A 72,089-nucleotide genomic window follows, 5' to 3' on the forward strand; every position below is an offset into this window, starting at 1 on the left:
TCTATATTTCTATATGAGAGAATATATACTCATTATAAGGATTTGGATGATACACTTATAAAGGCTGAGAAGTCCCACAAACTGCAGTCAGAAGGCTATAGATCCAGGAGAAATGATGATGTAACTAAACTCAGTTCAAAGCCAAAACGCAAACATCCTGGATCAAAAACTGCTGCACCTACTATATGGACTTCACTTCCTTTTACCATGGCAACTAGAGCATTTGCATTCTTCATCTTGAAAGGATCTAATCTAGCATTCTCCATTTATATAATGGGTTTAACTAATCCCAGCTGACCTGGCCAATAGCCTTCATTTACATAGAGGACCTAAATGAAAACAGCTCCTGTGGTTTTTGCCTTTATAAACTCTGCCTTTCTTTGTTCCCTTATGAACACAATTGAGGTTGTTATTCGAAAATGTGCTTCATAGGTTGCAATCTCTCTTTTGTTCAAATAAATGTTTTTATTCTTTATTACAGCCTAAACATTTTTGAGTTAACACGATCTACTGATTCAAATGTTAATATCATCCAGAAACACCTTCACATGCACACCCAGAGTAATGTTTAACCAAATATCTGCGCATCTCAAGGCTCAGTCAAGATAACACATATTAACCATTCAGGAGTCTAAATTGTTATTGTAGAGACTGGCACTACCAGTTATAAACTAAATTATTGCTATATATCACCTCATTATTTGAAACATTGTTATCGACAACCTTCAATAACTACAGTGATAAGAATAGCTGAAAAGAGGGGTACACATGTGTAATATAACACATCATAACAAAACAGGTGCCATGCTTTAGTTGTCTTTAACCCCAACCCCAAACTAAGGCTCATGGAAGAAGCTAGAAATACCAGTTGGGAACTAAAATTTAAATATTCAGAGTAGAACTCAATCACCAAATCTTTTCCTTACCCTGTCCTTGCCATCAAATCCCTTATTCTCCTCTCACTGCTGACCACTGCTTTCTGTACTACTACATTGTCCTAATAATCTGATAAAAACTCCTGAAATTTGAAAAGAATCTTTTCTTCTATATCCTAGCTTTATTATTAAATGTGTATGTCTTTGAGGTCAGCAGTTTATAGTAATTTAACTTAATATTTTTTCAATATTCAACTTAAATATTATTTTATGATGGAATAAATACTATAGTTGTCTATAAACATTCTTATATAATAAAACATTCAAGGTTATTTGACCAATGGTAATTCATATCACCTTGCTGTGATGTTTCCAGGGCCTGGTTGAAAACTGCAACACATGGAGCATTAAGTAAATAAACCATCTGCTCCTTTCCCCTCACACAGTGGTGACAAGAGGTCCCACTCTGTAGGACAGTTTATCAGAGCTCCCTGAGGTTCTACCCAGTCATTGGGAGCTCTGAGAACTCAGACTGTTTTGTATTCATACATGGAATAGCTTTTGCTGTTCACTACATTTTAAGAAACACTGTAGTTGGCAGTTTTACTAAACAATGGGGAAAACGGCAAGGACTAAAGAATTGTAGAACCTATGTGATTTATAAAGAGATTTACAGAAAACTGTAAGGCGAAATTATAAGAAAAATAAAAGAAGTGTTTTGAAGCAATCTTTTTACTAACAGTTTATGAAATTTTAGTATTGCAGCTGTCCAGGACACCTAATTATTTCCATCTCCGTTGATTTACAAAACCTGCATATAATAGAGACAGAAAGCAAGTGGAAAGACAATAAAAAATAAGCATTATTTTTGTTCCAGATATATAACAGAAACTTGGCCTTCTGAAGAATTACAGAAAACAGAAAACTCTAGTTTTAGTATCACATAAACCATCTTAATAATAAAAGAATGTGTAAAATTAAATAAATACCTTACTACTCATAATAAAGAAAGAAAGATTCAGAATAAAATATGAAAGAGGAATTAAAATGTGTACATCATGAAGATTTATGAATCATCAGCTGCCATAGCTGCATATTAAAAGTTGATGATATGTAATCTATTACAACAGAGGGAATATATAGGGTCATTCTTATCAATTAGTCTAAAATAATTTCTAGAAGCACAATTATAGTGATGTCAAAATATTAGAGAAATATACAATTACATGATGTATATGGCTTTCTTAAGTAGGACATTTTTATATTTTAAACTATTTAAATGTGTTCTTGTCAATGTCTTTATGTTCAGTGATTTCACAATAAAGATTTCTGAAATTATTTAACAGTAGTTTCCAATAAAGTGAAGTAACTACTATTTATATTGAATGTGCTTCTGACATGAATATGACTAAGATTTCTTTATATTATCAGAAAAAAAAAGATTTCCATTGTTTTTTAATCATCTCCTTATAGATCTTCCAGAACCACTTCTATATTATAACATAGCCAAACTTTTTTTAAAAAGTTAATTGCATCAAAAACATCACCACGATGAAGAAGAGATATCAACAGTATGAAAGGAGGAGGTTCCACTTTTGATTAAGATATAGAATGGCATGGAAGATTATTACTCCAGCTGAAGTAAGCCACTAGATAAACCAAAAAAAAAAAAAAAAAAAAATCGTTCTTTGTCATAAAGCCAGTGACAAGATGTAGACTCAAAGAAAACTAAAAGAACTAAACTCTAGAGGTATGAGTCCTTTCTCCAGAGCTAAATCTTGGGGACATTTTCATATTGGGAGTAGTTGCTGAGGTTAGGAGGAGATGTAAACAGAAAAAGCCATGAGAGGACAGTCTCTCAGATGAGGAGAAAAGAGCCAATTGCTTGACACACCTGTAGGCTGGTCTGTCAGGTCTGAAACTGGAAGGACTTAAAAGGCAGAGATGATTGGCTAAAGAAGCTGTGGTACATATATACAGTGGAATATTACTCAGCCACACGAAAAGATGAAATATAACCATTTGCAACAACATGGATGGACCTTGAGATAATCATACTAAGCAAAATAAGTCAGACAGAAAAATTTCAAAATCATATGATATCACTTATATGTGGGATATAAACCTAAAAGCACCAAATGAACAGGACAAACAAACAGAGACTCATGGACATGGACAATGAACTACTGGTTACTGGGTGGGGGGAGGGGGAGATATTTATAAATAAATGATTTTATTTTGAAAATAGCTATTAAACATTAAATTATAAAAAAAAGAGAAGAGAGAGAGAGAAAGAGAGAGAGAGAGAGAGAGAGAGAGAGGGAGGGAGGGAGGGAGGGAGGGAGGAAGGGAGGAAGGAAAGAAGGAAGGAAGGAAGGAAGGAAAAGGCAGAGATGAATTTCTCTGATGAGTAATTATGTTCCATGGGAATTTGACATAGTAAACAGAGGCTGAGGCAAAGCTAAAAAGCAGAGAGGACTCCCAGTTTTGGAGTGTCTGTATATCTGGCAGACAGTATGAGGCTTAGCAGACTTGGTTTCTTGTAGTTTTGGGACACAGACAACCTTGAGGTACTTGGTCTAAGGGTTCATTTGGAAGGACAGAAACTCTAAATTCACCTTCAAAATATATGAAGTCAAAAGTGAACTGAATTATGGAAGCTCTAATCAAATCTCCAGCTAAGTTAACTTCTGATAAGGTCAATAATATCAGCCCTTCGGCTGAGTGGAATTTGGGGATTTGAGCTGAGAAACAGAAATCTTAGAATTTCAGAGTTAAAATGTCAAAGCCCTTCTGGGAGAACAGTTGCCCCTTTGACCGAGTTGTGCAAATTCCTTGAAAAACACAATTTACTAGTCTGGAAAAATAAAAAATAAAAAATAAAAATAGAAAACCTGAGTAGTCCTATATCTGCTTAAAATAATAAATTTGTAGCAATATTAATTTTGTGAAGCTCCCACAAAGAAATTTCCAGGCGCAGATGGATTCACTGATGAATTCTATTAAACTTTTATGTATAAATTACACCAATCTTATGCAAACTCTTTCAGAAAATAGAGGAAACTCATCTCAACTCATTTTATGATATCAAAATTACACAAAGTCATCACAAAAAAAAAGAAATGACATATAATTGATATAAGTGAAATCATATGGTATTTGTCCTTCTCTGTCTGACTTATTTAGCATACATGTTGTTGCAAGTGGCAAGATTTCATTCTTTTGTATGACTGAGTAATGTTCCATTGTGTGTGTGTATATACATCTACATATTCTTTATCCATTCATCTGTTAAAGGACACTTAGGTATCTTCCATATCTTGGCTATTATAAGTAATGCTGCAAAAAACATAGGGGGGCACATCTATCTTTTTGAATTAGTGTTTTTGTTTTCTCCAGTAAGATACAGGGAAGTAGAATTGCTGGACTATATGGTAGTTGTATTTTTAATTTTTTGAGAAACCTCTATACTGTTTTCCATAGTGCCTACACCAATTTGCAATGAATGCCGCCAATAGTGTACTTACATATGGAATCTAAAAGACATAAAACAAAACAGAAATAGACTTAGATATACAAAACAAGCTGATAATTCCAAAAGGGAAGAAAATGTGGAAAAGTACAAAAAAGGTGAAGAGAAAGGAGGTACAAATTTCCAGTTATAAAATAAGTCATAGAAATGTAATGTACAGCATAGGGAATATATTCGATGATATTATTAAAAGCTTGTACAGTGTCAGATGGTTACTAGACATATGGTGATTATCACATATATATAAATGTTAAATAACTGCATTCTATTCCTGAAACAAATGTAAATTTTATATTAATTATATTTTAATAAAACAAGGAAATTATAGAACTTTGTTTAATGCTATTGCTGTCTTGAAATAATTTTTGAACATGGGGCCCATATTATTCCTTTATATTCAGCCTCACTTAATTGTAAAAAACTAAATGCTTTCTTCCTAATATCAGGAATAAGGTCAGAATGCCTACTCTCCTCACATTCATTTTAACATTGTATTGGAGTCTCTAGCTGATGTAATAATTTGAGGAAGCAATGAAAGAAACAAATCTCAGAATGAGAAAAAAATTAAAACTGTCTCTATATGCAGATGGAAAAATCATTTCAATACAAAAACATAAGAAAACTGTTTTTTAAATTAATAGAATTATTAAGTGAATTTATGAATCTGGGAGATGAAAGGTCAACATTTGAAAATAAATTATATTTCTATATGCTAACAATAAACAATATGAAAAGAAAAAATTTTAAATTACCATTCAAATTAGTATTGAACATAAAATACTTAGTAATTAATTTAACAGAAAAATACAAAACATTATGGAAGGAAAATAAAGGAATCCCACATAAATGAAGAAATACATTATGTTTATGAATTATGACAATCTTGTTACAGTAACAGTTATTCTCAAATTTATTTATAGGTTAAGTACAATGTCAATCAAAACCCCCAAAGTCTTTGTGTTTGTTTATTTGGTTGCTTGTTTTAGAAATTAACAGAAATTTTAAAATTAATAGAGAAAAAATCATCTAGAAAGGTCAACAATTTTTAAAACAACAAAACTGAAGCATTTGCACAACTTGATTTCAAGAGTTACTATGAAGCTGTAGACACTGTGGTATTGAGATAAAGAGTAATTAGTATATCAAATGTATAGAATAAAAAAATAACATTTACAATTAATTAATTTTTAACAAAAATTAAAAATTATCCAATAGGGAAAGGATTGTCTTTTCAACAAATAGTGATGTAACAACTTGATATCTGTTTGGGGTTGGAAGGAGTAATCCTTGACCTTACCTCATACCTTATAAAAATATTAATGAAGGATGGATTATAAACATAAGTGCTAAAGCTAAAGATTCCAGGACAAAACATAGGAAAAGAAATCATCTTTGAAACCATGAGGTAGGAAAAGATTTCTTAGGACACAAGACTAAACATCAAAAAAAATAATAAATTAGATTTCATCAAAATTAAAAACTACTATTCAAAAGACAATATTAAATAAATTTGAAAAAAAAAAAAAACAAAACAAGCCGAAGACTAGAGGAAACATGCACAATAAGTATACCTAACAAAAGACTTAATGTTCAGACTATCTACAACCTGATAACAAAAAGAAAAAAATAGTATGTAAGTAGGTAAGATACTTGAACAATTATTTCATGGAAATACCTCAGTTGTCTGGTGGTTTTATAGATGTATATACATTTGCTAAAATTCATTAAACCGTATACTTAAAACCTTTGAATTTTATTGTATTTAATTATACTTCAGTAAAATTAGTTAAAAACAAAAGAAGGAAGAAAATGACCCTACAATTCCACAATCGTTAAAAATTATTTACATTTCTCTGTTTCTTTTATACTTCATCTACATGTCTATAAACTTACTCTGAAACATTGTTATAAATATATTTTTACTTTGTGTTGTTTTCACTTCCATTAGTTGAGAAAAAAATAAAGAATTTTTATAGATTTAGATCTGTTTCATGGTAATATTTTATTAGTATTTTCACTGCTAGTAATCATAACCAACATTTATGGAAAAATCTCCTATTTTCCTGGCAATGCATTTTAATTCAAAAAAATTTTAACCCATGAATGCATTATTTTACTTTAATCAACTCATTTTTTAGGAAAAAATTCCTCCAAACAAGCAATAGGTATATTGATTTTCATTCTTTATCTTTTAAGAATTGAAGTATTTCAAATTATGCATTTGCCTCTCAAGAAGTATGCACACTTTCTAATAAATTAAGATATACTGTATTCTCATTCTTATCTTCTTCATATTCATTGCCATTTTTCCTGTCTTCTTTTATTTCTAGAAACTATAGAAAAAAATTGTCTTTAAGTATATCAAAATTCAAGTGGAGATACGTTGGCTAGAATTATTAGTTGTAAACAACAGAATCTACTTTAGCTAGTTTTTGGAGAAAGAGACATATGAATAAATATTCTCTTAAAGAATTATTGGAAAGGATGAAGAAATAAACTCTAACCTGAACTCCTGAATGAATGATTCTTAGAAGTTTACTATAGAACTGATCTACTGAGAGATTGCTCCCTCTATAATTAGAACAGTGTTGGTTTAGAATACTACTACTGTTGCTTAAGTCTCCAGTGATACTGATTCTGTCCCAAAGCAGAAACTGCCATTGCTGCCACTGATTGCAGAAAATAACCATAAAACTAACAATTTTCTTACTGCTTGATTTTCCTCACATGACTTTTTCTACATCAAAGTAAATGAGTCTCATGTGTATATCTGATTGCATTTTGATGGCAAATGAAACTGGAAATGCAGGAGTTTGTAGTTCATTCATTTGTTCATTCATTTGCTATGCCTCCCACCCAGTTAATTATATTCTCCAGTGAGAATTCATGAAAAAAGTAAAGATAACCCTCATAATGTGGTGAGAAAATTCAAAACTTTTTAGTTAACTATAAATGACAAATTCATAAATTCAGTAGCGTTCAATTTTTTCTATTTTAGCTTTTTTTCTTTTTCTATTTTAATGCATTTTAAAGAGAATCTGTAGTATTCAATTCCTTAATTTCATAATTTGTTGAGGTTTCCTTATGACTTATGCATGAATGGCTTTTTTAATACTTCGTAAGTACTGAGAACATTGCATATGATTTTTGTCAGGTACAAAGTTTGACAGGCATCCTGACACCTTATCAATCTCCTATATCTATCATTATTTTTCATAAAGTCATATTCAAAATTGTACTGATCTCACCTACGCCTTCCAATCACTGATTCTACTATATTTAGCATCGTTCATCAGCTGCCTGAAAATTCACTTCCTTCCTTATTCTATTTAGATTCTGTTGCTCATCTCTATAATTTTATCCTTACATTCTCCCTTACCTCCCTTGCACACATTTCATCCAGAGTATCCACTTAGTGAAATCCAAACCAGGATTACTCATCTCTCTAGTAGTTCTGGAATTGTACACAAACAGCCTAATCTATCTAGAGCAATACTAAAGTCAAGATGATAGCTCTCACTTGAAATTTATGTTTAAGTTCTCAGTACTTCAGCGATTCTATTAGGCATTCCCTGTCAATTGCAATTTCATAACTTTTGGTCCTCAAACCTCTCAGAGGATGATCTCAAATGAGTCTTGACGAAGAAAATGGAAATATTTAGGAGAAAACATACTCATCTTACTGTCACCACATTCAGCCATCTACCAACCCCATGCCCATGTACTCTGTCTTCCTTCCCTCCTATGGCAATTAATGTGTATCCCTGCTCCTCTTAAAAGTCTATTCCCTCACTCTATTTAAAAGTTTGGTACCCGTAACAACTCTTTCCATCACATCATCTACTCCTGTACTGGCACATAAACATGTCATTATATTTCTAATCTTATTTAAAATCAAAAAAAAGCAAAACAACAACAACTATAAAAAACACTCTCTCCTGTGTACCAGTTTAGCAAGCCTCGAATCCATTTCTTTGCTTTCTTTCTAGTAAAGTTCTTCAGAATGTTTGCTGTCTCCTCTTCCTCTATATTCTCTTCTCAACCTAATCAGGCTATCATTCTAATCACATTCTCAAGCATTCTCATGCTGTAAAACTGAGATATTATAAGTATTAAGATCTGTGTTTTCATAGACTCTGTCTAGGCCCTGGGAGGACCTTAGCGATATTTTCACATGGTTTCATTGTCAACATAAGAAACGTCCAAATCTGTAGAGAATTTTTATAGTAATTTATTTAAGCCAAACTGACAACACACACACACACACACACACACACACACACACACACACACACACACCAGGGAGCAAGATCTCAACTGCTGCAGAGAATGACAGTTTCACAGCTTCTTTTTCTGCATTTGAAATTAAAGAAGAAAGGAAGATTACATGGAAGTGAAAAAAAGCAATGTGGGAATTGGATTACAGAATGGTTAATCAGATTATATGCCCCGTTGAAAGTGGTTACAATTTATATCAAAGGTGTATTAACCTAGATGCACAGAAACAATGGGCAGGGTTTACTTAAAGTGAAGATAAACCTTTTGCTAAAAAGTTACATGCCTGGGGCCTGACTACCCACCATGGCCTGCCCAATTAGGAATTTATGATCAGATCACCCTGTAGGTTACTTTCTGAAGAACCTCTTTTTATCTATAATATGTTTTGTCTCATTTAGTTTTGTTTGTAAAAGAAAGATAAGTTAACCACAATTGGTTAGGATAGCTGTCTAATTGTCCTGAATGCATTAGTTCTATCTAGTCTAAACCACTTCTTACCTGGAACATTAGAGTAGCCTCTTAATCCATGTCCCTCTCCCACTCTGAAATCTCCCCCAAGTAACTATCCACAGAGAAAGCAAGATCTTCCTGAAATATAAAGTAAATGGCGTCTCTCCTTTGAAAGATTCTGAAAGTCTAAAGGTTTTTCATAGTATTCCTTACTGGACCTTAGTCCTCAATTATTCCTCTCCATCCTTCTTAATAAACATAAGAACCAACCAAACATAAGTTGTCTAATCAATAGCTATGAAACCAGAACCCTAGTCTTGTTACTCTTGCATCTTGCTCCATGATTAACTTAATGTAAAATTTTCCATGCCTTTTGAGAATTTGAATCATAATAAAAATCTCAAAGAAACTGAACTTGACCTTCTTCAATCTATTTATATCTTTAAGCTCTATACTCACCCAAAACACTCATCTTAGAATTGTTCTCACAGTATAATATATTATAAAAGCTGTGTATATGGTCCTTAGTTGTTTTGTTTTTTTTTTTTCTTTCACAGTCTTATACTTAATGCTCTCTTGTGCCTTCTCATGACACTCAGGAAAAAAAAAAAAAATTATGCCTTACAAAGCTGCTCCTGACCTTCCTTATCATGCATTTCTTGCTCACTGTGTTAAGCTATTCAGGCCTATCTGTTCTTTAGATAAACCAGGATTGTTTTTCATAATGGCCTTTATTCTTGCTGTTTATTATGCCTGGAAAATGCTTGCCTCAGAGCACTCAAATATTTACATGACTTGCTCTCTCACATATTTTTAGAACTTTTATAAAATGTCATCTCAAGGGAGAGACCATATCTTAGAATCTGTTGTTAAAAATCTAAAAGGAACAGTAAATAGCCTTAAAAATGCCCCGAGCAGGCAAAATAAGTTTAGTCATCCAAACAAAACTAAATTTGGCTTATTTTGCAGGACTATCTTGACCTGAGTGATTTCTTGTTCATGCCTCTGAAAATCATAAGCAAATCTTGAACTGTTTCCCAGGGTTAATATCAGGTAACTATTGAAAATTCTATTATTATAATCAGTCACTGTGAAGAAGAAAAAGTCATTGCTTTCTCACTATAGACACTGCTTTACAACATAATCCACAGCCTCATTCCATGGTTTGGTTTGAGTGCTCCCTATTTGCAGTCTTTATAGTGTGTGCACAATATACTTTTACTAATTACTACCTCAATGATTCATTGGTTTAACTTCTGTTATTTCTGAGCCTTTAACACTATGATAGTTCTTCTACCAAACTTGTCTTGCCCTTGCCTGTCACACTTTCCATTACCCTGTGTATTGCTGTCTTATGAAGATGAACTGAATCTTTAAGCAACATAGTCAGCATAATCGGGCAGGAGTATCTAGGGGAAAAGCTAGGGTTTATGGAAGTTCTTGCTTCTCTCAAGAACCTTACAGAAAGAACTCTGTGTTTCTAATAAAGCTCTATAGGTCTAAGTTCCCTTTCCATTTACTTCCTTTTCCCTTATATAAATACCTCTCTATCTTGGCATGCAGGGCAGAGTGTGCACGTGGCTTGCCAGGTCTGCATGCCCTAGATTGTAACCCTTTTCTTTTCCTGAATGAATACTTTTTGGTGACGAAACACCTAGTCAATATTATTTTTCAGTCAATATAGCATAGTACATAATATTATATATCCTTTTTTAAATATTCAAATTATTTATTGTTTTGATTCCATTAACGAATGAGAACCATGAATTAAGAGACATTTTTTGGCTTTTTCATCGATCAATTTTTGTATTTCCATCATCTTCGTTTTATAAATAAATAAACAGTTGTCAATCATTCAACATTAAGAGATTTATGACACTTTTTATGTATTTGAATTAAGTCCTTTACCCAGAGTGGCTACAAACTCCTACGGATAAAATTATAAAGATATAGGAACAGGTGACTTACACGGCCCACATGGAACAAGATATCCAGAACATGTACAGAGAATGAGAGGAACATTCAGATAGCTTCTATCTACACGCTGAAGTATGCTGAAAGATACTTTAACGACCAAAAGATATTATACAGAACTGATTAAATTTAAGGATGTTGAGAAGAGAATATTAACCCAGGTTTTTCCTAGGTGGGCTCAATCTAATCACAGGAGTGTTTATAAAAGGGAAACAGGTGTGTCAGAGGCAGAGCGAAATATGACAACATAGAAATTGGAGAGGGAGCCTAGAAGATGCTACCCTGCTGGATAAGATAGAAGATGAGACCACAAGCAAGGAATGCAGGAGGCTTCTAAGGGCTGAAAAAGGCAAAAGAGCAGATTCTTCTCTAGAACTTCCAGGAAGAACACAACCATGCTGACATGTTGATTTTAGTCCTATAAGATCCATTTTCAGACTTCTGGCCTTCAGAATGTAAGATAATAAATTGGGTTGTAATAAGCCTATAAGTTTGTGGTAATTTCTTGTAGCAGAACAGAAGACTAAAACAGATGCATAGTGGTTCTCAAATATAAAATGGCTCATTCCTTCTTGATGTACATTATCTAAAATTCAACTTTCCTCTGATGATATGGTGACTCCAATGTCCTCCTTTTCCCTGTAGTTCACGTGGCCTATCTTTGCTCATCTACTCACTTTGGATTTTCTTAACTTTAGGAGAGAGCTATCTCTTTAAGAGTACATTCGTTTTGCTTTACAAAAGTACAATTAAAAAAATTAGAGTTTACTTCATTAACAATTGCACCTTAATTATATGTATTTATCCTGTTATTTCATTCTACTTTATTCTCTTTGTATTCATATTTTATCAATTTTTAAAAATCTTCTTTAGCCTATTCATATATATTTCCTTTGCTCTAACCTTTCTTTCTTACTTTTTAGTCTATGCCATAGTAATCTCTTTTCTTTTAAACTGAGAAACTCTTTGTAAACCTTTCATCACTCCTAAAGTATGCTGAGAATCTCTTGTTTACCTATGGAGTAATTAGTTAAAAATCAGACATTTTTCAGAGAAGATTTACATACATTATTTATTTCATTCTCAAAAACGTCCTGTAATGCAGTTAGGGAAGATCCCATTATCCCCATTTCATAGACTCTTAGAAGTCTTAAATTGCATTAAGCTCCTTTCCTTATTATCACTGTCTTCACCCTCAACAAAATATCTCAAATAAAGACAAAGATAATGGTACAATGCTAAAATGTTCACTACTTTGTTGTACTCCCCCTTAAAAACTTATATCTGTATTATAATTTATTACTTTAAAGTAACAGCTCCTGGTGGTAGTGCTGATTCTGCTGTGAATTTAGTTTGAGGGCCAATAAAGGAAATTACATAATCGCAGAGAAAAGGTTTTAGAAATTATGACACAGTGGCCAGGATAAGCAGAAATAAAACCTAATCTAAAGTTGCTAATGGATAATTTTGTCATTAAGTCATTTTACTTACTCTGACACATTCTCTGACACATAACGCTAATTGGACTTCTGTTCAACATAGCTTTCCAGAAAAGAGAATTGAAGGGTATTTGAAGGAAAAGATATATATTCTTAGAGAAAATACATTTCAGCAAAATTTTTAGTACAGTTTGATATTTCAATTTTAAATATTGATACAATTATAGAAGGTCCAGGTTTATAATAACTGGGGTCAGATCAATAATATAATTTTTATTCTTCATTCGCTGAGGTAAAAAGCAAATAAAGCAGCATTTATTGAGTGCTTATGAATGTTAGGCATAGTACTAAACACATTTCTATACATTCTCTTTTAATCTTGTCACAGTCAATCAAGTATTTTTTAATATACTCAGTATACTGTGGTAAAAAAAAATTTGAAAAATGACCAAAAACAGAACACAAAACAAGGGCAGTATTTCAAATCACCTACAGCTTACAGAATCAAGCTTACATAAAAAACAGAAAACTGATATTAAATCAGTTTTGTTACAATATAAAATTTAATTCTAAAAAAGATAAAATTTCTCTGGTGTAATAGTTCTCAAAGTATGGTCAGCAGAAGAATCAGCATCCCAAGGAAATAATAAAAATGCATATTATTGGATCACATCCAAGACCTAATAAATCAAGCAACCTGATTTTAGCAAGTTCTCTCTATGCTTCTGGATGTCTCCTTAAGTTTGAGAAGCACTGCCCTAGTCTTTGCCTCTCTGCTTCACTACTTCTTCATTTTACTCTATAAACATTCTTGGCAAAATATTTCAGAGTGCAAAATCCTTATTAAGCAAAATGTTGTTTTGTTTGTTGGGTTATATTTTTTTCTAAAGTGGATCCTTATATTTCTAGAGATTCTTTTGTCCTCAATATTGTGCATCTAAATTGCATTTCCTCCATTCCACATTACCAAGTACATGTTTTCTTCCTCCTAAGAGCTCCAGTTTACAAGCTGGGTATTTTTTGTTATATTTACCTTTGCAGTTTGAGAGAGAATTAGATAGTTAAGGGAAAGCTCAACTGGATCTTTGACAGTTATTATTGCTTGATGTTACTTTTGCAATTTCTTCAAACATCTCACACCAGGAATGAAAATATAGAATATCTTGTTTTAGGGAATGGCGATGTTGTGCTTAGATTGAGTATTATTTACCTAATTTAATGCGGGGTCCTGAAATATGTTTTAACAGAACTAATTCTGATGAACTAACTAATTCTAAGGTGACTTCCATTTATTTTTACCTGCTGGTACTCATAGTTTGTGAAATTCTCTTCCTTTGAGTCTGGACAATACCTGTGACTAGCCTCTAATCAACAAAATATGAGAAAGGTAAGAGGATGTCACTCTCATGATTAAGTTCATCATACAGGATTCCATTTTAGCCCACTGGAGATAGAAACGCTCTTCGCAGGATTAATGAAGTAAGTAGACATGTCACAAGGGAGTGTGGGCAATCTAAAGGCAAACTCTAGTCACCAGCTAGTAAAAGCTAGAGCCCTCAGCTATATAGCAGCAAAGAAATCAATTCTTCAAATAATCTGAATGACTTTAGAAGAAGGTGCTTCCTCATTTGAGCTCCCAAATGAGAATGCAGCCCAGCCAACATTTGCCTTGCAAACTATGAGACTAGTCCTGACCAAAAGACCCAGCAAAGCATGGCCAGATTCCTGTTATGGAACATTTGAGATAATATATCCAAGTTATTTTAAGCTGCTAAGTTTGTGGTAATTTATTACACAGCAATACAAAATTAACACACTATTCTTCTCCAAGTTTTCAACCTTACTTGTTTTATAACTACTTTTTCCTGGCAGCAGCCTATGAAGGGTAAAAAGACAAGGAGAACTTGAAAATTCGGGAAAGAGAAAAGATCTTGTTTCTCTTTGATGTTCAAGTCCTAGTTTTGCCAGAAATAATTATCTTTGGAAGATCACAGTTATACTGATGATCTCGCTCCCATTTTCTTCACAGAATGAGAAAAGCAGATCTCCAATCTTGGGAACTGCTCTGCCTGATGAACTCTTCAGTGATTAAAAAGAACGTTTCTTCGGAAATTTTCAGGTCTTTCCTATCGGCTGCCTAATCATGTCTTCAACCTGCTTTTCTGCAAATGTGAAGCACTTGTGAGACTATGCCCCATTAGTTTTTCTGTTCTGCTTCTGGAAAGGCTGAGGTAGAAATGAAGACTATTGTTGCTATCTTTTTTCTCTCTCCCTGCCCACCTCTTTTAAAGAAATTATGGTATAAGTCTGGGACCCTCTTTAGTTTCAGTAATGTAGGTATTGTTTGCTAGTTTCTGTCTTTTTTTGTTGTTAATTATTTTAGAAAAAAATAATGTTTTTTGATATATTTCATGTCTTAAAGTCCTCTTGCCCTCTGGCTTCTCTCTCATTGAATTAATGGGTTTCAGTACTGCAAGGGAAGGATAAATTGCCAGCTAGAGAAACAAAATTATTACTCAGCTTTGTTTTTTCTTCATTACTCTTTGCAAGGCAATAGTTTTGAAAGCCAGACTGTGTGTGTGTGTGTGTAGGATTTTATAAATTCCTTGAACTATCACTAACCTATCAAGAGCAATGTCTGTATACTACATGATTTCACTTATGTGAGGAACCTAAAACAGTTAAACCCAGACAGTAAGTAGAAAGATGGTTGCCAGTGGCTCAGGTGAAGGAAAAATGGGGAGTATTTCAATGAATATGACATCAGTTATGTAAGATAAATAAAGTTTAGAGCTCTGCTGTATACATAATGCCTGTACACATATTGTGCACTTAAAAATGTATTAGAGGGTAGCTTTCATGTTAAGTATTCTTATCCCAAAAATCAAAAGCAAAAATAAAGAGGTACAGTGGTACTTTTAGAGGTAACAAATATGTGTTTTACCTTAATTTGGTAATAGTTTCACAGGTGCATGCATTTTTCAAACTCACCAAATTGTATACATTAAGCATATGTAATTTTTATGTCAATTATACATCAATAACGTTTTAAAAAAGCAATGTTTAGAATTTGACCATCATCTTTGCTATGAGACAGTACTTCTCAAAATAATCCCTGGACTAAGTAGCATTAGTATCATCCTGAACCTTGTTAGAAATGGAAATACTTGGGCTCCTTTCCAGATCCATTCAATAAGAAATTCTGAGAATGAGGCTAATAGTCTGCGTTTTATCAAGCCCTTTAAGTATTTCTGCTGCACAATAAAGATTGAGAAGAGCTACTACTAAATTAGGAGATGATAAGTGAAGATAAATCAAGTTAAGTCACAATATGGCACAAAGGAAATTGCCAAAAAATGAAAACAGCAAAAACTCTACTTCTCTCCACCCTTAGGGACAGTGGAAAGGAGAAGTGAGGAACTATAACTAGTAGAAATACTCATATATATGTGGGGACCCTGATAATATTGTAGCCAGTGTCCTGTTGTCCTGGTCATTGCCTAGATTTTAGGTGGGATATATATTTACTTAGTGTTAAGTTTAAAATGGTGCCAGAGAATAAAGCATGATTGGCAGAAAAAGATTGGTGAGATACATCAGATGAAATAATGTTGCTGCTTCTCCATAGCTTATGCACAGTATGAAGGACACAAATTTTCATCCTTGACCCCCCACATGGGGACACAGAAACATGTGAAGGACTATCAGGGACCTGTCCTTGGAAAGAGGGGGCTACTATGTGTGGTAAACTCATTTTAAAAAGATAAAACAAACATAGAGTCAGTTGTCAGTGGCATTGGGCACCAGCACATACCCAAAGGGCAGACAGGGCCTGGTATGTTACCAGTGGGGTCAGCCTGGGCAGAGGCCGCTGCCTGTGTATAAGTGAGCCGCAGAGCTCAGCTGAAGCCCCACAGACAAAGGCCAGATTCGTATGTCCTCTTTCCTGCCAAGAGTCTCTCTGAAGACTCGTTTGCACTACGACCATGCACCATATTGTGAAAGGAGAGAGGGAAGAAGGATGAACTCTGTTTGAGAACTGGATTTCTAACTGATGTGATATTTACCAAGAAAAGGAAAGATTTCAACTTAAAGATATTTAAACCAGTGGTCACCGATTTATCACTTTAAACACCCACTTCATAACCCACTATCTTCACATTTGGGATGTAGGAGAATGAAAGCAATATTGGTTATAGAAAATAATGCTACATTTTTTTAATAATAATATAAATGAGCTAAATTTTCAATCTTATTGAATTTTGTTTATTTGTAAGAACTAGAATTTTGGATTTAACTTTCTTCTGCTATCTTACAATAGCTATTAGAATACTTTCATTTATAAAAAATAAAGTTGATATTTTTTCACTTTAGATATACTGTTAATCTAATTATGTTTATTAAATTATTTTAAAGGAGATCATTGAAGAAAAAGAATAATTTTTACTAACTCGCATACTGAGTTGCATAAATTTCCTCTGGACTTTTAAGATAAAAGTCCAACTTCACTTTCTCTTGCAAGCTTCAGTGATGAACTATGAGAACCATAAGTTTTAAATCAGGAAAACGAAGGCTGAAGGATTCCTATGGGTTATTCCTCATCACTGTAATAAAGACAGCGAAGTTGTGATTAGGGTTAATTAAAAGGAGAAGCTCGTCAGATACGGTTGGTAAATCCTGAAATGGATTGTGGAAGCTGTTTAATCTCCTTCTTAAAAATACATGAAGCTGCCCTTGCTTCTGTTTTGTCAGAAAGAAAAGGAAACGTGAACATGACAGTTTTTAGCAGTAAGAATTTGTATTCCTGTACTGGCCTTCAACTCAGAAGGCAAACCACCTTCTTTCTTCTGATTATTAAGCGATAAAATCATCCTACCAACTAACAGAGAGCATAAAGTGCATCTCATAATATTAGCACCAGTTGAAACCATAAAAAATGCCAAGCAAGAATTTTAAAGAGCTCCTCTGTGACCTATACTGTTAATGTATGGTTGGTAAATTTTCAGACTGAACTGTCCTTCTTTGAGAAACAATGACATAAACATTCTATGTGTGACACTCACTAGGTAATGGTAGAGTTGACCTCACCGATAGAATTTTAAATATCCTTCATTGTACACTTGGCCTATATCACTCGTAAGCTGTTTTCCGTCATGTTCTCTCTGGTTCCTTGCTCTCTTCAATTTATCTTAGAAACAATCTCCAAAGCTCTAGCCCTGAGGCTAATTCTAAGTACAATCAGCTCTGCTCCTCAAATATAATGCAAGGCTACCAAACCTGTCCAAAATGCTAAATATCATTGCACAAAAATTCTAGGCTTGATTATCAAACAGTGTGCTATCTTGATTATCAGACTCCTTATTCTTTTTTCATGAACATGTTAGTTCCAACAGTAAGTCTATAAGAAGAGACTCACTCACTGGTATTGGATCTTAAATGAGTTTGGTGCAACTGAAGAGAACATTTTGATTGATAATAACCATCTTTAATATTCTATCTCCTATAGCTTTATTTAGGGTAACAAAACTTATCGCTTAGCTTATAGACAACTTATTTCTTCTGCTAGCTCTGTAGTGACTAAGCTCACATTCGATTTCACTGTAGCTATCCATATTCTTTCTCTTCGTGTATTTTCTTTATACATATATATATATATGTATATGTATATACATAACATAGTTTTGTTCACTTGTACAAGAGGAACACACCTTTAATAGTGCGTCTCTCCTAAGCTAAGTGACTAATAGTATCAGAACAATCTTTAATATGTGGCAATTGGAAATGTTTTTTTTTAATCATTGTAAATGAAACAAAATACAGAAACGTCGTAAAATGTGCTCTGTGATTTGTGTTCTATTTACAATGAATGAAATAATACAAAGAAAAATTTGAGTCGTCATGACCTGGAATAAGTTGTTTTGTCTGTCTTTCTCTATCATCTATCTCTGCTGATAAGATCTTATTGTTTTATACACACACCATACAGACACAAAATCAGTCTTTTTTTTCTTCCTTGATCTTTTTTGTGACAATAATTGAAACTACAACATAAATGTTGATTTATTTGTTTCCATATTTTGACAGTTTGTTTTCTGTATTTTGAAGTAAGCATTTTAGGTGCATAGATGTAGACCATTGCAATACTTTCTTCATTTTTATTTTATCAAAACATATTATTATTACTTATAAAGTTTTAATCTTAAATTTGTTATCCAGCATTATCCTCATTGCTTGTAACATATTTCTAATCCTATATTTCAATTTTTTTTTCTGAATCATTTTCATTTAAAGTCTGTTTAATTAAACTACAAAGTATTGAATCTTATGTAATTGTCCAGTCTGAGAATATGTCCATTTTTATTGTTAAATTTAATCCATTTACTTCTTTGTAATTATTACTCTATTGGAATATATATTGGAATTTCATAGTTTATTTCTTTTTTCTTCAAATTTTAATTTGAAAAAATTAAAAATTTTCCAATTTAGTTCCTTTTTCCCTCATCTTTACTGCCTTCAGTTATATACAATGAATTGCAATTGCTAGACTGAAATAATTCATTTCACTTTATCATCTGATGTTTACCCTAACAATCATACTTACATATATTTTTCCTCTATCCATTTTTAAATATCTCTATTTTCTTAAACAAAAATGTCTCTTAACTTTAGCATACTCTCCCTGCCCTTATTGATAGTATGTGGAATTTTAGTTCTGCATACAGACATGAAAGGAGGGTGAGGGGTTATTGCATAGTTCCTCATTGAAATTTTTTTCTTCTGTTTGTTCTCTCTCATTCTGAAATGCTATGTTTTATTTTTTTATTCCAAGACAATAAACCAGATATAATTATAAGATTAACTCATTTCCTTTAAAACTTTGAAAATGTAACTCTATTTTCTTCTTTTAACTAAGGCTTTTATTAAGAAGTTTTATGTTATTCTAATATTTGTTTCTTTTTTGATGTTGTTTGCTTTCCTTTTAGAAAATTTTAGTAATTTCTTTTTGGATTGTGATGTTCTTACATTTTTATAAAATATAAACATTTGAATTTTTTATCTTAAGATAGTTGGCAATTTATAAATAATTTTTACCTATTTTTATATATAGAAAATTAATAGTCATCATTGCTTCAGATCTCCTTTTTTAATTTAATTTTTCTATTATTGGATTCATATTTATAATTCTCCCTTCCACATATATTCAATTTTAATTTTTAAGAAAGTGTTAATACTTTCTAATGTGTTTGTAGTACAGCTTCTCATTCTGACATCACAGCATACCAACCAATTCAATCTTAGGCTATGTATTCATCTTTGAGCTCTTTTTAACTACTTTAACTATTTTCCATATTACATATTTCCAATTAGTTTTTATTTATAACTACTTGATTCTTACACTTTTAAAAGTTTCTAATTTATTAATCCTTGTTCATTCACCCTACTTCATTTAGTATTAATTATGCTCCTCAAATTCCATGCAAGTCTCTTATTTCCCTGGCTCCATCTTGACCAATCACATGTGCTAGGGGAAAGGGGGTAAAATCTCAAGCCTAATTCATAGAGTCTTGAGTTCATATTTAACTTCATAGGAAACTACCACAATGTTTTCTAAAATGGCTGTAATGTGATATTTCCACCACGATGCAACAAGAATTCCAGTTCTCCTGCATACATGCCAGAGAGACATGTATGGGACAAATTTTTTGTTTTGTCTTGCTTACTGTTTTATGTCTTGCTTACTGTTTTATGTTTGTTCATTGTCTTGCTTACTGTCTTGCTTACTGTTTTATGTTTGTTCATTGGCTTGCAAATTTATTTTGATTTGGTTTTTATTATTGATTTTAAAAGATATATAATAATATCTCATGGTGTTACCTTGCATTTTCCTAATGACTAATGATGCTGAATATCTTTTCCTGTGATTTGCCATCTGAGTATCTTCTCTGTTAATTTGTTCAAATATTTTGCCATTTTTATTGTTTTGCACATTTTATTACTGAGTTTTGAGATTTCTTTATATTTCTTAATACAAATCCTTTATCACATACAAATATTGAAGATATTTTCTCCCTGTTCATATCTTATGTCTTCATTCTCTTAACATTATCTTTGAAGAGCAACAGTTTATAATTTTGATGAAGACTAATTCCATATTATTTCTTGTTATGAATTATGTTTTTGTTGTTGTTATGTACAAAAAATATTTAACTAACTCAAAGTTACAAAGATCTTTCCCTATGTTTCTCTTAGAAGTTTTATAGCATTAGTGATTTTTTTTTAGGACTGCTATTCCAGTTGAGTTTTGTGTAAGGTGAGGTATTAAAGCTTAGTTTTGTTTCGTTTTTCATGTGGATATCCAATTGTTCTATTACCATTTGCTAAAAATAACTTTTTCCCTCTGTTGGATTTCTTTTGTACCTGTATGGAAAATCAATTAACTACTTATGTGTAAGAATATTTCTAGACTATTCTGTTTCATTGATGTATCTTCTGTCCTTTAACTAATGCTAGATTGTCTTGATCATTATGGTTAGAGTCAGTCCTAAATTTAGGTAGTGAGATTCTTCCATAATTGTAATTATTTTTCAAAATCATTTAGACTATTCTTATTCTTTTACCTTTTCACATTAATTTTATAATGAGCTTGCTGATTTCTATAAATAAATCACTCTGAAATTTTGATTGGAACTGTGATAAATCTGTAAAATAGGATTATTGACATCATAACAATATTGATTTTTCCAGCCCACAAACATAATGTATCTCCCCATTGACTGAGATAATCTTTGATTTCTGTCATAAATGCCCTGTGGGCTTCAGGATATAGATGCAGCATATATTTCATTAGATTTAATACTAAGTATATTTTATGTCTTATTTTAAATGGCACTCATTTTTAATTTTAGTTTCTAATTTTCATTGTTGGCCATATAGGAAGGCACTTTGGTTTTGGATATAAACCTTGTATCCTGCAACTTTACTAAACAAATATTAGTTTTAATGTCTTTCTTATGCATTCTTTGGGGTATTTCTACACAGGGTATCTAGTTGATTGTGAATATAGATTATAGATTCTTTTCTTTCTGAACCGTATGCAGTTCAGAAACTGTATACAGTTCCCCCTGTTACTAGGGGGGAATCATTCAGTCTTTTAACATTACGTATGATATTAATTGTAAGATTTTGTAAATGCTCTTTACCAGATCAAGATATTTAATTTCTAGTTCTGGTTTTCAGAGAACTTTTCTAGTCCCCATGAAGAATTTGGTTTTATTTGAGTCTCTGTTTCCTGCTGATTAATAATATCTCAGTTTCTGTGCACAGAGCCAATATTTGACATCCAGTTGCCCACAGAGTCATTAGAAAGAACTCCTACTGTGACTTGGAGATTTTTCTTTATTTATAATCTTGAAAATCAACCCCCTACTGTGTAAGTGTGTTCTTTTGTCATTGATATTGTTGAACTTTGCTATATATGTCTTGAATTGTTACATATTTGTTTCGAAGTTCAATGGATGTAGAGCATTATTTTACTCTTCAATGTTGCTGAAATCAGAAACTATTATCTCCATTTTATAGGTTAGAAATAAAAATGTCTACTAACTTCTTTTTAGAGGAAAGCAAACTAAGTCTCTAAGATGTTAAGAAGTGTATAAAATTCAAGTCCATCTGATCTTAAAATTTGTCTCTTTCTGATAGTCCATGACACTTTATCTATATAGATAGCAGTAGACATCAGGTTGGTGGAAAAGGTATGGCTTAAGCAAGGTGCATAATTTAATTAGGAGTTTCTAAAATATTTTAGATTTATAAAAAGAGTAGAAAATAAAGATTTGATTAACATTTTGTTAATTTTATAATAATTACCTTTTACTTGTTTCAATCATAATTGAATTAATTTTATGTAATAGGAACACCAAAAATAGACAGAAGACAAAACAAATGTATGGAACAATAGAATCTAAGGAAATAAAGGAGACTTCTAATTAAATAATGGAAATTTCAATATATATATTGATGCAAAAAGAAATTTTTCCAATGACCATCTCTTTGGATATTTACTACCTTATCATATATCTAAAAGCGCTAGAACTTAAATAATAAAGAAGGAACGAGTAAACTGGCTTTTGTTTTGTTTTGCATGAAAGCTAATATTACCTGTTTAGATAAAATCTACTGCCAATACAAATCACAGACATTTTTAAAATCCAAGTTATTTGCTGTTTTGTATTGTGATATTTAACACAATACAAAATCAAAATACCCTTCTGTGGACTATGCTTTGAAATATTTTAATACCTTAATGATTCATAGTAAACCATAAAAATATTTATTCATTCATTTTTCAAAGCATTTAGACTATGGGAAGCTCATAATAGACTGTAAGAAACAAATTGTGATTCCTAGAGCATAATTTGTGTGTGTGTGTCTATATATGCATAATGAATGGAAGAAAAAATGGTTTACTAAAGTGAATTGGTACAAATAATCATAAAATGGAAGGAAAAAAAGTAACTATTAACTTTCTCCCAGATTGTTTTTACACAAACCTCTTGACAGGATGCAGTAATAACTATGAAACCTCAATTTGTGTTAAGGGTTTTCATATGGTAATGGAAGAAATAACTCTGAATTTAACAAATTTTTAGATCTGCTAATTTTTATGTCTCCAATATGTTCCAATTGCTCTATTACTCATCAATTTATCCTTTATCATCTGAATGATTAAAGATGGACATTATAATTAATTATGTTTGCCTCATAGACCATTCGAGTTGTCACAATAAACATCAAAAATGGCCTCATGTGATGTCATAAATAGAACCAAATGAAGGTTCAGAAAATTTACTCATTTAAGTTGCCAAATCAAGGCATTACATATACATGGATGAGGTAGTCATATAAACAGGTTTATCTGAGAGGTGTCCAGGAAAGATCTCTGCTAGGCAAGGATTTCATCCACTTTTTGACACTGTTGCTACAATTGCACATTTGAGATTCAATCCCTTGACTTAAGGTATTGGACTTTCTAAAACTCCCATTTTTTTAAAATCAAATATCCCTGGAAATTGGAGAAATAGATTCTGATTTTGCTGCTTACATATCAACTGATTTTATTATCAATGATCAAATTCCATCATTTACTAAACATTTTCAATTTGAGTTTTGTGGTCTTTGATAATTGACTCATTGCTCTACAAGTTTTTCGATCCTATCTACAAAATGACAGAAACATTTATCCATGTGATAGATAACCTGTGCTATAATTTTGGAAGTAAGATATATAAGTACTCTGTGAAATTTTGAAAATAGCCTATTCTTATCCCCAACCATATTAATTTCATTTGGGCAATTATTTTTGTTCGCATTCATTTCTTTATTCAAGTTATAAATACTTCAGTGGAGATATTTGAGCATTTAATTTAAATTTGGAGTCTGAGTTCAGAAGGATTAAAAATCTTTTAATGATACAAGAGCTGTATAATTTTGGTTATTTCACCTAAATCCAGATTATTATTCACCTAGAGGTGAAGTGCTCATGTTTAAAGGAAGTGGCCTTTATTAAGTGTTGCTATTAAAAGTTGTTATATTGTAAAAATTGGCTGGGAATGCGTCATCATTTATAGCCTGACAACTCATGTCTAATGGAAATTTTCTATACATTTCCAAATAAATTCTCCTTAAAACCATCTGAAACTAATGACATTTAAGAGATAATCCTTTGACTATATTTTTATTGTCTTCTATGATTTTTCATCAGATCGGTGAGCATACTAGTTCTATCAGACACTTATTTTTTAATATAAAATCATATATTTTAACCAAATTTGCATGCAGTAGTCTTTTATACTTTTAATCCCTCTATAACTGTTATTATATGAACTTCTTTATCTCAAAAGTCATCTTTTTGATTTTCCTTTTTTCCCTTATTCTTGATTATATTAGAAAAATCCAATCACTATTATTTCAAATCCTCTCATAAAAAAAAAGTATATTGAAAAGAAATGTCATTTTAAAATATGTGTTAATATATATATATTTTTAAATATCACACATTAGTGACAAATTAAGAATAGATTTATATAGTAGTTTTAGGGAAAGAGTCACTTAAATATGTTTTTCATTTGTAAAAATTTTAGTTTGATTCCACAAATTTTTAAAAGATCAAAATTCACATTTTATTTCCATTGATGCAGCTAAAATGCATTTCTCAGAATAAAAACAATATTACTCTTACTGATTGAAGTATATAAATATGATTGAAAGTTCAATTTATGTTCCATGAACATTTTCTTCCTAATGTTTCCAGACATGAAAAAAAAAAATGTTTACAGCAAAATTTTTATTAGTTTCAGGCATACAAAACAATAGTTAGACTTATATAATTTATAAAGTGATCCCCCAAATAGGTCTAGCACCCATCATAGCAAATTTTGAGCATTGCTTCTTGTAGAGCATTGAAAATGTGCCCAGGTTGAATAATAGTAACAGCTAAGAATTATCTGAGGAATCACCAGGTACCATGCCTGGGCCAAGTATCTCATTAATCATCTTTTAATTTTGCCTATGAGATCATTAATTGTATTATCTCCCATTTTATAGATGAAACAAGTTAACTAAATTTCCTGAAGTCATATGACTAGAGAAAGTAAATTTTTGTTTTGAAAGAGCTCTGTCTCTTTCTACATTCCTCCTTTCCTCTCCCCTCTTCTCTCTCTTTCTCTTTATCAATGATTTCACAATTTCTTTTAAAATGCATAACATCTGAGTGTCAACTATATTGTTAAGACTTTAGGCATGTTTGAATATAATCTTCAAGTTCAAAATTTACACACAACAGATGGATCATTGTCATGCAAACATAATACAAAAGTCATTATAAAAATGAGAAAGTGGGACACTCACCTGACATCGCTGCCCAGGAAGTTCTTTGCCAAACAGGGACTGGGGGCAGAAAGTGCAAAGTGAGGATGTTCGCACTTACCATTTCTGTACAATATTGTACTGGAGGTTCTAGATAGTGCAATAAGGCCAAAATAGTTCATGACATCCAAATTAGATTTGAAGTGAAATTGTCTTTACTTATAGCTGACATGGTTTCATATATAGAAAATCTCAAGGAATTAAAAAAACTCCTAGAATCAATAAATAGGTTTATTAAGGTTGTGGGATTCAAGATCAATATACAAAAATTAATTTCATTTCTAAATACTAGCAACACACTATTTGATAATGAAATTTAAAAATAGCACATAAAAGAATAAAATATTTAGGAATAAATTTAACAAACGAAGCACACAACTTAACCACTAAAAACTACAAAACATTACTGAGCAAAGTAAAAGAGAATCTAAATGAATGGAGAGACATTTCATGTTCATTGACTGGAAGAATCAATATTGTTAAGATGATAATTGACCTGAATTGATTTATAATTTTAATTCATTTCCTATCAAAACGAACAAGTTTCCCCTAATATTTACATGGAAATACAAGCAAACTAGGTTAGTCAAAACAATTTTGGAAAAGAAAACGAAGTTGGAGTACTTGTATTATTCTGGTCCAAAACTTACTACGAAGTCACAGTAATCAAGGCAGTGTCCAAGGGTAATCGTATTGATCATTGAGGAGGTAAGGGGGAAATGACAAAAGAAGACAAAATGAAGCACTTCATTTTTTATCTGCATTAGACTTCACATTTCTTTTCCAGGATTAGCTACCATTTATGTACCCCAGAACTACAAATTCTGTCCCTTGCTCAAAGGTTTACACTTAAACTCTATATTACCATGTATCTCATTAGCTATTCTGGATGAAATGAAGAAACAAAACAACTGTCAGCAACTTATTTTATGGCCTATAAAATGAAGAACCAGAGTCTCAAAATGACATTTCCAATGTTGAACATCTCATCTCTTTCATTCCAGGATGAATATGACAACCCTTGTTTCATGACTGGTTCTTATATAAAACTATGCTGAAAAGAAATAGTGCATTTTCAATTTTATAATTTATTGTGTGTGTGTGTGTTCTACCTTCTCTTCATTCTGAATCACATACTGTACCAGCAAATGCATTTTTTGCTTTGAGATTAAATCACTCAGTCATCTCCCCGCCCCCCCCCCCCTTTATCAGCAGCCTCATTAGCTGAAGGGATCAGATCATGCCAAGGTATTAGAAAAAAAGAGAGAGAGAGAGAGAATGTGAGAGAGAGAAAGAAAATGCTAATAGGAAAAGGGTGAATCTTTTCCAGTTTTATTTTCCATTGTGCTACCATCAAACAGAAAATTCTGAACATTACCAGTCTTGCTTAACTGAGCCAAAACTGATCCATTTAAATGGCAGATACTGTGAAACTAGAACTTCTAATCGCGAAGTAGAGAAATATTTTTGAAAAAGCCAAATATTTCAGGATAATTCATTTGAAAAATTATTTTTAAAATGTGTAGTATATAAGCAGTGATCATTTTGTGAAAGGTAAAGGGAGCAATTTTACTACTGCATTTGCTTTACCATTATTGATATCCTTCTCTTATAAACAATGTGATTATAAAGATAAAGACAACAGCAGAAAATTTAGCTTTTATTCTATCATTAAAAGTTTATTTTCTCAAGGGAAGTAAAAACACAAGATGCACTTTGAAAAGTTATGTTATGATAGAATTGAGGAAAGCCTAAAAATATAAGGTATAAATGCTAAATAGAAGTATTAATGAAATATCATATTCTTTTATTTGGCAAGATTTATCATTATTCACAAAGTATTGTTTAAAATTATGAAGAATAATTTTTAAAATAATTACTTTATATTTAAGTCCTACTATGTGCTCAGAACTCTCCTGGGTTATCCACCTATTCCCTCTTGACAATCTTTTTGTGATGTCAATATATTATCACCATTTAAAGATAAAAATTTTTCATTCATTCAAAAAAAATTGATGACTACCCAAGAAGGTGTATGGCCTGCCTAACACCACTCTGCAAGTTGACAACTGAAGCTAAGATTTAAACTCGTTTTAATTTTAAACATATATCCTTTCACACAACTTCTATCTTGCAAAGATATTGAAAATTCAGCAACTCATATATCCTTGTTTATTCACATTGGTTCTCACTCTCATTTTGTACGTTAATATTAACAGTGTTTTTATCATTTATATATCAATTTTAAACATTCAGTAAATTACAGAAAACCGAAAATGAAAAAGTAATATTCAGTATAATCTTAACACCTAAGGTAATTTCATTATATACATATATAATAAATATGTTATGTTTTCATTTAAAATATATAAGCAAATACCTAAATATACTCAGATTTCCCTTTTCTTAAAAAAATAACATATCATAATATTTTTCTATACTTTTTTTTTTTCATTTTAAAATACCTTAGAGATTATTTCATCAATATTTAGAACTACATAACTGGTATTTTTACAGCTGCATAGTATGTCATTTTGTTACTACATTATACTTTATTTAATCAGTCCTTAATTAACGAACATCTAGGTTGTATCCAGTCCTTTATATTATTACAAATAATACATTTGTTCTTTGTTTTATTTTTTAACAAGTGTGTCATTAGAATGAACTCACAGACATAAAATTGCTAATCAGAGGGTAATCGCATATGTAATTTTGTTTAATATCACATAATTTCTTCCTAAAGATTGTACCAACTTGTATTCCTGTCAGCAATTATGGCAGTACCTGTTTCCCCACAGCCTTGCCAGCAGAATGTGTTGTCAAATTTTTGAATTTTGCCCATTTAGGAGGTGAAAATGTAATTCCCTGCCCTTTTTATTTTGTGGTTAATAGCTATTTAATTTTATTTTCTATGATCTATCTGTCCGTACTTCTTATTTCTTCTAAACTATTGTTGGTTTCTTCCTTTTTATAGAAAGTTTTTGTATATTAGTATTATCAAACTTTGAATCTAATATGAATTGAAGTGTTTTTCTCAGTACATAATTTTCTTATTCTGATTATATTTCTAACGTATAATAAATAATATAGTTATATATACATAAATACATATATTATCACACCAAATTTTCTCTTTTTATTTTTGTAGTCCTATTTAGCTATGTTTTCTTTTTCTCCTTTAGCATTTAGAATAATGGTTAGGAAAACTTTCCTCACCCTCCAGCTTATGGAAGAATCTTTCCATTTTTCTTATACTTGTATGCTACCATTTGTTACTTTTGAATATCTAATCGATTTGGAATTTAGTGATATAGTGTGTACAGACTAAATTGAATTTTATCTTTTTTATATGTCTGTTTAGTGGTTTCTTTCCCTCACTAATTTGAGATGGCATCTTTATCATTTAGCAAATTTACATAAAAATTTTTTTCAGATGTTCTATACCCTTCAATTGTTTTTTGTTGTGGCGCGATCAATCCTAAGACCCCCAGAACCAATTGAGATGAATTATGAGCCCTTATTAGCAGTCCAGCAACTGACTCTCTACCACACAGGGTTAGAGGGGATCAGCCTCGAGCTCCCAAAAGAGGCAGTTTATAAAGCCTAGAACCGCACCCTGGTTAACATCAAATAAGCAAGCAGATTACAGAAGCAGAAGTTGGCTCACTTGAAAATTTCACCCTTAATACTGAGCATATGTCAGTATTAATATTATAAACTTTATAGTAAAATATAATATATGATAAGGATAGACACCTCCTTCTCATTTTTTATTTTTGTTTTGTTTTGTTTTTTGTTCTCAGGATTTACCTACCCATTCTTTCTTGTTTGTTCTTCCAATAAGTTTTTGTATTTAACTTACTTAGCTCCCAAAGGAAAAAAAAAAAGTTTTAACTAGGATTGTGTTAAATTTTTAAATGTTATAATTTCTAACAATAAATTTCAGATGAGTGATGGCAATTTTTTAAAAAATCACTATTTGGCAAACTTCCCTTTAGTAATCATCTTAGTCTAGTGGTTGTTAAAAATTAGTGGGCAAAAATATTGTAAGAAGTAGATTTTTCCACGGTCTCAAATAAATTATTTCAAAAAAAAATTAAAATCTTATTCAACAAGTTGGGAAATACTATTAATACTATTAATATTTGTATCCCTAAATATAAGTTTCAAATTCCTAACCACCCAACATTGTAACCTTTGCTAGATAAATTATTATCTAGCCATATTATGAAATGGCATGCAGTCATTTTTTTAAATGATAATAATATTCTTGCTACTGATATTCTTTGCCTTAGAGAGACATGAGGAATATGTTAACCAAAACATTTAGCTAAAAAATAATGCATAGAATATGTTGAAGAAAAAAATAGCAACAGACAAGATAATCAAACAGAAGTTAATTTTTTAAAATTTTATTTATATTTCTATTATTATTTATGCCTACAGCACTTAGTCTTCCTAGGCAGTCTCCCATTCAAGTACTAACCAGGCCCAACCCTGCTTAGCTTCTGAGATCAGTCATTGGGCTTATTCAGAGTGGCATGGCCATAGACCATGAATGGTGGCTCCACTGGGAAGTGAATCCAGGACTTTCTGAGTATAAAGCAGACATACTAACCGCTACACTATGGAACCACGCCTTTTTTTTTTTTTTTTTAAATAAGTTTATTTGAGCCAAATTGATGACATACACTAGATTTTAAATTAAGGAAGGAATGCAAGGAACTTTATATGGAGGTAAAAAGAAACAAGATGGGGATTAGATTATAGAATAGTTGGCAAGATTATGTGTTTTTTTAAGGGTGATTATAACTTATTTCAAAAGTGTGTTAACCTAGATGCACAGAAACAATTGAAGAGGCTTGCTTAAGGCAAAGATAAATTTAAAACGTTATAGGCCTGGGGCTCAGCTACCCACCATGACCTGCGTAATTAGAAATTTATGATCAGATTGCCCTGTGAGGTTACCATCCATGAACTCTTTTTTTATCCACAGTTCCCACTTTCACTCATAAATCAATCTGAAGGTTGCAGAGTGCAGTCTCACAGCATTGGGAAGGCTCATTCCTAAGAATTCTCAGTAACATCATCTTGTTGACCACTGTGGATGGGGCAATACTGGGATTTGAGTAGAGGCCAAGTTTTTCCCATAAGGGGAAGGACAAGTAAATGGATGGCCATTAGGTTTTATTGCTTGCACTGGGAAAGAACCCTCTGGGTCATTTCCATCCTGTGAATTATCATAGTCCCAAGTAGTTTTTCCTTCTACTGCATTTTTTTTCTGTACTTAAATCTACTATAACATTTATGTAAGCCATGAAAAGAATTTTGTTAGGCAGATAGGTAGACATGAGCAATGGGATAACGAAGGCCCAACTCAGAGACCTCCCTTAGGACCTCCCTGAAACACCCATTTTAAAAATTGGCAGTACATCCTGAAATATGAGGAAGTAAAAACTGCAAAACTAAGCACTGGTTTAGTCTGGCCACAAGCGCTTGCACAGTTAGTACACATACTGATTTTCCTTAACTTTAACCTTGTTATATCATCATTATAACATCATACATGTACCCAGAAGTTCACGAATCTAACTAGACTGAATTTTGCATAACCGGATGTGCAATAGACAAAGAGTTCTATAGCAGCCAAATGTCAATTAAGTGACCTCATGTGCCAATCATCTAGCACCACCCTTTTAACCACCCATCAAAGGTTCACTTCCTGAATTCTATGGGGTTGCAGCCATCTCTGGCATAGCCTGTTTCTCTCTTTTGAAATGCACTTACTTTTTCTAAATTTTGCTAATCTGAAATTCTTCACTGCTTCAGCAGAAGGGACTAAGGCCCACTCAGTGCCACCAGGGCAATGGTTGATTTGGATTGCCCCCAACAGTAACAAATTAACAGTTATCTTATGCATGTTCAATATCATAAACACTCAGACTATATAGATAAACCCAAAGAACAAGTATAACTGCCTGTAACTGTGTAAATCTTCACTTCTTTAAAATGACTTTTCTCTTCTCTTCCTCCTTTATTAAAACTGTCCTTGAGTTCACTAGCTTCTTCTCTTTCCTTATCCTTCTGCATACAGCAAGACCATTCCCTTAATTATTAAGCCCTGAGGTCAGCATCAGTCTTGAGAATAAAGCCTCAGGTCTGTTGACCACAAAAACTAAACTTCAGTCAAATTAAAGATAACATTTTGCAGCTCCACACCCATGAAGGCCTAATGACCCCGCTGGCATCCCATTGAAACCAGACAGAACTATGGTCATGACTGATATCAGGACCTGAGGCAATGATCAACTGCCTCCTATCCTGGCCCAGACCAATCAGTAGAGCCCACAACCCCAATTCCTTTAGCTACTAATGAGTTTGCCCCTATATAACCTATCCCCTAGAGCAGGGGTCCCCACGCCTCAGGGCACAGATCTGTACTAGTCTGTGGCCTGTTTGGAACCACAACACCCAGCAGGAGGAGAGCAGCAGGCCAGCGAGCTAAGCTTCATCTGTATTTGCAGCCATTCCCCAGCTCTAACGTCACTACCTCAGCTCCACCTCAGATCATCAGGCATTATATTCTCATAGGAGCACCAGTCCCTGGTGACAAAAAGGTTGGAGATTGCTGCCCTAGAGGCCATTGGGGATCCAGGTCTTTGAGTGCTAGTTCACCTGTGTCTCCAGGCTTGGTGCCATTTCCTTAATTAAACCCCTATTTTCTTTGCTGCAAACTCCTGCTTGAGTCTCTTTTGGCTTTGAAGCATGCAGGCAAAATAAATCCCTTGAGTTTGGTTACACTAGTATTCTGACTAATTTTATTAGCAGATAGGTAAAGAAAATCAAATAGAATCTACCCCTGAAGTTGGCGGCTTCTTGATGGATGTTTGTAGACAAGTTTTGATGTCCATTTGAGGTTAGGGGCCTTTTAAGTTTTTTTTCTGATAAAGTTTATAAGTGTCTTTCATTTGATGTTCATTCAAATAAACAAAATCTCTAGGTGACAATCAATACTCTTTAAAGTCTTTGTTTCCTGAGAGCTCACTGTGAAAGGAAGTGGTTACTATTTTGGCATTTTTTTTTTTGAAGTGATTCTTCTATCAACCTTGGCAATACTGTAAGATATCTCCTTTCAATGATGTCAGCTCATCAGTTCCTTCATTTACGTCCAGCTTAAATGTCCTGTGATGTATGAAGAAATGTAAAAGAAAAAAAAAGGAAGCTGGGGAACCAGGAAAAACCAAGTGCCCATCATGGGCTTCCCACAGCCTTGACTTTAATTTATCACCATTGTTTAGCAATATGATATATCCCTAGAGTTTTTTTTTTATCACTTATTTTACAATGTTTCCCATTAAATTTGATATAAAAACTAGATCTTTAGAAGTTTTCCAGGCTCCTTTCTGAAACATAACAGTTATTTCTACATATATTAGGATTTCAACCCTTAAAACCTCAATTTCCAAGGCAAACTAAGAAGTAAGCAGTTAGCATCTTTAAGGGTGATAGATTTATGAAGACATTTTATAACCTCTAGAAACTTTGGCTCTTTTACTAGCAAATATATTTAACATATTTTATAATCTCAAGAAATGTATTTCATAGACATTAAAGTCAATTGTTACCATGGACTTATTTTTGTAAATCTCAGATAAAATAAAAACACATCTGTTTTACTTAAACCAACAAACTTAAGCTAGCTTTTATTTACTAAGAATTAAATTTAGATTACATGAACTTGAAAAGAATAGTTAGTTTCTATATTTCTGAGAATTTTAGAATAGTTAATTCTTATAAGTGCTTGCCTTTAAATTAATTTTAACAATACCATCCAGAGGTAACATCACAGACTGATCTATTTATCTGTCCTCTTTTCGAAGCTTTGAGTGACCAATTATATGTTTTTCCAGTCATTCTACTTAATTTTATAGACACTTTTTCTAACTGTGTACAGAAAAGATTAATTTAGAAGTATCAAAGGATTCTCATCTCAGTTATTTAGTATTAATGGGAGGCCTGACAGTCATGGGGCTTGTAGGCCTTAAAGGCACAATTTCTCATGTTAATTTTGAGATTTGTACACTTTGAACAAATTTCTCGAGAAAACCAGCCTTCATATGCACATTCCCAGATGAGCCAAATGCAATGGATATCCCTATATAGGACTGCTAGAGGAAATTTTTCCTCAGGCCACCCCATAAAGATCCTTTGTCACCTAAGAATACCCAAGCAAGCACCAGTGAGAGCCTCCCAGATACTGACAGATCTGTGACACTTTTTCCAAGGCATGGGTCCCTCTCTTTGGCCTCTCTGTTAGGGTGAACCCGTTCCAGTATGCCCTGCTCTTCTCCCCAGGGCTCCTGTCATCCAGGATCAGCTGGATTACCACATCAGACACTTTTTAGGACCTGTCTCTGCCACTCTGGATCTGGGGATCTGAAACAACTGTCATAACTCCATTTGTTAGTCTGGTTGGGGAAATAAGTGTCCTTTCTCTTTCAGATCTAAAGAAAATTCAGTCTTTCATTTAACCAGCAAAGATTTTATTCAGACTCTCTGGAAGCAATCCAATTTAAATGATGGAATTAAAACAACAACCCATTTTTATTTGTTTGTTTGTTTGTTTGTTTGTTTGTTTTGCTTTCCTGGATTATGTCAGCATTTGTCCAGCTCCAGAATTTTCTAAGAACAGCTCAAATAAAGTCATGGCCTGCTACTTAAAGCAAAAAGGCCTGGAATCCCAAGGGAAAGTCACCCAAGTTCACTTGATTTGAAGCTGGGAGTTTGTGGGACACGATGGGCTCCCGTTCACACCTAGCACAGGTTCAGTTTCATGGGGTGTTCCTGGTTGGGCGTCTTAAGAATTCTTCTGACTACGCCAAATAAATGTCTGCATAAGAAACATCCAACCAGTAGAGAATTTTTATGTAAGAGTCTATTTGAGCCAAACCGATGACACGTGCTGGTGAGCAAGATCTAAAATTCTCCCCGCCCCCCAAAATTAATTTCATTTGAAACTATTGCTGCAATAAAGGAGAAAGCAGAGACCAAATTTGGATACCTTGCTCTGCTGAGACAAAACTCAGGAGAGGGTTTAAGTGTTGTAGTAGGGAATTTTAAGCTACCCATCTAAAGCTCATTCAACCTGAGTGTGGTTGTTGGTCATGTAGCAAAAACTTGCCACCAGGGAAGCAACCGTGAGCCATAAAATTTCCACTATTAAGAAACAAAAATGGTTGGAACAGTAACCACAATAGAGATCTAATCAGATTTACGAAAAATCCTCAAAACCACAGATGCCCACCAATTGGCATAAGTGTTTTCTGGTTGATCTGTCCTCATTACCATACTAAGTAACATGCCCCCCAGCACCATAATAGATCTGGTACACCTGACATAAGACAAAAAAAAAAAGAGGTAACAACCCAGTTCTTGGAAATCTCCACCCTATTTCAGGATAATTTATGAATATTCCTCTCCTCACTTAAAGGAAACTCAGCCCCTAATCCCACAAGCCTATGAAAATGCCAATAGATCTTGGGGAGTCACATCCATTCTCTTTCAGAGTATGCTTCCTTGGTGCATCAAATTTTTGCTTTAATAAATCTTTCTTTCTGCAAAACTATTTCACCTCATCTCTTGATTTCTATTCTGAGAGGGGCTAAGACTCCTCTGCTGGTAACATGAGGAGAACAGTAAGGTCATTTTAGTCAAATACATTGTAACATATACACACACATATATTCTCACACTGTCAGATTGGCTGACTGTTGGGGATTAAATCTTGGCTACTGTAATTGTTAGCCAGTTAACAATAGGATTTTACTTACTCCTTCTGAATTCCTATTTCCTCTGGTGAATATTAGGGAATGGGATTGAGGGTGTAACTAGTTGTGTGAGTTACGCAGTTCTGGTCTACCACATAAGGGTCTCAGAACCGTTACTAGCACATAGCAAGAGTATGATGAGAAGCTTTACTTAAAAACATACAAATATATTGACTTAAATGCAAATGTGTCTTAGAAGTTTTTTCATGAACTTTTAAATATGTATATTTAAAAGTAGTTTAAGACATAGAAACTTGAAAAAATTTATAAAGTCAGATATGTAGTTTTTATGTGTGGAGTCATGATTACAAAGACCTGGAGGAGGAGGAGGAAAGTCTTGCTTTAAAATGAATTCTACTTTTCCTTTTGTTAATAGCTCTTTTGACCCACTCTTCTTCCCATAAAAAACCTTCCAGTTTGTACAACCCCTCAGAGCACCCTTTTACTAGCTAGGTGGGATACTGAGATTTATGAATCACTTAATAAAGCAAACTAGAACTTCAAATTTACTCAATTGAATTCTGTTTTTTAAAACTTGAATTTACCAATTAAATTTTCCTAATTTCCAAATAATTTGCTTTAATCAAATTCGTTCCATTAGTTTTTCTATGTCTTTTGATTTCTCTCTTCCTAAATTCTTATATTCATCATATTTATTCTCTCACATGGTGAAAATAATATTTAAGAGTATATATATTGACTTAAGGACAGTTATGATTCTAATAATGTAATGTTTGTCTAGTGCTAACCTATAATTTTTCAGCATTTGAAGTTTTGAATTCTGTTTTGGAAATAAATTGCTTTATAAAAGGTGCCCCCCTCCTTATCCCCCTTAAACCAAATATTTTATCTTTTCTTTTTTATTCTGGAAATTTTACATCTGTGTAACATTTGTCAGCATCTAAATTGCTTCTCTTCTCCAATAGCATAGTGAGTAACTCCCCTTCTAAAGTCAACCTTGAACGTGGTCTCCTAGGAAAAACTATGAATTCAGCACATTTTCTGGAGTCTTCATAAAAGTTTTCCTTGATTTTTTTCTAAGAATAACTTCTGGTTCTCTGGGACTTTACAATGTAGTGAAATAGTCGATGGTACACTACCAGCAATGTCTTCAGCTTTCTTCCAGTGTGTGTCATTCATAGCTTATTATTCCAGGCTCTAGCTTTCCAGGATCCAACACTTGCTAATGTTCAGGTACTCATCGCCTGCCATTTTGCATCTCTGAATGAACAAACATATTTGTGAAGATTAAATGAGGCAGCAACACTCTCCCCAATGTCCCAGATTATGGAATCAGTTTATAGAAGAGTACTTGAGTGGCAGGTAGGACTCTAGATTTCTGATATTTATCCAAGTAATCTCTATTTCAAGTAATAAAGCCAAGTAATAACAAAAACAGAATAATGAATGAGCTTTAATTTCAATTCCACTCCATAATTAGCAGGTATCATTTTATGTGTGTTCTCCTTTAAAGCTCTTTTGTGTTTTCTCCTTTCAGTCTCATCCTAGATGGTGCAGTATGATTTTAATGAAATGTCCCGGAAGATCAGTCAGCAGATACTATTTTGATGCAGAAATCAGCAATTATCTTTTAAGTATAGAAAGTAATGATTGTATTATTCTGGGAAGTCTTCATTCAAATTAAGCAAATTATTCGAATTGTTAAAAGGCAGTCAATAGAACCTTAATTAAACCATTTGCCAATAATTCTTCTTATGAACTAATGTTGTTTATTTATTGTTTTTTTTTAGAAACCACAGAAAAAAACTATATTTAAAGTCTTGCTGTATTGTCGGTGGTTAATTTTTTTCACCCGGAAAATGATTATAGCAATCTTTCTTGTTCATAAATATAAATTTCACTTGTTTGTGCCTCAGTAACTCTGGTTTCAGTTTCCTACTCAAAGCTACAAAATCACTTTGAGGAGCACCATATAAGTAAATTAAGGCATCAAGTCATCAAGCTGGGAATGTGACACCCAGGAGGGTATTTTTCTTCTTATAACAGCTACTTTGGTGCTCCAACAAGAATTTCCCAAAGCCACATTCTTGGGTTCAGAGGCTTCATGGAACGTAAACCTTTACTTCAAAAATAAACTTCGTATTCAGAAAAACAGGCCTTTATTGTTTGTATAAAAAGTCTCTGAGTTTTGTTAGGAAACAATTTAACAACTTCAGTTAATAAAAATACTGTGAGAAAATGATTACAAATGTAACTTTTATTGTAAAAGAGAAGCAGCAATTTGGCCCCTTGGTTTTAACATTATATTGCTTGGCTGATTACACAGAGTATCTTTTTCCAAGTGTAAACACAGGAGAGATATATAAATGTTAAAATAATAATAATAATAATAATAATAAATTATCGCACTTAAAGCAGAAATATTGATCCTGGCTCACTATTTGAAACTGAGAGTCCTTATGACTTTGATTAAATTTAGCATTAAATCCTAGAAGTCTTATTTCTCTCTATATATACCCCTCATAGACTTAGCCTTTCCTTTGGATAATCAACAACCTGCGAGGTAGTAGGGTTAAGAGAACATCTTGACCTAAGTTATGTGTCAGCTCCTGAGCTCTAAGGTAGAATAACCCTCTGGCTACTTTACTATGAGACCAGACAGAGGGATGCTGGAGCAGACCTCAGAAGTATCTTCAAGACCTGAAGAAATGATTTATTATTATTACCTTACCTCTGACCAATGAGCTCCAAACACAATCTTGAATCCCCTGACTCATTGTATCTTGTGATTTTGCCCTATATATCTATAACCTATAGACCGTGGGCTAGTCAGATCTTTAGAGCGTTAGCTCTCCATCTCTAATTGGCCAGTTCAGTATTCAACTATTTTTCTTTCTATTCCACAAACTCCTACTCATGAATTTCTTTGCACCAGTATGCCCAGGTAGATGGACTCAAACACAGGGGTTCTTGAGATGTACTTACTGAATAATCACTGCTGGACATTGACTTTTTGAGGGACTTTAAATATGTTAAACAAACAAACAAAAAAAATTAACTTCCATGCTGAAAGTCTTTTGAAAAGAAATGTTATTGGGACCCAAAAAAAGAGGTCTATCTACCTACACACATCTAAGCCAAAAAAAGATATGTATAGGTTTTGCAACAAAGAACGTAAGGTTTATTAAACAGTTGCAAGTTCCAGAGACACAGGCAAGCTATTGTTCAAAGGCCTAGCTCCCTGGGTGTCTCCAGAGTACAGATTAAATAGGGAGAAATCAGTAATCATGGAAACTAAGGGAGCTGGGGTCCTGGGTGCTACTGATTGGACAACTGGAGGGAGATGAGGTAATTGATCATTGGGTCCAGTTCCAAAATCAGCCATGGCGCCATCCTCTGGTCCCGTGACCACGGGGGTTGTTCTGCCTCGATGGTCCTGGAGCTGAAACACATCTAAAGCCAAGATGTTATCCTTAGTCTGAAGTGCAGCCAAAACCTATTGTCCTCATGATTTTAGACCTGAAGCTCAGTTAATCTTATGTTCTAAGGCTTAATGTTTAAAGGAACAGATGTACAGAGGATTAGGGTAGGGAGAAAAAAAAGCAAATGAGTCACGATGCTATTATCTGGGCAAAACCAGCTTGAGTCAGAGAAAAAAGCTATATTAAAGAAATGAAATTTGTGTGTGGTTACAGAAAGGGTTTATTATGTCATTGTTAGCAAAGAAAAAAAAAAAAGAGGAAGACGAGTCTTGGGGCATGAAGAGTCTAAACCGCCAGCAGCACAGAGAGGTAGGAAAGAAAACATGTCCATTGTCTTAGAGTTTTACAGGTGTTTTTATACATCAAGTAGGAAAGAAAAAGAGGTAAGCTGTTTTGAAAAGATTCACATTATCTTTAGACAAAGGGAATGGGCGATGGTGAAATGGTCCTAGTTCCGGAACAGGCACAGCAGAGTCCTCAAAGAAGTGTCTCCTCTTACGGAATGGCCGCAGACAGCAGAATTAGAAGGTTATGGGTTCTATGGCGTCTGGCTATTCTCTCTTTGGATAACCTTGGAAATAACCACATGGAATTTAATCATAAACTCTGACAGATATACAGTAATATGAGCAGTCTTCTGTCAGAGCTGGTCCACAGCTAACTGGCTAACTTCTGTTTCTTTCTCTCACTCTCCAGTTGCTATAATTTTCTATTTAGAACATCTCAGAATGTTTTCTTATCAAACGTAAAATTATTCTTAACTTCATAAACTATACCATAAATCATAAATTAGACTATATTTATAATACTTTTGTAACAATAGTGTTCAATATGATCATTTCCCGGAGATGGAATGAGAAAAGATGGAAGGTGGAATAATGAAAAAAAGGATATTGTTGCTGGGGTAGTATTTTCTTTCTGAGGGAGCTCTGAGCTCTGACCTTGAGAAATGTATGATGTTGTGGTGTTTGAGAGAGTTTCCTTGGCATGTGATTATTTCAAACTGGAACCAATTAAAGCCCAACACAACCAAGGAAGAGTTTTTACTTCCCCTTTTCTTAAAGAGATTCAGATTAAAAAAAAAAAAAAAAGTACAGCTTCAGAAGGAAACCTTGCTGTAATCACCTTAAGCATTTTTACCCGAGCATTAGTCAGGAAGACTGCAAGATAATTACTAGATGCCCAATGTGTCTCATTATTTCTGAGTTGCCTAGCAAGAATTTACCTGCTATCTGCGTTCTGATCTTCCCCAATTAGCTGTAAATTGCCCATTATCACTTCTGAAATCTAATATTCCATTTTTTTCCTTTTCTTCTTTATCCAAAACATCAATATATACCCGATGTTGCCTCGCAGTATTTGGATTTTCATGTTAGTGTTAATTCCTCATGCACATGTATTAAAAATTTGGTCTTCTCCTATTAATCTTTCTATTAATTTGATTATTAGCCTAGCTAGAAGAAATTAGAAGTTGGGAGGAAAAAGTATAATTTTTTTTAGTTCCATAATGTTAAAACAAACATTGCAATGGACAAAGTTAAACAGCCAAAGAAGTCTTTATCTTTTTGAGGAATAAGCAACAAATGAAACATATATATATATATATATATATATATATATATATATATAAACTTTGGTATTGTGTATACAGTATAAAATGATTATAACAATAAATTAATTAATGTATTCACCACTTTAGAGTTACTTTTTATCTTTCTTTTCTTTTTGCTTTGGTGTGAACATTTAAAAATTTACTATCTTAGCAAATTTCATGTTCACAGTACAGTAGTATTAACTACAGTTAGCATGTCTTTATTGGGTTTTTAGAACTTATTTGTCTTATAAGTGAAAGTTGATACCTTTTGACAAACATTTCCCCATTTACCCTGCATCCTAGACACTGATTCCACATATAGGTGATATCAAACAATATTTGTCTTTTTCCATCTGGCATATTTCACTCAGCAAAATGCCCAACAGTTTCATTCATGTCATCACAAATGGTAAAATGTCCTTTTTTTTTTTTTTTTTTTTTTAAGGCTGAATATTCTCTGTGTGTGTTTATATACATATATACATGCACATATATATACACATATATCACATTTTCTTTATCTGTTCACTCATCTTCAGACACTTAGGTTATTTCTACATCTTGGATATTGTAAATAATGCTGCAAGAACATGGGAGTGCATATATGTCTTTGAGATACTGATTTTACTTACTTTGGATAAATACCCAGGAGCAAGATTGCTGGATCACATGATAACTCTATTTTTAACTTTTTGAAGAAACTGTACACTATTTTTAATAATTACTGTACCAATTTACATTCTCACCAATAGTATCCAAAGTTTCCCTTTTGTCCACACCCATGTCAACATGCATTCTCTTGTGTTTTTCATAATAATAGCCATTCTAACAGGTGTAAGGTGATATCTAATTGTGATATAATTTGCATAGTCTAAAAGAAGTCTTTAATCAAACCTATTGCAATAAGGGAGAGGACACAACTAAAGCTTAAACTCATTGCCACTGAAAGAAATGGGTGGGAGTTTCTTGGAACTAAGGTGAGGGAATCGTAGACCATCCATATTTACTATGTGAACCCAAGAAGGAAGATTCATTAAATATAAACCTTGAGGAGGAATTTGTCTGCTGAGATGGACTCCCCATGGTCAACTAAGGCTCAAATTATATAAGTTATGGGAGTCTAGTGGCCATTTGTTGACAGATGAGTCTCATGTATTCTATATGAGGAAGAACTTCAGACTGAACTCTTAGCTTCTCACACTATGCCCTGCTCAGTCATATTATTTGAGTCAACTATTATAAGGAAATTCTTAGTTAGTCTTTGACCAATGAACTGAGACTTGTCCCTGTCCCATCAGAACTGCTCCATAGCGAGCAACCCAGTTGCAAAATGCCCAATAATCAGGACTGCAAGATTTAGACCAATCAGAAGTATACAAATTTGATAACTCATTTACATAAAGTGGAACAAATTGGGAACCTCGGAGGGTACTTTTGCTATAAAAGATAACTTTCCTTTGACTTAGGGGAACACAATTTAAGTTGCTATCTGAATCTGTTTCCCAGTCTGCAGTTCCTTTGTTCAAATAAATGTTTTTAAGTCTTTATTACAGTTTAAAATTAATTTTGGCTTACAACTAATTGACCTACTCCAAAGAAAACTTTCTCTTGTCTTTAATTTTACAAGTTGGAGTGTAGTACCCATCAAAGTTAGGCTCACGCTCTCTCATAGAGAGTGGGAGATAGGAATGCTATCTTCCTGGATGATCATGTTTCAAAGAGGTGGTTCTCAGGTCCTTGAGGAAAATATTCCAGGGCTGTAAAACTGACAACAGGTTTTTAAAAAGACTTACATATCAAAGGGGCAGAGAAGAGATTTGCTCTTACGATTTTTCAAAATTAAATGTTCTGAGAAAAGGGAAGCCAGGTGTCTAGAGTCAGGAAGACCTTGTCTAAAGATTAGTCAGGATGAAGGAAACAGACCATTTCAGTTAGTGAATTCTCTGTTTAGAGCTATTGAAAAGTTATTAATCAGAAACTAAGTTACATTACAAAGATACCCCAGGAACTATATAACTAAAGATAATATGTAGGTATTTTAAAGGTTGCAGAATTATTTTAACTCTACCTAAAATATTTATATTGAAGTACTATCGATGGTATCACAAAATGAAAGCAAGTAATTGTAGATTGATAATAGGTAAACCGAGCGTTGTATACCCAAATGCTGGTACATTAAACAGCTATTGAAATGAATGTAATAGATTTACCTCTATTTTCCTAAAAAGAGTAATCAAGATGTGTTAGATTGATTGTTTAGGCCGCAATCCTTGGACTTGATTTTGACATCACTCTCTTGTGCCACTCCCAGTCTTTCAGCTAAGCCTATTGGCTCCAACTTCACAATTTATTCCCAATCTTATAACTTCTCACCTTAGCTGCTACCATCTGGCCAAGTCATCATCTCTAGCTTGGACTACTACGGTAGTCTCTTCGTTGGTATCCCACTTCTAAAATGTCCATTGTCCAAAAACATATTCTCACACTTCAGTCAGAGTCACATTCTGAAAACACAAGTCAGATCAGTAGTAAGCCAGATCACGTCACCTTTCTGACCCAGTAGCTACCTCAGGCTGTGTGTTCTGGCCCTTTTCCTTCTGTCTTCATCTTTCCTGCTCCTTCACTTGGACCCTGCCACATTGATTCTCCTGCTGGTCCTCAAACATTCTCATGTCCCAGTACTTTTGCAAAGGCTATTTTCTCTCTCAGAGTTGCTCTTACCCCAAACACCCACCATGTCTCATTCTGCACTGCTCAAAGTTTGGATAAAATCTCACCATTTCATTGAAGTCAACAACTACCATCCAATTGTGATGAACATTCAATCCCCCTTATCCTAATGACTTTATCATCTCTTAGCAAACTTGTTATTTACTTATTTTATGTTTATGACATATTTTATGATTCTAAAATGAAATTTCCCCAAGAGAAAAAATCTGCATCTTGTTTATTCATGATATTATATAGAACAGAGCTTGATGAAAAGGAGCAAAGTTTACCACACAAAATATGCCTCTTTGGAATATTAATTATTTTAGGCTGGTTATTTTTGAGAAATAAAGAATTTAAGGTAGAAGGCCTATTCTAGGAAATAACTATCACCATAATCAGAGTTTAATCTGAACTAAGTGTGGCATACGGAGAGGAAGCTAGCAAGGCTTGTTTGATCAAAGTCCTCTCTGTGTCCACTTGTCTCTGTAAGACCTAGCAAACATTTATTTCACTAAACATTAACACTTTTCACACCTCTGTGAATTGCCTTACTTTTCTTTGAAGTCCTAGACCCCTACGATTTCTCCATTGTCCAGAATGACATATATACCTCATTTTACCTTATTGTTTCTGGAATTTTTCATGCGTATGTGAATTCTCCATGAGTACATATTAAAACTTGATTTTTTCTTATTAGTCTGGCTTACATCATTTTAATTATTTGACCAGCCATAAGAATCTGGCACAGATGCTGATCATTAAATGTTTGTTGAATACATGAATAAATGAGATAAAAGTCTTCATCACCAGAATAAGGAGAAAAACCAATGTGAAATATCAAACTGTACCTTAATGTCTTACTTATTCCTGAGTAGTAGTCTCAAAAGTCTAACAGGTATTGTAAGTGTATGTCAGTCAAAAACTCTAAAAAATTACATCTCTAATATTATGAAAGTAGTTTAAGTTAACTGAAATATATGTATTAAAATTTAAGCTTGATAAGTCTATTCATGGTGCAATTTCTAAAAAAATAATTGCCAAGATCGGGACAGATATAGGTCAAAGTAGAAAATGCAGACATAAAGTAGGAAACATCTTTTATCCATAACATTTATTGGGATAAAACTATAATGACATAATTTATTTTTTAATTGAGTGTCTATTCGGACCAGACAATATTGATACTTTTACTAGTTAAGAAAAAATTATTAATATGTGCAGAAGCTTGTTTACTGTTACTCTGGGGGGGGGGTATGAATTCACCAGTAAACTTTACTGACTTGTATTCTTTTTAAATTATTGGGTCATCTAAATTAAAATATAAAATATAAATAAACTGAAGTAAAGTTACCATAGAAAACAAATTTATGGAATAATTTTCTATACTTTTACTTTTTCTACTTGAAGTAACTCCCCCCTGCAATGTTTTTTGTTTTTCGTTTTTTGTTTTTGGAATGTGTAATAATTTTAATTTATGATTTAAGAAACAAATGTTATGATGATATAATTTTGTTAAAGTAAAAGCTAAATGTATTTTACTTTTCTTGCCTTTTTGTTTTATTTTGTTTTGTTTTTAAGATAGTGCATCAACATGAGAGTGTAACAGAGATAAGCATGTTGAGGAAAAATGATTTTGAGTTACATGGATTATCTCCTTTCTAAATAAAAATAAGTAAATAAATAAAACATTATCTAGAGCTTATTTTAAAATAGCTTATTTATTTATTTTTGAACTGTTTTGTCTGAGTCAACTAACAATTTTTTAAAGAGCTTCCAAGAAATAAAGGTAAATAATAGAAATATATTTTGATGTACTAAAGCTATCTTCTGAGAAATATATAAAAATGACAAATCTTATATTTGTTATTGAAATTACAGTAAAGAAAGCCAATACTTTATAGCACCTGTGTTCTGTATTCCAAAGAGGGAGACAAATAGGTCTTAAGGCCATATTAGTGAATAATAAGCCAGAGGTTATTCACTATATGGTTTGCACTAACTGTGGTTTTTGGTTACAAACAATAAAAATTTACTAAGATTACTCTAATTAAAAAGTCTTTTCTGGAAGGGTAATGAGTAGCTCTACAGAGTGGAAGAACAGAGGTAGGAACGCATTGCAAGAAGACATGGCCCACTAGAACTTAGAAGCCAACACTAGCACCACCAATGGTCCTAACTGCCTCTGTCTCTTTGAAACAGTCTCTCTGCATTCAGTATTTAGGCTTGGAGTACAAATCTGTGATCCCGTATGGCTATGCTTTAGGGAGTGCAATGGTCTGGCTTCTTTAGCTATGCTTTTGGGATAAGACACTGTCTCCTACCAAAATTCCTAAATAGTGAATTCCACAAGTAGAGGAAGGTGGTCTCAGATAATTTAAATCTTAAAAAAAAAAGTCTCCAAATTACTTAATTATAAACAGACCTCAATAATGTTAATAGCCAAGAAAAGACTATAATGAAGAAAAAAAGAACTTTTGGCCATCTCTCCCATAGTAAGCACTAATATGTAAATTATTTGCTTATAAGCAAGTAATTTAGCTGGTAATAATTGTTGCTTTGAGGTTTTATATGCTTTATAATATTTCCTCATCAAGAACTAAAACTGTAATTTGAAATATTATAAAAAAACAATTGAGCACAGGTATAAATTTTGTATCATAAATGAAGCTCTCTTGATAAGAGGTAATGTAGAACATGGACAAGATTAGAATTTCTTGGAACCAGACTGAATTCATATCCCGGCTCTAGTCCTTGCCTGTGTGAACCTGAACACGCATTTACCCTCTTTGTACTTTGGTTTGCTCATTTGTAAAATGGGAAAGACAATAGTATCTATTTCAGGAGGTGGTTGTGAGAACTGAGTTATTGAGTATAACAGTGGTAACCACCACTATCACTGTTTGCCTCTGCCAAGTGACCACAATCCACTTCATTTTCTGGAAGTTTGAGATAACACTGACATAATTACACCTATCCATTTTTTTTTCCCTTCTTTTTATCGTTTCAAGATGTTAATCTAGATACAATTTGGATATGTGCTACAAAAGGGGGAGTTATTTAATTTTCAGTGATTTCAGCTGTGATCATCTGGCATTTTGGAGTTTATCCTCAACTGGAAGCAGGGGCTCTGGGTTCTAGTTCCAGCTCTGCTGTAACCGGTTACAACTCTGTGCAAGCTACTGACTTCAATTTTCTCATTTATAAAAAGAAAAGTCTAAAGACCTGATCTTGAGGCATTCTTCAGTAATGGTACTGGGGCGGGGTGGGGAGTGGGGGAGGAATCAAAATCCCCCTGAATACTGAAACTATAACAAAACGCTAGAACCTGACTTGACTGACAGTGGATAAAGAATTTAAAATGCTCTTGAGTCATAGGTAAGGTAACTGAACTTAAATTTACCAGGAAGTAGAATACCTGGGGGTAGGGATGAGGAGATAAAAAGAATTAGGGAAAAAAAAAAATCAGTCATGTTAAAGGAAATCGGGGAACTGGATTTAATAAAATGATAACTGGCCCTTGGCCTTGCAGAAGGCGGTAGCCGTGCGGCAGGAGCATGCGCAAGCCACTCTCTGCTCTGGCCCAAGGCAGTCTTGCTCCTGTACAGACTTGGGGCCAGAGCTCTTTCCCCTAATACCAGACAGCTGGCTTGGGGTGGTGCTGCCTTACTGCACCTTGAAGTGAGGAAGTCTAGGCTTTGAGGATTTACCTAGTAAGTGGCAGGAGTCAGATTCCTTAAGGTGAAATCTGGACGAGGGCCTTTGGCAACCCCGCATCTAGGTGTTTCTCACCCCAGGACTCCCCTGCTGCCCTGGTAGAACTCCCAAGGAGTGCAGGGAAGATCAGTGGCAAAATATATAAATTAAAAAATATAGTGATGAAATATTGACATTTAACGAAAAAACAAAAACAAGAAAAATGAGTCTTTAAGGGAAAAAAAGGTTAATATTAAATTAATTCCATCAGAGGTTTGGTAAACCTGAACTTGACTTCTAATGAAGTAGTAATATACCATCTACTTTCATGGTTCAAGTTGTCTTCTATAGTCCTGCAACAGAACAATGTTTTGATGCACGAAGCAACGTGATTTTGTCTGTGGCTTTTTTTTTTTTTTTTCTCCTAATGCCTATCCAGGAAGAAAATATCTCCTGGTGTGCTTCCTCAAGGAAGAGATGTGGTAGGGAGACAGCAGAAATGCTTGTGAGCCTTTGGTTTTTTCGTTTTGAGCGCTTTGGGGAAACTTAGAGAGTGTTTCTAGTATATACAGAAATGTCTGGGAGAACAAATGGGAGGAAAGTGGTACTTCTCTCCTACTAGAAAAAAATCTCCTCAGTTAGAGGGAAGACAGGAAAGATAAGTGGTGCCTACTACGGTGAGGGCAGAAGGACCCTGTATGAGACCAAAAAGAGTGGCACGGTCCATAAAGTGAAAATGTCTGCTTGATCCTGCCAGTCAGATGGTCCATCAACAATCCTGCAAAGATTGATTCCTGGATGCCAGAATTTTGTGAAGCAGCCAAGTGCACCCCAACCCACCCCAAAATGGTGCAAGAGTAACAGAGGAAGCTTCTAATCCAAGATGACCACGTGAATAGAAGTTGCATTTGTGTGAACATGGACTCTGCAAGGACAGGAACATTATCTTCCCTCTATTTCTTCAGCTCCTGGAACAGCCAAGCACCTAGTAGATGCTCAGTTAATATTTGCTGCCTAAGAAACCAGTAAGTGTGGAGGACAACTAGGTATGCTTCATGGAAACCCAAACAGAATGAAAGACAGCCATGAAGGTAGGTCAGGGAACGTATTCCTACAGGCGCATATTCTCAAAGACTAGTTCTCCCCATCATTTTGCACCCACTTCTGCTTTGATGTCTCAACACTGCATACTCATCAATGAATTCAGGTATAATCTCAAAGAAATTGGAGGGAGGAGTGATGGAGATTAACTTTTTGCCACCCTTCCAGAATGGGATTTCTTACTAGAATGTAGCTCACTTATCTTTCAACAATTGTTTATTCAGTCCCTATTATATGCCAGACACTGTTCTAGGCACCAGGGATATATATCAATAGGCCAACGTAGAATTACAGGAATTAGAAGTTACATTTCTTGTACATAACTAATGTTTTTCATCCTTACTATAGATCAGGTACTATTGCATTCATTATGTGTAATAACCCAAAAGAATCCTCAAGATAGATATGACGGTGATAAATATTTTACAGATGAGGAAACTAAAATACATGAAAAATTAAGCATTTTCTCCCACGTCACAAAAATAGGAAAGGTAGACTGATGATTTGAACTTAAGCCATTCAGATCCAAATTCCATGCTCATAACTGTGAGTTTGAGAACTGAGATTTACATTCTACTGCATTGTGATGACTTGCAACTGTATGTCTAGCCAGGACCTCTCTTTTGGATACAGAGCTCTACATCCCTACATCCAAATGCTTACTCAATGGCGATAATTGAATGTTCCAGAGGCACCTCAATCTCAATTTATATAATCAAAACTAAACTCCACAACTATCTTTTCTACCTCAGTCTTGTTTGGCCACACCAAATATCTGCGGGCGTGAGGGAGTCGATATTTATGCTTTATTTCGCTAGGATTCTTTGAGGGTTAGGGATGAAGGACGGACAAGAAGGAACGTCAAAGGAAGGACTTGCTAAGTGTCATGTTTGGGGTGTGTTGTGATTTGAAATTGCATCATCCAACCAACCAGACCCACTCTCCCGCTCTCTCTCTCTCTCTCTCTCTCTCTCTCTCTTCTCTCTCTCTCTCTCTCTCTCTCTCTCTTCCCACAGTGGGAGCCTTCATCTAATCCAACACCAGATCATTTTGCTGCTTTCTTCCTAACCTCTGCTAAGGCTCTTGCTATTGGGCTGCTATCATCTCTTGTTTGTATTATTTTAACGGCCTTCAGGTTTATTTCTCTAACTGAAATTTCTGGATTACAATATCCACAATCCAACCAGATTGATTTTTATGAAACAAAAATCTGACCATTGTATATTCACGTCACCGTGGCTTAGTAATGAAGCCCAAATTCCTTCACATACCACATAAAAACACTCATTATGTGGGTCTCACTTGCTGTGAGAAGCTTCATCTCTTAACCTTTTCCCCATTCAGTCTTACTGAACTACTTGGAATCCAACAGGTGTACACTCTGCACCTTTGCAAATAATTTAACTTATTACAAAAAGTTCTTCATCTTTCCTTCTTCATCAGGATAAAGTCAATTCATTACTATGGTGTCAGTATAGATGTAATTTCCTCTGCATAGTCTTTTATAACTTCCTCAAAGTAGATTAGTTGCCCATTCTGTGCTTATTACTATTTACTCCTCTGTCTTCTCAAGGTCACACTTTTCTTATGGGCTGGGACCATATCTTGTAACTGTGACTTTTAATTTCTCAGCCCAAGCCTGCTTCATAAGAAAAGTGGAATTAAAAAAAAAAAAAAAACTTGTTGAGTGAATGAAAAATAACTCCATTAATTCATTCCTGCCAGGGAATGGGGAAGCAATAAACCAGTCCAAATATGGGAGAGAAAACATTTTTAAAGCAAAATTTGGCATAAGAGGACTGTGAAATTAAAACAAGGATGAGATCATAAATCTTACTCTAACTGGATCAAATCAACAGCACTCTCACTTTCCATCAGCCAAAATACAAAGCAGCAGCCACAGCTGCTTTTTCCTTGAAATCCAAAAATAAGAACAGTTTTCACTGCCTTAGTTCACTGCACTAACAATTATTAATAACAGGGAATATAAACTTCTAAAGGAACAAGGTTGGTCAATCAGATTAAAACACTTATAAACAAGACTTGAAATGAGAACAGTTGAATTCAAAATATTCCTTAGTAAGTGATTCTGCCAGGCCAGGGATTCAAATCTTTGGCTAAGGTGATTAGATCTGAGTAGTTTATGCTGAAAGGAAAGTCCTGTAGAAGAAAAAAGAACAAAACCTAATGTCCTTTCAGGATAATAGGGATTTTTATCATGGTTTTGAAATTCTCTAGTTACGTGAATTTAGATAAGTTACTTTATCGTCCTCATCTTTAAACTGGGAATAATAATATCTTTTCTGTTAGTTGTCTGGAATGCTGTGAGGCTCAATTGAGAGCAAGATAGATATCTCTTGATAATTCCTAAGTGTGACAATGTATATATATGATGACACCAGTTCTCCTGTTTAAAGACCTTAGGGCCAAACCATGCTAGTAAAGTGAAAGTAGTGATTTTCAATGAGTGCGTTACCACCCTGTGCAGTGTTTTAGATATTTGAGCATCAATTTTTGTTGGCAGCAATAGGGGAGCTACTAAAGCTAAATGTGTAGCGGCCAGTGATGCTAGTCATCCTACAATGAGCAGAAAATCCTGCATAATTATGAATTTTCTAGCCTATCACAAAAAATAATGAAAACTTCTCCAGCCTATGGAAAGTCTTTTTAAAGTCTTGTGGTGAAGAATCTGTGTATGAAAACAAGGGCCTCTGCAAATGTTTGTCCACTGCACAAGGATGACTGGTGATGAGCCAAGTGATGCCAAAGTCCCACCAGGCCCTGTATCCTGGCTCAGAGCTGTACCCAGAAGAAAGGAGTGTTTTTAAAAATTTACTCAATGGTACATATGAAATCTAACTTCACTGTGTATACAATTAATATTTTTTGCATTGTTTTATAATACATTGAATTTTCAGAAAGGCTATTATCATATAAATCTAAGGAATATTGTACTTTGTTTTTTGGAAAATTTAATGAAATTTTTTTTCCACAATATTTAAGGGGCAATCCTAATTATGATATCTGATATCTGAGATACCAAAACCACTATCTGTCTGTCTGTCTATCTGCCTATCTATCTGCTTATCATCTAAGATCATTTATCTATTTTGTATTTATGTGTACACTTAAGTGAACATAATTTTTAATACTCAGTAGTTACTCAGTTAATTATTATAAAATAAATTGTATTTTCTAATTTCATTCTTTAAAACCCCAAATATTTATTCAAAGTAATAAAAAGACAAATACTTTACTACCTGATTGCCATCGGTTAGAAATAATTATTTGTTCTGCCAAAGAAGTGCAACATACTTCAGATAGTACCACAGTTGTAAGTGTATTTGAGGAAAACAATATGTTAAATGTTATGCTAGAGCTTTGGCAAAGAATATAGCACATAACCACAGCTAAACATTCTATCTATCCAAGGGTGATTATTGTTCACTGGGACGCTGCCAGTCTAGAGAGAATGACTTGGGTTTTGCATTTTGGGAGAAGAGGTATTTGTATTCTGAAAGATCACCAAAAAGAACTTCATGAGGCATCCTTAAATTAACTACACAGCTCTATTTTATAATGTTAAATCTTTTTAGGACAATTCAAAACATTGAGAAGAGAAGATTCACACTGACATCAATAAGACATATCTTAAATGCTTCTACTGTATAATACACAAGAAAAAATTCCAGGTAAATAGTTAAATAAAACTAGTAATGGACTAAAAAAAAGAAAATGTTTACATTATATTGGTTAGAAACAACCTTTCTACTTCTAATCTGGAAAAAAAGACCACCCACCTTTACCAGGAGGCACTCACAATCTATTGGTGGAGTCGTGTATTTACATAGAACATTGTGATATATTACCATGTAGAACGTACTATACCCATACAGGAAGAAAATTTTCAACTGGGTTTTAAAGGTGGTATAGGAGCTTTCTGGAGAGAGAAAGATAAGGAGGTCTTTCTCAGAATAGTAGAGTGTGAAAATGCTTGGAATCATGGCAAAGCTAACACAAATTAAAAATTCCAGGTGATAGTTCATTCTGATAATAACAAATAATAATAACGATTACTGCCAACACTCATTAAGCACTTACCAAGTTCTCTACATGTTATGACCTGGTGACTGAAGGCAAAAACCATACCTCACAGAAAGAAAGGATAAAAAAGAAGTGAACTTTAGTGAAGAAACTCAAAATCAGAGGGTTAGCAAGGTGGAACATATAGTCCCCTAAACTGGCATCATTTGCAAGAGAGACATGCTGGGGCCAGGGCATGCTGGGTGTACACTGAGTTTTATTCAAATTTGAGATCCTACAATCCTATTTCTCAAACTTTTTACAGTACAAGTATACAAAAAGCCTTATGTGTCTGAGATGGGGTGGGGTGTAACTCATCTATGCTGATGTGGTGCTCACTGGCCATGTGTAAAGAGAAGACTGTGAGCTGCGTTCCGTGCTTGGGAGAGATTGAAACAGGAGTCCCCGGTTGCTTGGTGTCAGGCAATCTTGAGAGGGGCACTGACATCAAACATCCAATTCATAATTAAGAAAATATTTCAAGTTCCAGCCCTGTCATTCGTCACCTTGAAGAACTTTTTAAATCTAAGTCTCAATTTACCTATTTATAAAATAGGAATATTACTACAGGCACCATAGCATTAGTTTGATTATGTGAGATTAGTATTAGAATGATTAGTATTGAAATAAGTATTAAATTAATAAAAATTTGAGATATCCTTTGTTACTTATGTCCTCTCCCTTCCCCAAAGATATAGTATACCTATGCATTTATCTTTAATAGTGAGGATTGCCAGGTAAACTTTACAATGAAGCATGGCAAAAGGAATTTAATCATAATACAGACTTTTTGAGAGAATAAGGAAGAGGATATTTTTGTTTCGCTTTGTCTTTAAAGAACTAGAGGAAAAATTTTAAAAGGTTGCAGTGACATAGAACTGTGAATATTTTTCTAACCTCCAAGATGTTTACAGCGAACTGATATGTGTAGAACATTAGAGGCCTTTGAACTGCTATGCCTGTAGCACAAGTGAAATAATCAAGCTGTGGTTTTACAGGGACTGTAATGCTCAACAGAAAACCTGGCAGATACTGAAGAGTATCATATCCGGATCTTCTTAAAGCTGGTGGCAGAAAATGCAGCAATAGTCTTAGAGACTGAGATAAAAGACCTGTGTCTGTGTAGTGGCGATAAGCAATGTGACTGCATATTTTCAAGGATTTGGTTTCTTTAGGGTTTTCTTAGCAAACTGGAGACTTAATATTTCTTATAATTGTTTGTTTTTGTTTTCCCAGTTACTTAAATATCTTTCTCTAAATTTAGTGTGATTCCAAGTAGCAAAATTTGGTCTGGAAAATATTTTAGTTCCAATAGTGAGAAAAGGAAGATGACATATGATGTAAAACAGCTTGAAATGTTACCGAGGTTTCCTGTTGAAGTTTAATTACTCTTTTAAGTTCCACCCATGTGCCATTCTGCCACAAAGTGGGAAATGAGAGGTCCCTGGAGACCTGTTAAAGTCTTTGGGAAGGCTTGCGCTATCGTCGATAAAATGGGCCAACGTCCACAAGACAAAGAAATAAGACTCTGTCTCATGGGTTCGTTTTATTATGCCCAAAACAATTCTATGTATTTTGCATTGTTTTAAATTTATTGTACACATAGGAATATGTAACAGCATTAAAATGTTAAAAAGTACAGCCTCAGAATCTGCATTGTGAATGTGATTAAGGTTTAAGCTATTCATGGCTGCAAATATAAAGAAAAGTTCTCGAGGTCAAGCCTATTTATATATAATTACCTTTCTTCTTCACCGCCATAAGATAAAAACTTTGTAATTTTGTGGTATTGTTTCCTAGGCATTTCTAATTCTCTCATTCTCTTTACCTTTGCTTCCCCTTCCTGCCTTTTGTCTCTTGTCTCAGAACCTAACCACTAGAGATATCATCTGAGCAAAGGACCCACTGAGAATAAATGTATCCTGCCCCCTTTGTCAGGAAGCCAATAGGTATTTTTAAGCAAAGTTGCTGCAATATTCATTATGAGAATAATAAAAATAAGAAAAAAATGTATAAGTCATATTACCATAGAGAAAATAGTTTTAAAAGAATATAAGCTCAAATATGTATACATATATTTTAATTTCACTTATATTTATATTTGAATGATAAGCTTTATATTGTTTTATAAACATTTTAAGGCTTAAGGTCTGAGCATTTTCCCATGATGCTAAATGTTTTATCAAAATCATAGAATTTTAATTAATTTTTTTAGAAAAGTAACACATCTTAAAGGAGAACACTTGCAAAACTAATACTATAAATTAAAAGTCCACATAGCACTTTGATTCTACCACACAGATGTAAAAACTGGACATGTCTGGTTTGTATATCTTCAGTCCATTTTATATGCGCACCTATATACATATATAAAATATATAGATATTCACACATTTAATATTTTAAAAATGTGATCATGCAGTAATATTCTTAGGTAACATAATATTTTCATTAAATAATATAGTATGGTTAATATCCCATTATATAAAAATTCCTTTATGTTTTCATTTTAAATGACATCCCTGTATATCACATAATTATGGTTTATTAAACCAAATATCTATTGTTAAACATTTTCTTTTGTTGTCACTTTAAATTAAACAGTAACTAATTAATATCCAAATATGCTTGTACGTACTTATACATATTCATCTACATCTCTGATTATCTTGCAATATATGTCTAAAGTAATTATTTATTAGACTACTTATAGCATGGTCTTTATTACTATGCTTTTATAAAAATTGAGAGATCTTAGAGGGCTAGTGTCCTTAACTTAGTTTTCTCTCTAGTAGTGTTAATATAGGAAAGAGGCATGAGAACTACACAGATTGACTACATAATAAACCAAGTGGAATTCAGAGCCTGCAACATGCTGTTAGACTGGAACCTGATTCATCAGCCATACGGCCAGACCATGGGGGACCTACAGAACAAAAGAAGAATCCTGCAGAGACTATACTAACAACTGTTTCCACATACCTTTAATGCTTACCCATACCAAGAAAGGAAAACAAAGACTTTAAGCTGTACCTTGCACAAGTTAAAGATAAACCCAACCATTCATTCCATTCTTTACTCTCTATACTTAGTAATTTTTCATGGAAACTAACAAACAAACAAAAAGCATACATAAGTCCAGCTCTTTAAACCTTCAGGGTTTCATTCTCTGACTTTGAGAGACCATTTCTCCGTGGAGTGTTTTTCCTTCTCTAATAAACTTTCCTTTGCCTTTAACTCTGGCTTGCTCTTAAATTCTTTCCTCCGTGAAGCTAAGGACCCTCTCCCTTGGCGTAGGGCTGGAGTTCCCACTGGGAGTGGGTTGGGGATTCACCCTGTTCTGCATCAATGTCATGGCAAATCTGTCCCTTGGCACTGTTCACATATTGTAGAATTAACTTATCAACTTGCAGGAAAACTTCTGATGGTTCATGATTGAAATCACATTATATTTGAAGAGAATAAATATCTTTATTAAGTTGAGATTTTCTGAAAACTGTCATGGTGCATCTCTCCATTAGTTTTATTTTTCAAAATGTTTTTCAATAAAGTTTAATAACTTTCCAAGTCTTACACATATTTTGTGATATTTATTCCAAAGTGCCTTATAACTTTTATAAGTATTATAATCTTGTTATATGTTGATAAACAGAAAATTTGCTGAATTTTATTATTTTTCTAAAAATTCACATGCATACTTTAAGCTATTTGTGTAGCAAATCATATAATTTACTAATAATGAATTTTAGACCTTCTTTTAAATTCTTCTATCTCTTTCTTTATTCTTTATTTTATTTTCTTAAGTCTCTAAATCCTATAATATATCATTGAATAAAATCAGTTAGTTTAGCAGACATCCTGTGTCATTCCTGATTTTAAGAAATGCTTAAACATTTTATTCAAGTACAGTGTTTCTGGAGCATTTGAAAGATACACTTCCTTTCTTTAATGATTTGTGATGTCAACCTTGTCATTAATCAGTTCCATACACATGTTTCTCGTTTCACAATTCTGTTCCACTGATATATTTGTCTATCATGGTGACAATACTGAACTGTGTAATTATAATAAGCCTGTTGTTAGTCTTGCTATTGATAAGGTATATATTCCCAATGTACACTTCTTTGGAATTTTCTTAGCTCATCTAAGAACTCTTCTCTTTCATATGAATTTTAAAGTCACTTTGCAATTTTCATGAAACATTTTGTTTAATTCTGATAGTTTTAAAAATTATATGAAATTTATGTAAAAATTATGAATAGCTGGCATCATTAGAATAGTAATATTTCCTGTCTGTGATTATAATAAAACATTCCATTTATTTGAAGATACTTTTGTGGTTTTCGGTAATGTTTTGAAAATTGCACTGCTTATATTTCTTACTCTTTTTTCTTTTCTAATTACATTATGAGAACAATATTGAGTGACTGAGTTAAGAGCAGGCATCCAATCTTGTTGCCGATTCTGTATACTAAAATTTTCATATTGCGATGTTGTGATTTATAATAAGAAATAAATATTTAGTCTTTGCTTCCATTTCTGGCATGAAGCCAATGAAACCCTTGGGATTTATTCCCTAAGTGATAAGGGCTTTAAAAAAAAAAGTGTCTTTTGTTGTTAATGAGTTGACTTTTCAACTGGTTATCTGGAGAACCAATCAAGTGATTAGAGGATTGGAACACCCAGTTTCACCTTAGCATCCAGGAAAGGAGCTGGAGGTTGAATCCATCACCAATGGCCAATTATTTAATTAATCATGCCTAAATAATGAAGCCTCTATAAAAACCCAAAAAGATGGGATTTGGAGAGCTTTAGGGTTGGTAAACATATGGAGATTTGGGGAGAGCATGGAATCTCTGCGCTGAAGATTTGGTAAACCAACCTCTGAACCAAGTGGTATAATTTGGAGGAAGGCATATTTTTGCCTATTAATTAATCTTATCTAGTTTTGAATTTTTCTTCATCAAGATACTGGACATTTATATATATATATAATAGAAATATATATTTATATATAGTTATGAGGGTATTTATACATACATATTTATGTGTAGTCAATAATATTAGTTCATTTAATAATTTGTCATCTATATTCGGGGCAGAATAGTTAGTCTGGGAAGTTCTCCCTCCCCTCGCGGATGTGACTGTGGAATTTTTCCTCCGTTTCTTACTCAGAGCTCTCCCTGTTTTGATTGCAAGCCTGAGACCCCAGTAAGAGAAACAAGCCATGGCTAAGAGACTAGATAGATGACCTTAGGCCACCTCCACCCCTCCAGGTGGCATGGGAAACAGGTCATGACCGGGAGGCAGGCCAGATAGCCTTAGGACACCTCCCACTCTCAAGAAAAGAAAAGCCCATAATTCAGACAGCTAGGGGCAGACTCTGTGAGCTGCCAGCACTTTCAAGTGTGTACTTTTGCTTTAAAAAAACTGAGCTTTCCTGCTCCTATTTGTTAGGTCCTTGAATTCATCCTCACAGCATAAGACGATAAATAACCTGGTCACTGGAGCTCCAGTGTCTGAGTCCCTCTTTGGACCTCCACCCTGTTGAGACCTCGGGTAACATATTCATAAGAGAGATTAATTATCGTTTCTTTGTGTATTGCTCTAAGTTTTCTAATTGGCCTTGTTTTTACTGTTTTACCTGACAGATAGCTGTCTTCATCTTGCCTGACTGATCAGTTTCTTTCACATAGAGGCTGAGCAGACCCTCCAGCTCTCCTCTGCCTTAAGATCTTTATTCCTTAAACAGAGCCTTTGTGGCACAGCATATGATACTTCCAGATACTTCCAAGCAGACTTTAATTCTGCTTGGATTTTTATACTGATAAATAATAGTAGTATATATTTTCAATTAGCCTAATTTCAATTGGAGATTGTATGTGGAGGGAGGGAGATTGTGATAGCTAAACTATTTATTTTCATTCATGTCATCAAGTAGCCCAGTTTGGCAACATCTAGAACAATATTTAATCTAGTTAATTCATTCTCTTAATTTGATTAGTTGTATTTAATCTCTTATTTTTCTGTAAAGGAGAAACTGAAACATTTCTGAGCACTAGGAAGGACAAAGATAAAGTTAAATGTCATGACTTCTAAGTGAAATGGTCAGAAGGTTTATCTTTATGAATACTGCTGCTTGGCCTCGAAATGAGACATGAGCTTGCGCTAGATCTAAAGATCATCAAGACAGGCATTGTGAAAATATGATTTAGTGCATTCTGAATACCTAGGAGGGTAGAATTTAAACAAGACCAAGAGATTGCTGGGGTATGAGGATTTGTGGTTATATTATAACTTACGGATGCAGAAAATAAAGAGTTCAATGAGGTTAAAATAATTTCAGTAAATGTGAGGGATGAAAAAAAGGAAAAGAAGCTGTTTTATAATAAGTAGTTATGCAGAGTAGATCCAAGTTTTCCTGAGGTGAGGCAGAAATGACATGGTGATGAGAAAGAACAATGGGGTCGAGATGTTACTGAATTTTCAACTTGAATAATAATAAGGTAAAGATGTGAGTGAGTTACCAAAGTGTTACTGAGGAAATTATGACTAGAAAAGGGAGGAAAACAGTAAGATTATTGTGGTTATTGACCAAATTGTTAAGGTCACTCATTAGAATAAATAAATGTTGGTCTGGGTTTGAAAAGATAAAAGAATGTTGAATAATAGTCATAGATTAGTGATCCGAATTGACACTTCACAAAAAGAAAGGCAGTAAATAAAAGAATGCTTTTTATCTATTAGATATTTCCAAGAAAAATGCTTTGAATTTTAAGATGTTCAGTTAATGTAAAGCAACATCTCTCATAGATTCTAATACAGTTTTTGCATGTAACAGTTTCTCAATAATCTTTGTTAAACCAGTGAATGATTTATATATGTATAAGTTAGACATTTTTTATATTGTATACTTCTAATATCAGTTTCCCTCTTCACTATATATACATTCCATCAATAGGAAACATTGAGTAATATAGAAGTTAGAATTTAATCTTTATAAATTCTGTAGCCAACTACACTGATTTTCACAATTGTATTGGTGAATGATTATATCCTTATGCAGATCCTGGTGGTACTAGGCTCCATCATCTGTGAACATTAGCAGGTACAATTTTATGAGGCTCGCTGAATTATGCCACCTTCTCTATGTTAAAATAAGTGTCATTATTCTCACTGATGAGATTAGGTTATTTTACTTATCATTCCTTAGTTTTCTTTAATCTAGAGAATTATTAATTCCCAGTCACTTGATAAATTACTTTTTTCTTTATATCTTCCATTCTTTGTTAAATAATAATTAGAAAACATCAACGATTTAATAATTCTTTTAGATTTCTTTAGACTCAACTCTTACTTGGAATTAATCAGTTAAGTATTTGAGTCATCCATAAATTAATCATAAGAAATAGCATCTGCTTTTAAGATAAACTTAATGAAATTAAGCTATAGTTTAAAAATTCTGCCTAAAAAATACCAAAAATGTTTAGGATTGAGATAGGTGATTAAAAATATCATGAGCATGTAACTTTGGAATTTTAAAATGATTTTTAAAAGAGGCATTGCCTAAATGTGAAATGTGGGAATGGGAAGGAGGTGAGAAAAATTGGGCATTCTTTCTGTGAACTCTATAATATAAATATCTTGTATATAGTAAGATTTGACTCAAACTAAAGAATCCAGCTAACCACATTTATTTGCTGACAGTAATCTTTTTTCATAATTTTTATTGATGTATAATGACTTTCTGACTTTTCAAGAATGTTTATAAGTACATCGAAACAAAGATTTGAAAAGCATAAAACTTAAAAAAATGATTAGTATTATTAGTTATCAAAAGAAGCATTATAGTTTAGATAGTAGAACACAGCACTGGACTTGGAATGAGAGCATGGGTATGAAGAGTGATTCATGTTCTCATTGAGTAAGTAAAATGTGTCAATCACATAACTTCAGTTCTTCAGCTTTCTAGTAAGCAAAATAAGAATAAAAATATCAGCCTCAAAGTAGAAAGCTTCATTTAGAAAATATATGTACAAGAACACACTGCTTCTTCAAACTGATCACGTAATTATTATAAGGTGAATCTCGATCTGCATCTGAAGATACATACTATGTGACCATAAAGAAAAATAGTATTTATATATTTTTATATTCTTTTATAAGGAATAACACACAAAGAATCTTTATAAAGTTCCTGTGAAATTGAAAAAAAATGGTAATGTATACTGCATATAAAATAGAGAAAATATATTTGACTTTTAAAATAAATTTGTATGGTTTTAGCATTGTTTGCATGCTTTTAGTTTGAAATTCCTATAAATGAAATGTGATCAAGAAAGTAAGCTGCATTTTTCAATTATTTCCATTGACAGCTATAAAAATGATAAAGAAATGACAGTTATCAATAATAAAGGTTGCAATTATAAACAGGAATTCTACAAATGTCTAATACTATTGAGAATAATATCAATATTTACTTCAATATTTATAGATAGTTTTTCTTGGGAAAATATATTTTTTCTGTGTATTCAATTTGGACTGCAGTATTTAATTATAATTTATTTATAGTTAAAGAAGGCTACATTCTTTCTTTTCTTCATTTCTATTTATTTTTAGTGGAAATTTTCACTAGAATTAATTAATGATTTAGGTTTGTTTGGGTCAGAGAATGGTGTCTTAGTCTTAGCATTCATTATGCATACTTCAGAAACTTCTGGGACACACAGAACTGTGGTCTGTTTAAATTCATTAATGCATGCTTTCTGGAGTGCTTAAGGCATATGTCTTCTTAGTAGAAATCTTAAAACCTCAGGATAGTTGAGTAGAAGAATGTCTTTAGTCATGATGAGTAAAATTATATAAGAAAAAAAGATAAGATATTCTATTATACATTTATTACCAGATTTATTTTCTATGTTACATAATTTATTGTATTTTAATCTATGTTTGTATATTACATGCTATAAAGTAAATCGAACACTGGAGGCTCTATCAACTTGAGAAAGTCCTAAAATTTCTGAACTTTTGTATCTTAAATGATAAATAAAAAGAACCAGATAAATAATCTTTGTTCTTAAAATTCTAAAAATTTAAGAAAATATACTCTATCATCATAATAACCAGTATTATAACTATTTTTATCCTCGCATTCTCTGGTTATTATTGAACAGGCTTTGGGCTAGTTCGTATGAACAAAGCAACCTGAGCAGATAGAACGAAGACAAAAGTGCAAGGGCTTCTCTCTGAGAGTGTCCCTAGGAAAGCACAGAGAGTTGGTGCTGCAAATCAGGGGCGAGAGTGAAACCTAGACTTATTGCATGATACCTTGAAGTCCTGCCATTTGCTAGCCAGTATCAGGAAACATTTAAAATGGTTCTTTTATAACAAACAGAATGAAGATATTAGATTTATTCCCTCCCTTAGATTCCTTGATTTTATACATAAATTCATAACTCTGCATTAGATTTCATGAACACGTTTATAAAAATCACTTTTTCGTCTTCATTATCCTATGCTATTATTTATTTTAGTGAAATAGTATACATGACAGATCCCTCAAATTATGAAGCATTCATAAGTTTAATTGGCATAATTTAGGATCCTCATTCTCTTTCCAAGACCTTGAAATCTCCTGATCACACTGGTAGTTGGTGGTCATTACGTTGTCTCTGAAAACCTTATTTAATGTAGGTAGGAACTTAGAACAAGTGACCCAGGAAGTCTTTTCAAGACTTAATTGTTTTTATCAGCCTAATTAATTTAAAAAGCTTAATTATGAAACCACATGAGTGCTATGCAAAGTCGGCAAAGTATCATTCAATGACCACAGGATAAAAAATGCATCAGTAGCTTTTTTTAAAAATCTAATTAGCAAAATAAACCAGAGAGATTTATAGTATAAAGTATGGATCCTAAACAAAATAACCACTTCTTCTAAATTTCTATTGAAATGGTAATAGAAATTTAAGTTTATTTTTTAAAAATTATATTTCTACATGAAGGTTAGGAAGTTATCATATCTTCTTCTATTTAACTATTAGCTCATAAAAAGTCATCTTCAAATTTAATGTTTTAAAACAATATCAACCATTTTATTTTTATCTCTCATAGTTCTGGAGTTTAGTGAGCTCAGCCAGATAGTTCTGACTTAGAGTTTCATGTGTTTGCAGTCAGTCATTGTAGGGCTAGGGCCAACCGAAGGCTCTCCCTCACACCTCTAACACATGGGCTGCAAAGACATAAGCACTTGGTTAAACTGGAAAACCTGGGGCCCCCTCAGAAACCCATTTTACTTGGATATTCTTTCTACATGGTCTCTCCAAGACAGCAGTTTGGGTCCCCTTCTTTATGGGGATCACCAAAATTCTGGAAATACATGGGAAATGGAAAATACATTTTTGATAAACAAAATCTAACATACTATTCTCATGCCAGAAACTTCATGTTCCTATTTCAGGCAAATACAGGCATGAATTGATGGAGAGGAGAACCTACCAATGTGTGATTTGCCACAAAAGAAGAAGAAGAAAAAAAACCATATTTCTGTTAAAGATTATAGGAAATGATCATTGGCTGTGGGGTCAGTCATGGTCAGGAGGAGATTGAGTGCCAATAAGAAAAAGAAGGAGAAAGATAAGAAGATGAGGAAGAAGAGATAGGGAGAGGTAATCAAAACTATTTTTAAAAAAGAAGCTAAAAATTAAGTAGCCTACAAAGGGTCACAAATCAGGGTGCTCTGACTTCTCCTCAAGGCATTGGAGAAAAAAATCTTACTAATTAAAAAAAATGAAATTATCAAAGAGATCTGGATATGGATCTGAGCTCTGCAATTTTTTTCTCTGCATGAGAATGAGGAAGTCACCAAACTCCTCTGAGCTTTTATCCTCACCTATAAAACTTAAATAATTTTCATACTTATTATATCTTCTGGTCATTGTTAAGATTAAATAAAACAATGTACAGAAAATGGCAGGCATTGACACAAGGGCTCAAAAAATGTTCACTATTCCAGCAAGAGATGTCTATATCAAAAAATCTATCTTGTCTTCCCAGACTCAACACATTAACTTTAAGATACATTAAATATCTGTATTTATTTAGTTTATTTTTTAACTATTTATTATATTGTCTTAACTTCCTATCTGCATATCAATGTTAAGTGTACTGTTCAAAGGACTGTATTATAAAATATTTTTATACCTGTTAGTAAAAGACCTTCCTCATTTGTTTTCAAAATAATTTTAGTCTATTTTTAGATCACCAAATGTTAAGAATGTTGAAGGGTAGTTTCTACCATTGAATAAGTAATTAAAGTAAAATAAAACTTTGAGCTGTTCTCTTCCGTCACTGTGTTTCTAGAAAGAGCTAAGATACTTTGATGCAATTCTTCTCTAGACAGTGAAAGGCAATATGACAAAATTTAAACTTCAAAAGCTTAGAGGCAGATAAATTGTACATTAAATTGACAAAGTGTTGGTAAAGGTCAGTTTCAAAGTTGGTAAAATGAAAAAGCAATACTCGTAACACCATATGTTTTTTAATGAATCAAATCAAATGTCTGGAAAATTCCCATTGTGAATTGAGAGGTGACAGATAGGTAGAGAGAGAGAGAGAGAGAGAGAGAGAGAGAGAGAGAGAGAGAATAAATGATAGATAGATAGATAGATAGATAGATAGATAGATAGATAGATGATAGATGATAGACAGACAGATGATAGATACTGTACACTTTGAATGATAGGTAAGAATTAGTATCAATATTATTATTATTTTTATGGGTTTTTAAAAAAAGTTTATTGAGGTAACATTGGTTAATACAATTATATAATTTTCAGATGTACATTATAATTTGACATCTATATATTCTATTGTGTGATTACCACCTAAAGTCTAGTTTCCTTCAGCAACCATTTATTTGATCCCCTTTACCCACTTCGCCCTTCCCGAATCCCCTATATTTAACCCCCTTTACCTTGTCTATCTCTTCCCTCCTCCTATACCCCCTACTCTCTGGTAACCACTGGTCTGTTGTCCATGTCCCTGAGTCTCTGTTTGTCCTGTTAATTTGTTGTTTTTAGGTTTATACCCCACATATAAGTGATATCATGTGATTTTCAACTTTTTCTGTCTAGCTTATTTCACTTAGCATGATTATCTCGAGGTTCATCCAGTTGTCACAAATGGCAGTATTTCATCTCTTCCTATGGCTGAGTAATATTTCATTGTATATATGTGCCACTGCTTCTTTAGCCAATCATCTATCATAGGGTACTTCAGTTGTTTACATTTCCTGGCCACTGTGAATAATGCTACTGTGAACACCGGTGTGCAAATATCTTTTTGAATATGGGTTTTCAAGTCTTTGAGGTAAATACTCAGTAGAGGGCTCGCTGGATCATATGGTAGATCATTTCTTAGTTTTTTGAGGAACCCCCATATTGTTTTCCATAGTAGCTGTACCAATTTGCAGTCCCACCAGCAGTGTATGAGAGTTCCTTTTTCTCTGCATCCTCTCCAATATTTGTTATTACTTGCCCTGTTGATTATAGCTATTTTAACAGGTGTGAGATGGTATACATTTCTCTAATAGCTGAGCATCTTTTCATGTATTCGTTGTCCATTTGCATGTCCTCTAGGGAGAAGTGTCTGTTCAGGCCCTCTGCCCATTTTTTGATTGGATCATTTGCTTTTTTGTTGTTATTGAGTAGTATGAGTTCTTTGTATATTTTGGATATTAGGCCCTTATCAGAGGTGTTGCTTGCAAATATATTTTCCCATTTGGATGGTTGTCTCTTTACCTTGTTGACAATTTCTTTTGCTGAGCAGAAGCTTTTTAGTTTGCTGTTGCCCCATTCATTTATTTTTCCTTTTACTTCCTTTGCCTTTGAGGTCAAATTAATAAAATCCTCTTTAATTCCAAGGTCCTTGAGTTTAGTTCTTATGTTTTCTTCTATGCATTTTATTGATTCCAGTCTTATATTCAGGTCCTTAATCCATTTTGAGTTAATTTTGATGTGTGGTGATAGACAACAGTCTAATTTCATTCTTTTGCAGGTGGCTTTCCAATTTTCCCAACACCATTTATTGAAGAGGATTTCCTTTCTCCACTGTATGCTTTTGGCTTTTTTCTCAAAAATTATTTGCCTATATAATTATGAGTTTACTTTTTGACTCTCAATTCTGTTCTACTGGTCCATGTTTCTGCTGCCAATACCATGTCGTTTTGATTACTGTTGCTTTGTAGTATAATTTAAAGTCAGGCAGACTAATGCCTCCAGCCTCATTCTTTTTTCTCAGGATGGCTTTGGCAATTTGGGGTCTTTTGTATTTCCATACAAATCTGGTGGTTTTTGTTTTATTTTTTTTTTTAAATTTCCAATGGAATTTTGATGGGGATTGCATTCAATCTTTAGGTAGTATGGTCATTTTAACTATGTTGATTCTTCCAACACAAGAACACGAAATATCTTTCCATTTCTTTGTATCTTCTTCATTTTCTTTTAATAGGGTCTTATAGTTTTCATTATATAGGTCCTTCACATTTTCCATTAAATTTATTCTAGGTAGGTATTTTATTCTTTTTGTTGCAATTGCAAAAGGAATTATTTTTTCCACTTTTTTTTCTGACATTTCTTTATTACAGTATCAGAATGCTATGGATTTTTTAATGTTGATTTTGTATCCAGAGACTTTACTGTATTTGCTTATTGTTTCTAGTAGCGTTCTTGTGGAGTCTTTAGGATTTTCAATATAGAGAATCATGTTATCTGCAAATTGTGACAGTTTGATTTCTTAGTTTCCTATGTGGATGCCTTTTATATCTTTCTCTTGCCTGATTGCATTTGCTAGGACCTCCACTGTTTTATGGAATGACTGTGGTAATAGTGGACAGCCTTGCCTTGTTCCTGATCTTAAAGGGAAGGTTTTTAATTTTTCACCATTAAATATAATGTTGGCTGATTGTTTGTCATAGATGGACTTTATTATGTTAAGGTACTTTCCTTCTATACCAATTTTGTTAAGTGTTTTGATCCTAAATAAATGCTGTATCTTGTCAAAGGATTTTCTGTACCTATTGATATGATCATATGAGTCTTATTTTTTAATTGGTTTATATGGTGTATCACATTAATCGATCTGAGTATGTTGAACCATCCCTGTGCCTCCAGAATGAAGCCCATTTGATAGTGGTGTATAATCTTTTTAATATGTTGTTGTTAGTTCAGTTTGCTAGTATCTTATTTAAAATTATTGCATCTATGTTCATGAGAGATATTGATCTGTAGTTTTTTTTTTTTTTTTGGTAGTATCAGAGTAATATTGGCCTCATAAAATGAGTGTTGCCTCCTTTTTAATTTTTTGAAAGAGTATGAGGAGAATAGGTATTAAATCTTCTTTGAATGTTTGGTAGACTTCATTGGTGAAGCCATCTGGTCCTGGACTCATTTTTTTGGGTAGATTTTTGATTTTTTTCAATTTCCATACTGCTGATTGGTCTATTTAGATTTTCCAGTACTTGATTTAGTTTAGGAAGGTTGTATTTTTCTACGTACTGGTTCATTTCTTCTAGGTTATTAAATTTGGTGTTATATACTTTTTCATAGTATTTTTGTATGATCCTTTGTATTTCTGTGATATCAGTCATAATTTCCCCTCTTTCATCCCACCACTTTTGCCGTGTCCCAAAAGTTTTGACATCTTGTATTATCATTATTATTAGTTTCATTGTATTTCTTGATCTCTCCTTTTATTCCTTCTCTGACACAGTTATTCTTCAGTAGCATGTTGTTTAATCCCCATGTATTTGTAGTTCTTCCTGATTTCTTTTTGCAGTTGATCTCTAGTTTTCAAGCATTATGATCAGAGAAAATGGTTGGTATGATGTCTACCCTCTTATATTTGGTGAAGCTATTTCTGTGTCCCAGTATGTGGTCGATTCTTGAGAAGGTTGCATGTGCACTAGAGAAGAATGTATAAGCCGCTGTTTTGGGATAGAAGGCTCTGTATATGTCAATTATGTCCAGTTAATCTAATGTGTCATTTAAGGATGTTATCTCCTTATTGATTTTCTGTTTGAATGATCAGTCCTTATCCAACAGTGGGATATTTAGGTCCCCAACTATGATAGTGTTTTCATCTGTTTCTCCTTTTAGTTCTGTTAGTAATTGCTTTCCATATTTTGTGGCTCCCTGATTGGGAGCATAGATATTAATAAGTGTTATGTCTTCTTGATGCATGATTCCCTTTATCATCATGAAGTGTCCTTCTGTATTTTTCTTTACCTTTTTATTTTGAAGTCTATTTCATCCAATATTAGTACTGCTAAACCCACTTTTCTCTGAATGCCATTTGCTTGAAATATAATTTTCCATCCTTTCACTTTGAGTCTATATTTGTCTTTGGAGCTGAGACATGTCTCCTGGAGGCAGTGTATGGTTAGGTTTTGTTTTTTGACCCATTCTGCAACTCTGTGCCTTTTTATTGGTGAGTTCAGTGCATTTACATTTAGGGTGATTATTGAAATATGAGGTCTTCTTATAGCCATTTTATCTTTTGCTTTCTGGTATCTCAGTGTTTGCATTGCTTTTTTGTCCTTGTGTTTCCGTTTTCTTTATTTTGATTGGTTTTTGTGGGTTTTGCTTCTGATTCTTCTTGTTTTATGTTATATAATTTAGTTATGATTTTGTGGTGTGTGGTTACCATTATGAATATGAAAAGAATGTATGTGTGTGTGTGTGTGTGTGTGTGTATAGTTGTCCATTTTCTTTTGTGTGTGCCTTATCTCCTTTCCTGTTTGTAAATCTGGATCTTTGAATCCTCCCCTTTTCAGTCCTTGTTATCTCAATTCGTCCTTATGTATGCCGAACGTTCATTACTATCTTGCTATAGCAATTCTCTTCTTCTTATTTAAGATTATAATGCCCTGTTCTTAGTAAGGATTGCATTCTTCTGCTTCTATATGCCTGATAGTCACTTTATTCAAAATTATTATTTTTTGTTTTGGATGAGCTGACATCTTTCAGTATTTCCTGCAGTGTGGGCCTTGTAGTGAATTCTCTCAACTTGTGTATGATTGGAAAGGCTTTAATTTCTCCTTCATATCTAAAAGAGAGCTTAGCTGGATACATTATTCTAGGCTGATAGTTCCATCCACTTAATAGTTTAAATATTTGATTCCATTCCTTTCTGGCTTGTAAGGTTTGCACTAAAAAGTCCAAGGATAATCTAATGGGTTTTCCTTTATGTTACCATCTTCTTTTTCCTGGCTGCCCTGAGAATTCTGTCTTTGTTAATTTTTAATAACTTTAATACAATGTGTCTTGGTGAAAGTCTTTTTGGTTTGAGATAATTGGGTGTTCTGTTGAGTTCTTGAATTCCAAGCTCCAGTTCATTCCTTAGATTTGAGAAATTCTCATCCACTATTTGTCTGAAAATACTTTCTAGTCTCTGCTTCTTTTCTTCACCTTCGGTAATGCTCATCATTCTTATGTTTTCTCTCCTGATGGTATCGGCTTGTTGTTGTATTTCCCTTTCATTATTTTTCATTCTTTGGTTTCTCTCTTCTTCCTTCTGATTTATTTCTAGATTTTTGTCTTCTATATCACTGATCCTTTCCTCCATTTGATCGACCCTATTTCCCAAGCTTGCTGTTTCATTTTTCAACTCTTGCAGTGTGTTCTTCATCTCCAGAAGTTCTATTTGGTTCCTTTTGAGGGTTTCAATCTCCTTGCTCTGCTCATATAGTTGTTTATTTCAATTCCTGAAATTGTTGATTTGAGTTGTTTTGGATCTCTCTCTTTTTTTTTTTTTTCAGAAATACCATCCTGAATTCTCTGTCATTTAAGTCACGTATATCTATGTCTGTAAGCTTATTTTCTGAAGATTTTTTGTATTATGTTGTTTTTCTAGAAAGAAGATTTATTATATAATGGTCTCTCTTTAGCCTGCTGCAAAGAAGGCACATTTTCTGTGTAGCATCCTGTGATAGATTATGTAATTAATTTTAGCCACTAGTATCCACTAGACACATGTGGCTAATGAGCAATTCAAATTTGGCTAGTCTGGATTGTGATGTTCTATAATGTAAAATACATATCAAAATTTAAAGGTCTTTATATCATAAAAAGAATATAAAATACATCAAATACACCATCACTATTTTTATATTGATTATATGCTGAAATAATATTAAATATCTCACAAAATCAATTTTATGTATTTCTTTTTACTTTTTAAATGTAGCTTTTAGAAAATTTTAAATCATGCATATGGCTTATGCTGGACAACATTGACTTAGAAGCATGCAAAATATTGAATTTACTTTTCATGTTTTATACCAGAAATCTGAGGCATAAAGCTGAAAGGGTAGAAATTAGCTATCTCATCTTCAATAATATAGCTATTACTAGTAAAACATTATTTTTTAAGCATGAAATGACCTTAAATATACTCTAATTACTGCATTTTAGCATTTGAGGAAATTTAAATGAGAGAGTTTACAAGTTTACCCTGTTAGAAGTAGAACCAGAAGTGGAATTCTCAGCCAAGTGCTGTTTCGACTTTATGATTCTATCATTAAATGCCACAAGCTCTCTAACTTTCCTCTTTAATTCCAATAAACATAAGGCACACATAGAATGGTATAGCGAATGATAAAGTTGGGCTCATCTAATCCTTCCCAGGTTCCAAAGTTATTAGAGTCAGTGCCAAGTCATTAATAAGACAGAATTGTCATTTTTACACTGCAGCAGCTCTACTTACAAATATTATGATTCTTTTTTCCAGCTATAGTACAGAAGCCATCTAAAGGCTAAAGAACAAACCAACAAAACATTAAAAGAGAACATTTTGACTTTTCGCTATAAAATTGAGATTTCTTAAGACCAACTCACTTGGCATATTGAAAAATTAAATGCACAGACCACAATGTGAGTTTTTTTTCTAACTTTTAGATTACATAGCAATGATTCTTCCAAATGAAGAGAACTAAAACCCTTGCTTTCTTTTACCATTTGTTGGGTAGACCATTAAATACTGCTGAATATGACCTCAGAATAACAAAAATGTGAAAATGAGTATCATCACTATGGAAAACCCAGTATTGTGGAAATACACAGTTAGCAAAGACTTCAGAGTAATAGGAATTCAGGTTTGAATCCTGGATACTGAGTTCAAATCCCTAAAGTCTTCCTTGGGTAAGCTGAATAAATGTTTGTACCACAATTTTTCCTTTAGAAAAAATTCATAATTAAATATTTCCTCCCTCCCTAGTATGTTGTGAGAATAAAATGAGATAATGTGTGAATTTATGGAGCATATCACCTGACACAGCATAAGTACTCAAAAATATTCATTGAACATAAATGTATTTGCATGTGTACTCACTAGCTGCTTGTCTTTGGGCAAATCTCTAAAATTAGGTATTTATCTAAAAAGAATGAGGAAAATAATGGCACCTTCACCATAGAGTTATTGTGAGCATTAAGCAATTTAATATATACATATATATATTATATTTAGAAAAACATTTAATAACAGTATGTGCTTAATAAATATTAACTTATTATTATTATCCTCACATCACTACTATCTTTTATATATTAATAGAAATAATATCTTTTTCATATATTATAATGTGAATTGCAATACACATTATAATATATTCACATGAGAATTTATATGTATGTATCACAAAAACTGGACAATGACAATTTAATTAACTTTACCTTCATTAGTGAAACACAGAGAAAGCAAATTTAAGTTTAAATTTAAACTTTAAAAATGTAAATTTTCTCCTAATAGAAGAAGAAATTTATTTGCCTTCCAAAAGGGCAAGTAGTGGAGTCTAGGGTGTCTTAAATTCAGTTCAACAAGTGATTTACTATATCATCCTGGGAAAACCATTGATTCTTTCCCTCCTAATTTACCTGTTACAGTTTCTTGTTACATAGTTTCAGACTTCTGCTATTCTTCATAGTCCTAATATCTCTACAGGTAAACTATTTTCTGGGTCTTTGATTTATTCTTGTCAAAAACTTGTCATCACTCTCTAATCCTCATTGTAAGAGAACATCACTGACTTCTTTATGATAAGCCTTCCCAAGGCCATTTTTAAAAGCAAGAAAAGGACTGATTCATTATCTAATGGCATTTCTTGAAAGTAGAGTTGTTAATAGTCTCTGTCATTAACTGAAGCAACATCAATTTAGAAGACATATTATTTATGCCAAACTAATCTATTTGGAAAAGGTGAGACCAATGTTAACAGTTTGATCAGATTAAAATAAATGGTTTTTAAATAAAAATGAGTAAAATAAAAGGGAGTAGACGTGCTTTTGGCTTAATGTGTAAATGTTATAAATTTACTAATACTGAATCTTCTCTAGATGAAATCTTATAAAGCTTAGAGTTGGACAGAGAAAAAAATCTTAGATGTGTTTCTTTTAAATATAATTGGATTGCAAATAACTTGATTATAAAGAAATTAGGAGAAGTAATGAGATTGCCTTAAGTGTTATAAGTAATTAAGCCACTAGGTCATGTATTTTCATTTGCTTAAAACTAAATAACTGTTCAGCCATTGAAGTGGCATATATTTCTAGCTTTTCATGTCCATAATACCCCTCTTTTTTTTTTAACTACAGGAAATTGATTTTTTGTTTTCTTCCTAAAGTCTATACAGAAAATTAATTAATCCAGAGCTTCTTCATATACCAGAATTTACTGATTTGTTGAAATAACATTAAAATGCCATGACAATTAACACTAGAATGATAGTTTAATAACTGGATTTCACAGCAACAGAAAAGCTAGACTTTTGCCTGAGGGAAGAGAGAAAAGTTTCCAGAAGGGAGACAAATACTGCTGGTATTCTCAGTCCCTAAGAGTGAGAAAGTGATAGTTGTCTCTCAAACCACTGGAATTTTATTTCTTCATTCTACAAATTCATATTAGATACTTGTCTTCTCAATTCTTTGTATATTCAGGAAGATAACATTATTCCTGCTCTTACATAACTCAGAGTCTAAACTGAGAAACAGACACTAAGCCAACATGTTTACGTCACAGTTAACTACAATCGTGATAACTTATCCAAGTCCCAGTCTGCTATGGAAGAGTATAATGAGAAGACTTCATCTAGTCAGAAAAGTCAGAAAAA

Source organism: Rousettus aegyptiacus, unplaced genomic scaffold, assembly GCF_014176215.1.
Source record: "Rousettus aegyptiacus isolate mRouAeg1 unplaced genomic scaffold, mRouAeg1.p scaffold_m13_p_7, whole genome shotgun sequence".
Lineage (NCBI taxonomy): Eukaryota > Metazoa > Chordata > Mammalia > Chiroptera > Pteropodidae > Rousettus > Rousettus aegyptiacus.